Source organism: Eumetopias jubatus, unplaced genomic scaffold (genome assembly GCF_037043125.1).
Source record: "Eumetopias jubatus isolate StellerSeaLion01/CBP00866 unplaced genomic scaffold, mEumJub1_p1.0 scaffold_8, whole genome shotgun sequence".
NCBI lineage: Eukaryota > Metazoa > Chordata > Mammalia > Carnivora > Otariidae > Eumetopias > Eumetopias jubatus.
The window spans coordinates 134,592,093-134,663,212 of NW_028274814.1; the positions used below are offsets into that span (position 1 = coordinate 134,592,093).

The window sequence follows — 71,120 nt, forward strand, 5'->3', positions numbered from 1 at the left end:
CGCTTAACGACTGAGCCACCCAGGAGCGCCCCTTCACTTTTCCTTTTCAAAATTGTTTTAGCTATTCTAGTTCTGTTGCCTTTCCATATAAATTTTAGAATAATTTTGTAACTGCAAAAAACTTGCTAGGATTTTTATAGGAATTGTGTTAAACTGTATATCAATTTGATGAAAATTGACATCTTGACAATGTTGAATTTTCTAATCCATGGACATGGTATGTCTCTCCATTTATTTAAAAAACTTAAAAAAAAAACTTTTTAAAACTCTCATCAGTGTTGTGTCATTTTAAGTGTACAAGTCTCTATACAGGTTTTGTTAGATTTATACCTAATTATTTAATTTTTTTGATGATTATAAATAGCATCAAATTTTAAATTTCTATGGCCACATGTTTATAGCTAGTAGATACAAAATAATTACTTTTTGTATGTTTATCTTGTATCCTGTGACCTTGCTGATCTTACAGAGTAGTTCTAAGAGTTTGGTTGTTGTTGTTGTTTTTAAAATTATTTGAGATTTTCTAAATAAACTATATCTCATCTAAAAATGGGATGGTCTTATTTCTTTGTTTCCAATCTGTATGCCTTTTACTTCCTTTTTTTTTTCACCTTATTGAGCTGGCTACAATTTCCAGTATTATACTGAATAAGAGTGATGAGAGATCATCCTTGCCTTGTTCCCAATTTTAAGGGGAAAGCATTCAGTATTTCACCATTAAGTATAATGTTGACTGTAGGCTTTGTGTAGATGCTTTTTATCAAGTTCAGGAAATTCTCCTCTGTTCCTACTTTTCTGAGAGTCTTTAATATGAATAGATGTTGAATTTTGTCAAACGTTTTTCCTGTATCTATTTTTTTTAAAGAATTTATTTATTTATTAGAGAGAGAGAGAGAATGAGAGATAGAGAGCACGAGAGGGAAGAGGGTCAGAGGGAGAAGCAGACTCCCTGCTGAGCAGGGAGCCCGATGCGGGACTCGATCCCGGGACTCCAGGATCATGACCTGAGCTGAAGGCAGTCGCCTAACCAACTGATCCACCCAGGCGCCCTTTCCTGTATCTATTGATATGATTGTGTGATTTTTCTTCTTGAAACTGTTAATATGGCAGAATCCATTGATTGGTCTTTAAATATTGAACCAGCATTGTATCCCTGGAATAAACCCCACTTGGTCATGGTGAATAATTCTTTTTATATACTGCTAGATTCTATTTGCTAATACTTTGTTAAGGATGTTTATGTCTGTATTACTGAGAGATACTGGTCACAGTTTTCTTTTTCTTATATTGTCTTTGTCTGGTTTTCTTATCAGGATAAAACTGGCTTCATAAAATGAATTGAAAAGTGTTCTTCTATTTTCTGGAGAAGACTGTAGAATTGGCTTTTAATTCTTTACCCATTTGGTAGAATTCTCCAGTGAAACTATCTGAGCCTGGATTTCTCTTTTGGAAGCTTTAAAATTATAAATTCATTTGCCTTAATAGTTATAGGGATATTCAAATTATCTATTTCACATTGAATGAGTTGAGGTAATTTGTGTTTTTTGAGGAAGTGGTCTAAGTTGTTGAATTTATGTGTATAGAGTCTGTGGTATTGTCCTATGATCCTTTTATGTGCAAGGTTGGTAGTGATATCACCTGTTTCACTCCTGATATTGGTAATTTGTATCTTCTCCCTTTTATCTTTGTCAGTCTTGCTGGAAGCATGTCAATTTTAATGATCTTTTTAAGAATCCATTTTTTGGGGCACCTGGGTGGCTCAGTCAGTTAAGCATCTGCGTTCAGCTCAGGTCATGATCCCAGGGTCCTGGAATCAAGCCCCATATCTGGCTCCTTGCTCAGCAGGGATTCTGCCTCTCCCTCTGCGCCACCCCCCCCCCCCCCCCGCCGCCCCGCGGCTGATGCTCTCTCTCTCCCAAATAAATAAATAAAATCTTTTTTAAAAATCCATTTTTGTTTCATTTTCTTTTTCTGTTTTCAATTTCTACTCTTATCTTTATTATTTCTTTCATTCTGCTTGCTTTGGGTTTATTTTGCTGTTTTTCTTCCACGTTCTTGAAGTGGGAACTTAAGATCATTCTTTTCCTCTTATCCAATGTGTACATTTAGTGCTAAAAATTTCTCTTCTAGCAGTTTTAGTAGTGTCCCACAGACTTTGACATGTTGTTTTTATTTCATTCATTTCAACCTTATTTTTTATTTCCCTTAAGACTTCATCTTTCACCTATAGATTATTGAGAAATGTGTTGATTAGGGGTGCATGGGTGGCTCAGTTAAGTGGTCACTCTTGGCTTTGGCTCAGGTCATGATCTCAGGGTTGTGAGATCTAGCCCTGCATCAGGCTCCTGTGCTGGGGTTGGGGGGGGTCTGCTTGAAATTCTTTCCCCCCCGCCTTGTCCATCCCCCTCTGCTTCTCCTTCCATTCATGCTCTTTCTCTCTTAAATAATAAATAAATAAATAAATAAATAAAATCTTTTTAAAAATCTGTTGTTTAGTTTCTAGTTGTTTGGAGAATTTCCTGTCATCTTTCTGTTATTGACTTTTAGTTTGATTTCATTGTGGTTGGAGAAAACATTGTAGGATTTCAATTTTTTTTAAATTTTAAAGATCCAGGGGCGCCTGGGTGGCTCAGTTGTTAAGCATCTGCCTTCGGCTCCGGTCATGATCCCAGAGTCCTGGGATTGAGCCCCGCACTGGGCTCCCTGCTTCGCAGGAGACCTGCTTCTCCCTCTCCCACTTCCCCTGCTTGTGTTCCCTCTCTTGCTGTGTCTCTCTCTGTCAAATAGATAAATAAAATCTTTAAAAAAAATTTTTTTAAAGATCCATTTTATGGCCCAGGGTAAGGTATACCTCGGTATATGTTCCATGGCACTTTTTTTTTTTAATTTGAAGTTCTAACTGGCTTTATTAAACAAATGGGCATCATCCCATCTAGAACGTAGAGGGGAGATCCCCTGTTCCATGTCACTTTTAAAAGAATATATATGCTGCTGTTATGGGATGGAATGTTTTTATTTATTTAAAAATAAATTTTTAAGTAGGTCCACACCCAATGTGAGGCTTGAACTCATAATCCTGAGATCAAGAGTCACATGTTCCACCAAGTGAGCCAGCCAGGTGCCCCTGGATGGAATGTTTTTAAAATGAGGGGCGCCTGGCTGGCTCAGTCGGTTAAGCGCTGCCTTCGGCTCAGTCATGATCCCAGGTTCCTGGGATCCAGTCCCACATCGGGCTCCTTGCTCAGTGGAGATCCTACTTCTCCCTCTCCCTCTGCCTGCCTGCTGCTCCCCGGCTTGTGCTCTCTCACTATCTCTTTCTCTGTGTCAAATAAATAAATAAAATCTTTAAAAAATAAAATGATTAGATCCTGTTGGTTGACAATGTTAAATTCTTCTATATTCTTGCTGATTTTCTGTCTAGTAGTTCTATCCATTGTTGCAAGAGAAGTGTTGAAATCTCAAACTCTGATGGTAGATTTGTCTATTTCTATTTTCAGGTCTATTGGCTTTTGCTTCACTTCTTTTGAAGATAATTTCTTGGCGCATATACATTTGGGATTGCTATGTCTTCTTGGAGGATTGACATTTTTAGCATTATATAATATTCTCCTCTCTGGTAATTTTCTTTACTCCAAAGTCTATTTTATCTGATATTAATATAGCCTGCTTTCCTTTGATTAATGTTTGCATATCTTTTTCCATCCTTTTACTTGCACATTGCCTATATCATATTTGAAGTGAGCTTCTCATAGACAGCATATACTAGGCTATGTTTTTAAATCCACTCTGCCAACCTCTGACTCTTAATTGATATTCTTAGACCATTTACTTTTAATGTAGTTATTGCTATGTTTAGGATTAAGTCTGTTTTATTTTTTGTTTTCTGTTTGTTTTCTTTGTTTTTCATTGCTCTTTTTTGTTTTCCTGCCTTCCTGTGGGTTACTTAAATAAACATTTTTTTAGGATTCCATTTTTATGTACTTATAATGTTGAGTGTATCTCTTTGTGTATTTTTAAGTGGTCATTCTAGGTATTACATCACATATACATAACTTAGGACAACCCACTGATGTCATCATTTTACCAATCTGAAATGAAATATAAATACCTTACCTCCCTCTATGTCCCTCTACCCTTCCCATTTTATAGTTTTCTTAAATATTTCCTCCACATATATTTAGAACCACACAAGACTCTATTTTTTTTTCTTCAAAGATTTTATTTATTTATTTGAGAGAGAGAGAATGAGAGATAGAGAGCACGAGAGGGAAGAGGGTCAGAGGGAGAAGCAGACTCCCCGCTGAGCAGGGAGCCCGATGCGGGACTCGATCCTGGGACTCCAGGATCATGACCTGAGCCGAAGGCAGTCGCTTAACCAACTGAGCCACCCAGGCGCCCCAAGACTCTATTTTTTAAAACATTTTTTTAAGTTTTTTAAATCCAGTTGATTTTTTAAAATTTTTTTATTCTTTTAAAGATTTTATTTATTTATTTGTCAGAGAGAGAGAGAGAGCACAAGCAGGGGGAGCGGCAGGCAGAGGGAGAGGGAGAAGAAGGCTCCCTGCTGAGCAAGGAGCCCCACGTGGGACTCGATCCTAGGACAAAGGGATCATGACCTAAGCAAGAGGCAGCCACTTAACCGACTGAGCCACCCAGGTGTCCCTAAATCCAGTTGATTTTTTAAAAAGTCAACTCCATACCTAACATGGGGCTTAAACTCACAACCCTGAGATCAAGAGTCACATGCTCTACCAACCGAGCCAGCCAGGCACCCCACAGGATTACATTTTTTACTCAAACTGTCAAGCATGATTTAGAAAACCCAAGAGAAGAAAAGACTATTGTATTTACCCCGTTTTGCTTACTGTGTTCCTTCTTCCTGATGTTCCAAGGTTCCTTGTTTTGTTTCCTTTCTGTTTAGAGAAATTCCTTTATCCATGTTTTTGAGTAGGTCTGAAGTGACAAATTTTCTTAGTTTTCCTTCATCTTAGAATGTCTTGATTGTCCCTTCACTGCTAAAGGATATCTTCATTGGGTATAGGATTCTGGGTTGACTGTTTTTTCTATAATTAAAACTATATTGCTACTTCTTTCTGACTTCCATGATTTCTGATGAGGAATCTGCTGTTATTCAAATTATTTTTCCTCAATAGATAAGTTGGGATTTTCTCTGGCTGGTTTCAAGATTTTCTGTCTTTAGTTTTCAGAAGTCAAATTGTGGTATTTCTTCACATGGATTTCTTTGTGTTTATCCTGTGTGGGGTTTACTCAATTTCTTCAATCTATAGGCCAATGTTTCTTGCCAAATAGGAGAAGTATTCATCCATTATTTCACTAATTACCTTTTAAGCCTGGACTTCTTTGTCTTTTTTTTTCTTGAACTTTGAGGACACAAATGTTAAATCTTTCTGATAGTCTCACAAGTCTCTGAGGCTCTGGAGTTTTTTGTTTTGTTTTGGTTTGTTTTTTGAGGTTTTTTTGTTGTGGTGGTTTTGTTTTATTTTGTTTGGATTTTCAGACTATTTTCTCTCTCTTGTTTAGATTAGGTAATTTCTATTGTTCTATCTTCCAGTTCATTGTTTTCCCCCCATCACTTCCATTCTGTTGTTGAGCACATCCACTGACACATTTATTTCAGTTATTACATTTTTCTGTTCTAAACTTTCTATTTGGGTATTCTTTTATTTTTATTATTTTGTTGTTGTTAAGTCTATTTTCTCACTTGTTTCAAGCTTGTGTGCAACTGCTTGCTGAAAAATGTTTATCATTGCTGGCTTTAAGTCTTTGTCAGATAATTCTAACAACCCTGTCATCTTGGTGTTGGCATCTATTTGATACTCTTTTCATTCACTTTCGAGATCTCGCAGTTCTTGGTAAGTCAAGTGATTTTTTCAACTGAAACTGGACATCTTTATATTATGTTATGAGACTCTGGATTTTATTTAAACCTTCTATTTTAATTGACTTTTTTTTTTTTACATCATTGCAGCACGGGAGTGTGGAGGTAGAAGTCCAGGTTCCTCACTTAGTTTCATTAACACTGAGGGGTGGAGGGTAGGTGTTCCAACTCCCTACATGGTCTCCACTGACACTGTAGTGGGGACATCCTCATTATTGCTGAGTGATGGTGAAAGTCCTCACTCTCCACTAGCCGCCTCCAACACCACCCCAGCAGGGAGAGGAAGGGTTGCCTCATTACTGCTGGGTTGGAGTGGATGTCCAGACCTTGTCATGGTCCCCTCTTACACAGCAGGGTTAGGGGAACTCATCAGCCAGAAGGGATGAGAGTTCTAATTCCTTAATTGGCCTGCCCCACGCTAGCATGGGTGTCGAGACACCTGGTTAAAGACTCGCAAGCTGTGCAGATGAGGCTCCTCATTCAGCTTTGCTGGCATGGATGCAAGTGGGGCCACATTTTTTGTGTGTTATTTGGAGTAGAGCAGATATTATCTAAAGTTTTCTGTTTGCTAAAGTAAGCAGCCTTTTTTGTTGTTGTTGTTCTTTCTTTTCTATTTATTTCTTCCTTTTCTGTCTGTACTCAATGGCATTTCTGGCTACCAGCTTCCTCAGCTCCAAGTCTGGGGCATAGGAATTAAAAAGAAAACCCACGGAACTCACAACCATGTCATTCCTCAAGTCCCGAGGTCCCTAACTGGTCTGCCTCTTCTGTCTCTCAGAGTCTTATTATTTTTTAAAAACATATCCTGTTCAGGGGCTCCTGGGTGGCTCACATGGTTAAGCGTCTGCCTTTGGCTCAGGTCATGATCCCGGGGTCCTGGGATCGAGTCCCGCATCGGGTTCCTTGCTCAGCAGGGAGTCTGCTTCTCCCTCTCCCTCTGCCTCTCCCCCTGCTTGTTCTCTCTGTCTCACTTGCAAATGAATAAATAAAATCTTTAAAAAATATATATATACACACACTGTTCAGGGATTTCAGTGGTAAGAGAGAAGAATAGGGAAAAGTATGTCTACTCCATCTTCCCAGAAGTGGAAGCCCTGCCTAACACTTTTCCTTTTTTAATTTAAAGTCAGTAAATTTTTATTTAAGGAATTTTACATGATTCCTTCCACTGCTAATCACCACAGTTCCTCTAAAGTCAGAATCGTAATCTTCAAAATAGCCCTTTTAAAAAGAACTTCTGTTCAATCCACAGTTGTCATTGTCAGTTCAGGGTTCTTTTTTTTTTTTTTAAAGATTTTATTTATTTATTTGAGAGAGAGAGAGAATGAGAGATAGCACGAGAGGGAAGAGGGTCAGAGAGAGAAGCAGACTCCCTGCTGAGCAGGGAGCCCGATGCGGGACTCGATCCCAGGACTCCAGGATCATGACCTGAGCCGAAGGCAGTCGCTTAACCAACTGAGCCACCCAGGCACCCTCAGGGTTCTTTTAGTTGGGCTCCTTTGATCTCCACTTGGATATGGACATACTTCAAAAATTCCCCACCTGTAATCTTTGGGATCCAATTTCTTTACTTTAGGGCCACGTTCTAGCACTTTTTAAAAGTGCACATCTGACCATTATGTCACTGGTTAAAATCCTTCAATGGCTTCCCATCCCTAAGGATAAGGACCAAAACCCTTTGCATGTGTCCATTGAACAATTCTGCATGACCTGGCCCCCTACCAGTGGTAAATATTTAATAATCAAGTTGGGGAGTGGAAAACCCTGATATGCAGTTTTTGTCAATTCCCATGGTGTAAATACTACTATTACGGCCAATTTCAAGTTACCAACATGACTGCTAAATACAGAAATGAAAAGAAATGCAAACAAGTGACTCTTGCACAATCATTGCACTCATTTATATTATTCTCTCTTTATACTCCAGTCATTCCAGACATCTTTATGGATGCATTGTGCATTTTCCAGCTTTGAGTCCCTTCTGCACACTGTTCCCTCTACCTGGAATGCCACCTTCTTCCATATCACTCAGTGTGTGTGTGATAGAGCCAGCTTACAAGAGCTTACAAGAGCAATTTTCAGGAATTTTGCAATCTGGCTGTTCACACTACAAATCAGGGCTTTCTTGTCTTGTTTTTTTAGAACTGGTTTTTAAACATTTACCAGCATCCCTCTGCATCTGCTGCTTTTTGTCTGGCTCATCCTTCAATTTCAAACCATTTCTTCTAAGAAGACTTCCCCACTACCAGCACCCCCCTCCCCAACAGACCTGCTTTCTGTTTCAAAGTACCCCAAACTTCCCCTTTCCTAAAATTCATTGGAATTATCAATAACTGACTTGCCTCTCTGCTAGTATACCATAAGAGCAATGATGAAAGGGGCCTTTTGTAAATACCTGAAATATCAGATGACTTTTTATCTAGATTAGCATGGTGTAGTTGACACACAGCAGGTTCTGTAGATAGTTTAGAAATTGTTGAATGAATAGATGGATGAAAGGAATGGAACTAAATTAAAATTATAACCTGTTGCATCGTAAATAGTGAAAGTATGAAGAAAGACAGGAATCTGTATGAAATCTACGAAAAGTTTTCTTAGGTTTATGCAGTAGAGTCTAGTGTACAGAATGTCATGGCCAATCACCACAGCAAGGCAAATCTCCAAAGGAGAGATCAGTACATGAGGTTTTCATAGCTTAATGCAACGGCCCCTAAGATCATACATCTCCCTACTGTAGCTCTATATAAAGCAAACAACCTGCAAATTGTTGCCGCTTCCTCTCTTATACCCCTACAATCCCTTCTTCACAAAGCTTAAAAACTTTTAAGATTTTGTCAGTTAGTCCCTTCCCCTAATTTAAACCCTCTAGTACCTTCCCATAACATCTGCAAATCCCTACCTGCTCTGATCTGGCCTCTGCCTGTCTGTCTGGTATGTCTTACCACACTCTCCTTGCTCAATAAGCTTCAAATTTATTCAACACGTACTGAGCCCTGCAATGTACCAGGCACTGCATTGTTACCAATAAACAAAACAACAAAAACTCCCCTCTTGGTGAGGACACACACACACACACAAAAACAATAAATCTAATAAGTAAATGAAAAACATGTAAGAAGATATGCATACCATTTTTTAAAAATGAAAAATATACATTAAATGCATGGGTAACAGATCATGCAGGATCTTTTAGGCCCCTGTAAAGGACTTCAGCTGCAATGTCACTCCTCATAGCGGCCTTGACTAATCCCCTAATTCTCCCCTCAATTTCATGACCTCGTTTTGTCTTTTTTTGGGGCGGGTTTTATTTGAGAGAGACAGAGATAATGAGAGACAGCATGAGTGGGAAGGAGAGAAGCAGGCTCTCCGCCCAGCAGGTGACCCAACACAGGACTCTATCCCAGGACCCCAGGATCATGACCTGAGCCCAAGGCAGACACTTACTCAACTGGGCCACCCAGGTGCCCCTCGTTTTGTCTTCTTAATAGCATTTATTGACACCTGAGGGTGGTTTTTTTTTTTGCCCAATGTATTTGCTTGTGTATTATTTCCCTACAAGGAATCTGACTCCTTCATCACCATGTCTCTCCTATTTATAACAGGACCTTGTACATAATGAATTTCTTTAATGAAGGATAAATATGCCCTTAATACCTTAATTTACTATGGGTTTTTAATATCCTGTAAGGGCATTTGGGAACACAATAAATTAGATGATAGAAATCTCAACATGGAATTATTACTCTAACAAAATTTGGGCTAAGAAAAACTGTGTAGGGTTCCTATAATGTTTTAAGGTCTCACACAATTTTTCTTTCCAAGTCTGGTTAAAGCTATGGTGGTGTTTTCACGGATTTGTTGTTCCTGTTTATAACCAAGATAAGGAAACAAATCGCAGTTCTTCCGGTTTGGCAATGGAGTCAATACGCTCCAATTTTAAGAGAAAATACGAGATTTCAAATAAGCCAATACAAGATTCAAGAGTGATCTAGTCGAGTCATACCTCTGAAAGATTAGAGATTCACAAGGGGGGCCAGATCTAGAAATGGGAGGGCGACAAAGAACAGGTGCTTTGGCTAAGGAACGACCAGTAAGAATCAATGGCCAAATGCCTCACACAAATTTAAGACGTACAGCGACTGCAGATGTGACTACAGAGCAAGGAGCGAAAAGAGGACGGAAATTAGGGAGAAAGGACCCCATTGTCAGATGACCAACTGAGGAATAGGAAATGTGTGCTCAAGTATGTGAAGTTGAAGCCATGTACCTTAACCAAAGGGCATTCTAGCACGGATTGGTATTTCGGGCGGGCTGGAGATGGCATCTCCCCGGCTCCTAATTCTCCTCCGCCTATTTCAGGTGGGCAGGACTGGAGAATGCCTACACAGTTGGGCCCCGGAGAGGACATTCGGGGAGCTCCCGTCTCCCCGTCGAATCCTGAGCATTTCCCGAATCGGAATCAGGAACCAAACGGTGCCCGGACCCGGCTCTCCCAGGGAGGCTGCACGTCCGGCCTGGCTCGGAAGCGGGTCGGGACCTGAGAAACTGTGGGGTCTCCAGTTTCGGCAGCAGGAGGCGGGGCGCCCGCCCTCGCCGCTTCCCTGGCGGAACGCAGCGTTAGACCCGCCAGCACTGGAGCGGCACTGGAGCTCCGGGGCGGGGCCGGGGCGGCAGGTCGCGGCCGAGGCGGAGGAAGCAGCCGCCGCCCCAACTGAGGGAGTGCGGACGGGGGCTTCCCGCGGGAGCAGGCGGGGGGAGTTTTTCGTGCGTTTCCACCCGGCTCGATCACGTCGGCTCGGCCCCGCCCGGCCCCGCCCGGCCCCGCCCCGGCCACCGCCTCTTCCCCAGCCGACGCAGGGGCCGGAGGGGTGGGAGGGACCTGTACCAGCGCCTTTAAGAGGCGTGGCCACGCGCTCCGCCCCCACCTGCCCTTCCCGCGCCAGCAAGGGGCGGGGTATGGGAGGAGGTGCCGGGGCTGGAGGGGAGCGAGGCGTGCGCTGGTGCGCAGGCGCAGTGGCCGGACGACGGACCTTGTGTTTCCAAAATGGCGGCAGCGATGGATGTGGATACCCCGAGCGGCACCAACAGCGGCGCGGGCAAGAAGCGCTTTGAAGTGAAAAAGGTTGGGTCTCGCCAGCACCTTCCTCAGGGAAGGTAGAGAGGCGCGGATCTGGCTGGCAGGCCCGAGGATGACTGAGGCGCGGAAGAAAGGGCTTCATTTCAGGGCGTTCCTGGGACCGGGTACCAGGAAAGGAAGTTGGGGGGCGGGTCTTAGAGTTGACCGGCGTGCCTGGGGCCCACTGCCAATGCCAGTATTGGTTTCGCTAGGAGTCTGAGGGGCCAATCACGGAGGCGCTTATTGCGATACGCGGGGTTGCGACTTGGCTGAGAGAGCCAAGCGCCTGAGCTGTCACTGGAGTGGTGGAGGGGTGGGGAGGAGTGGAGGGGTGGGGAGGAGTGGGTGGGGTGGATGGAAGGGGGAGTCGGAGCGATGCGGTGGGTGGAGGATGGGGGCAGTGCGGCGAAAGCCGGGACCTGAGTTCCTACCGCATTGGAGGCCTCTGAGCAGCCGGGCTGGTGATCTCCTTGCCCCGCCTCTTCCTGAAGCCCAGGGTCCTTCTGATTGAGGGACCCCAGCCCGGTCTTCGCCTAATCAAGGCCTCCCTTAGCCCTCTCTCTAGTCCTTGTCCCCGTCGAGTTGAAGTGTCTCCAGTGTAACAACTCTTGACTCTTCTGAGAGGTCTCTTGGTTTGTCACACCGCCGCCACAGTCCTGTGGTCATATCCAGAATCGATTCTCTCTGTCCAAAAAAAAAAAAAACATGGTGGAATTTGTTAAAAAGAAAATGCGAGCCCAAACCTTGTGTCATTTAGGAAGGGTTGAGTACTAGTGGCGAACGACCTGGTGAAAGTGGGAAAGCAAAAATGTGGAACGTGTCTTTTTGCATGAAATGCCTTCCAGTGGTTTGCCAACAGTTTGGGAGAAAAGTGCCGATTCTCACATAATATAAAATAAATCTGTTCAAAATGAAGACTCTGGGATAGGGAAAATGTTATTCCTGGAACATCTGGCTAAACACTGACAATATTCCCTCTCCTAGTGCTTTTTTGGTGTTTCATTGTGGGCACTGCATGCTCAGTAACAGCCAGCAGCCATATTGAAGAATAGAAATAGGGGTTTTTTTTCCTTCAAGTTGAAGCTGTAGGGTGAAAAGTGCTGAAGAAGTTGAACTAGACACTGAGAATTGGGTTTGAAAGAGATGAAGGTTTTGGAAGTGGCACCAAATTAGTGGATGAAAAAGGAGTTTGGGAATATTTGTAATTGCAGAAGCCAGAAGGTTGAATTACTTAAATGCCGCTTTCAGATAAACTCTTAATTGGAATTGTCTTAACTAAATATGAGTCTGGGCATGTAAAAGTTGAGAACATCAGTTTATTTGATAGTAATAACTAACCAAAATTCTAGTGAATTCTAGAGTTTGTTGTGAAATAATCTTGTAAGATTTAAGTGGTGACCTTGCTCTGTGTACTGACACTGGGTAATTAGTTATCCAGCTTATCCCATGATTACCCATTTTATGATCCAATCATCATCTTAGTTCATTCTGTTCCTAGCTTTCACCTCCCCATTCATTCTTTCAAAGCTGCCTTGAAGAGCAGATATTTATCTGTGCAGAAATTGAGTTCTTCAGGGGAACCTGTACAGAAATTCAAGTTTGTGCTTATTAAACCTAAAACAGGCACTTCAAAATTATTCCTGATTTTCTTACATTGATATGGTTGACTAAATGATTGTAAGCTGTAGGAGAAAATAAAGATGATTAATCTGGGTTCATATACTCAACTGTTTGAAGAACAGGTGAGCACACATGTAGCCTGCTATTGCCCTCTGATAAAATAAATAAGAGTAATGTAATATCCCCAAACTCTTGTGGCCAAAGAGGTGCTAACTGCAGGTGCAGCATGAAATCCTAGAGTGTGTGTGTGCCTGTGTTACAAGGAGAGTGCATTGTTCCCCCTTTTTCTCTTTGCAGTGGAATGCAGTAGCCCTCTGGGCCTGGGATATTGTGGTTGATAACTGTGCCATCTGCAGGAACCACATTATGGATCTTTGTAAGTAACTGGAGGAGAATGGGAGGAAGTTGAGAAGGTTACAGAGATTGTGGCTATCCTGATGTGACCAAATTTCTTCTTCCCAAGGAGATATAAAGCATAGTCAGAACACTTGGTGTCTTCTGCCTCTAGTCCGTTGGTATATTTGAAATAGAGTAGATTTAATGATATCCTGGAGGCACACTCATCTCTCAGAATAAATATACTCAATCTAAAGATGGCAAGCACACATTTAGAATGAGTTGTGGACACAGAGGCACTGTTGATTATTCCTCTATATTTCCCATCTCATACCCAGACTCAAAGGCAAAAATAGTGAAAGGAAAAAAATAAACTTTGAGCTAAAATATTCTACCAAAGCTAGTTTTTCCTTGGCAAGATTTATAAAGAAAGAAACCAAATAAGTAAGGAATTGCAATGTTAGCCCCAAAGTTAAGAGGACATCACTGCCAACATCTAAATAGACAGCTAATTGCAGTAAAGAAAATTCATTTAAATCTCCTACAGATTCCATCATGTATAGTAGCCAGTACATGGTGAATTTGATCATAGCTGTTGATGGACTCAGGATCCTTATAGTAATAGGGACAAGTATGTTGATCACACCAGGAACAGATGAGGTTACTTTTTCATCCAGGTACTAAAATGGTTTATTACGGAGATCAGGTATGAGGTAAAGAAATTTCAGCTTTCTAGAGTTGCATTTACAGGCACTTAGTTTGAAAATCACTCACCTGCCTCTCCAGCTTCATCTTGCACCACTCTCCCGCTCACTCTGGTTGTTTCTTTGGCTTTCTTTCCATTCTTGAAGTATCTATGCTCTTTTTTAGAGCCCTTATGTATCCCCTTCCCTCGGTGTGGAATATTCTCCCTCTTCTCTCCACTACCTTTGCCTAACCCAGTACTGTCCAATCTAAATATGAGCCACAAATGCAAGTACATATGTAATTTAAAATTTTCTGGTACCCACATTAAAATAAAAGATATAGATGATTTGCATTTTATTTATCCTACTATATTTCATTAAAAATTTTTTTTTCAACATGTAAATAATATTTTAAAGTGAAACATTCTACATTCTATTTTTGGTACTAAGTTTTTGGAGTGTATTTACACTTAAGCACATCTCAATTCAGACTAGGCACATTTCAAGTGCTCAGTAGCCATATGAGGCTAGTGGTGACTTTCTTAGGCAATGCGGAGTTAAGCCATAGTTGGTCTTTAGATCTCACCTTGAACTAGCTCAGAGATGTGTTCCCTGACCATACTTAGATACACACAGGCTGTGACAGTTCTGTTAAATATTCCCAAGACCTCCTATAGTTTCCTTTGTAGTATTTAATTTAGTTGGTTCTCTATCATGTCTGTGTTACTTACTGCTCTATTCCCAGCATCTAGCATAGGGTCCAGTACATAATAGGTTCTCACTAAATACTTGCCCAATGAATAGTAAAAATACAAAATAGAGGAATAGTCTGTGATCATTGCAACTTGGGAAGCACCAATCAAATATCACGTGTTGGTAGTTTGTTGCCCTTGGTTTCTTTGAGTTTTGACCCTGTTTACCCTTCACACAACAGTCAAAGCAGACAGCAGCTACCATGATGTTTAATACAGATAGAAGGAACCCATCACGGAAAAACATATGCACAGTTTTAAATGTGTTTGGGTGGGGCCTTTGATTACATGCTTGCCAGTTTTGTTGCTGTGCATTTTCATAAGGAGTTGTGCCCAAAACAAATTTTATTTTCTTGGGTCTCTCTTCTGTAAATAGTCAATGATTCCAAATAACCCTGTCCCCCACCGCCCCACTTCTATATTTAAGTCATTTTGTGTCTCTCTGGATGCAAGAGGATGTACTTCTTGGGAGGACCACAACAGACAAAGGCCATTAATACTCTTAGAGTTGAACACTTGAGGGATCAATGTAGGTCTTCAGTTAGACATCTACCTACTCTACGATATATTTTAAATGTTAGATGAAGTAGTAGAATATTGAACCTTTTTTTTTTAAGATTTTATTTATTTATTTGACAGAGACATAGTGAGAGAGGGAACACGAGCAGGGGGAGTGGGAGAGGGAGAAACAGGCTTCCCGCCAAGCAGGGTGCCCGAAGCGGGGCTCGATCCCAGGACCCTGGGATCATGACCTGAGCCGAAGGCAGACGCTTAACGACTGAGCCACCCAGGCGCCCCTTTTTTTTCTTTTTTTAAGTAGGCCCCAACATGGGGCTTGAACTCAAAACCCTGAGATCAAGAGCCCTATGCTCTACTGACTGAGCCAGCCAGGCACCCCAGAATATTGAACTCTTATAACAAAAAGTTATGAAGTAGTTTTCGAGTCATGTCTTTTTAAAATTTTAATTGAGAGGTTTATTTATTTAATTATTTCTTAAGGTTTTATTTTAATTCCAGTTAGCCTACAGCATTATATTAGTTTCAGGTGTACAGTGTAGTGACTAACACATCGTACATCACCTGGTGCTCATCATGACAAGGGCACTCCTTAATCCCCATCACCTACCTAACCCAGCCCCTCACCGTCCTCCCCTCTGGTAACCATCAGATTGTTCTCTATAATTAAGAGTCTGGGGCGCCTGGGTGGCTCAGTTGGTTAGCGACTGCCTTCGGCTCAGGTCATGATCCTGGAGTCCCGGGATCGAGTCCCGTATCAGGCTCCCTGCTCAGCGGGGAGTCTGCTTCTCCCTCTAACCCTCCCCCCTCTCATGTGCTCTCTCTCTCTCATTCTCACTCTTTCAAAATAAATAAATAAATCTTTAAAGAAAAAAGATTTAAAAAAAATATAATTAAGAGTCTGTTTTCAAGCCTTGTCTTTTATTTATTCAATGAATACGCACATCCTGGACATTTTGCTAGGCACCAGGATAAATGACTGAGATCAAGTTTTTACCCTTAAGAAACATACCCTTTTGTTTATCACAGACACTAAAGAGAAGTCTGGTTGCCACAACTGGGCTTGCCTTTCTTTATTTTATTTATTTATTTATTTTTAATATTTTATTTATTTATTTTGACAGCGTGAGCACAAGCAGGGGGGAGTGGCAGGCAGAGGGAGAAGCAGGCTCCACGCTGAGCAAGGAGCCCGATGGGCCCCATCCCAGGACCGTGGGACCATGACCTGAGCCGAAGGCAGACATTTAACCATCTGAGCCAGCCAGGTGCCCCTGGGCTTGCCTTCCTTTAAAAAAAATAAATGGATTGGGGTGCCTGGGTGGCTCAGTCGTTAAGCGTCTGCCTTCAGCTCAGGTCATGATCCCAGGGTCCTGGGATCGAGCCCCGCATCAGGCTCCCTGCTCAGCGGGAGTCTACTCCCTCTCCCTCTGCCTGCTGCTCTGCCTACTTGTGCTATCTCTCTGTCAAATAAATAAAATCTTTTTGAAAAATAAATAAATGGATTATGATTCTTGTAAAAAGACTTTTTTTTAAAGCTGAAAGTTAGAATCTTGATTTAGCAATGGCCATTTTCTAATAAATTCTGGCCTGGCATTAAATGAATAATTATATCCATAGCCCTAAATAAATAAGAGTGATTATGGCTGTGCCCAGGTTGGACTCTTCTATAAAGCTTTCTTGGTCTGAAGACTTCCTCTTTTGAGTCAAAATTGACACTACACGCCCTATTCTAGCTTTGTATTTATTATATATTGCCCCATTTCTTTGTTCTAAAGAGTTGCTGAAAAACACAATCTCCTAGGTTTTCTCCATTACCTCAGGTAATCTTGTTCCAGATGGAAGAGGGCATCCAGAAGGGTGTAGACCCAGCCTTTGCCGGTGAGAGGTTAGCCTCTTCCTAAACCACAGGGCTATCCCTGTTTTGAAAGTGTGAAATCTGTCTGCTTCCAAGATGAAACCATTGCTTCCTTAGCAGTCCTTTGGTGGTAATGCTCTCGTATTGAAGTTTTAAAAGTCTCCAAGCTTTATGTATCCCATGCACTAAGCTTCTGCCTTTGCAGGGGTATGACAGGAGTCCATTATGTGCTGCTTGTTTTGGCTGCTGTAGGTTGACAGTGGACAGTTACTTTCCCTGTTTAAATGAAAGACTCACCTCCTGTACTCACTCTGCAGCAACAGCTCAAGAACATTTTCTATTTGAAAGCATTTTACACTCGTATTTAGTAATTTTCCGTGCCACATCCTTCCTTATGTAGCATTCTAGATTGCAGTCCTATCCCTCCTATATATTTTTGTTCTTTGTTAGTAATTACCAGGTAAAGAATGCATATATATTTGGCCCCCATTGTCTCTGTAGAAGTGGTTTTGTTTGCTTATTCAAGTACCGAGAGCCTACTTAGCACTTGGCATAGAAAGACAGAGTCCCTTAAAAATACTTTGACCTAGAAAAATTTAAACATGATAACGTACCTTGAAATAGTTATTTATTTTAGTAATAATTATGCCTCTTATTTAGCTAATTTCATAATATACTGCACTCATCTGAGAGGATCCAACTTGAAGGACATCAGATTTTATTTTCTCTACTTTTGAATATGTAGTGCAGTCACAGCCCCAGTAAATCCTTGAATATACTGCATAGACCCTAGACTGTCCACTCCTATCAGAAGGAAAACCCAGTTATTCTCTTTGTAGTGTGAATCTGGTAGCCAAAAGAAGTTCTGTGACTTCAGACCCTTTGCCTTTCATATTTTTGAAGAATGGAAAAAACCCTTATGGCATATAATTTCCCCCAAGACCAAATAGACCCATTCAAGTCTCAGCACTATTTGCTTACAGTTTTACTGTTTCTCACCTATGGAAGTTTGAGGTAATTGTCTCCTATTAGTCTTTCCTGAAACTTTTTATTCTTCAGATGGGAGACTCCATTTAGTTACCACCTTCAGAGAAAGCAAATTAGACATTATTAATTCTTGTTCCTTGAATATTTATCCCCAGTAGAGCTTTACTAGTCAGTTCTTGATCTCAGTCAGATTTGTATTCTACTTAAATTCCTCTCTCCTCCCCTCTGTGAAATTGATATTTGGATATATTTGCCATAATGTGCTCTGTTCACCAGACAGAATCACCTCAGGGATAGTAAGCATCAACAAGTGCTGGGCCCCGAATCTCTAACCCATTGGCCTAACAGATTTGCTTTGTTTGACGGTGTTTTAAAGACATTTGAGTTTTGGCGCTTTCACACACAGCATATGCTACAGTTTGCCACAGGCCTCTTGCCCTTCTTTTATTTTGCTTCTGTGCCGGTTCCTATATGTCTGCCTGAGCCCTTTAGAGACTGGAGCTTGTTACCCAACTAGGCCATCCTGGTGTAAGGGCCTAAGAGGCAGCATTTACCAAGAACAGGGGGAGAAGATGCCAGTTCTCAGAACAGTAAGAGTTACAAGGTAGCTTTAGGAATTCACTAAATTGACCAAACTAGGAGAAATCACTTTCATTTGGGCAGGTCAGGTTATGTTCAGAACTAAAACGTGCCTTTTCCTTCATCACTCTGTGAACAAGGATAGGAAATCATCGCAAAGCAAACTGTTAAGTCACATCTCTGCCTTCTGTGCTTCACCCCTTCTTACACTCATTAAAAAACAATTATGACTAATGAACCGCTTGATTTTGTTCAGGTTTGCACCACCCTCACCCCTGCCTCTGCCCAAAACCTGTCCTTGTGTTACTGTGCAGGTAGGGCTGCTATAGATTGAAAGGTCGTTGCTCAGAAGGTCCAGTGATCTTGTTGCTCTTGTTCCCACAGGCATAGAATGTCAAGCTAACCAGGCGTCTGCTACTTCTGAAGAGTGCACTGTTGCATGGGGAGTCTGTAACGTAAGGAAACATCTTTCCCTATCAGCATGGCTTGTAAACATATTACCACTTTTCCTGCTTTGCCAGTCTTGAAAATAACTAGGAAAAAAAATGCCTAGCCTACCTTTCTCCCAAAAGGTATACAAATAGTAAAAAAGATTTTAAATCTTTGTAGTATTCACCTGTTATAGGTTAAAAATTATTCGTTATTGCAGGGGCACCATTTTGTCTTAATTATAAAGTGGACCCACTTTTGTTAGCAACACTTTGGGGAGTCATCTTTGGGAATTGCCTGCAAAGCCTGTGGCAGTCTTTGGAATATTCTCCCGTTGGTAGATATCTTTACCTTCTTAACAAATCTTTTAATTTTATTTATTTATTTAACAGAGAGAAAGCACAAGTAGGCAGAGCGGCAGGCAGAGGGAGAAGGAGGCTTCTCACTGAGCAGAGAGCCCGATGTGGGACTCGATCCCAGGACCCTGGGATCATGACCTGAGCCGAAGGCAGCTGCTTAATGACTGAGCCACCCAGGCGCCCCTTAACAGATCCTTTTTTAGGGCTATATGCCTTGTGGAACTAAGTTTGGCGAATAAATCGTGTGTTCAAGGGCCCGTGTGTGTGTTTTAAAGTGTGGCAAATGTACTAGGTTAGGATTTTTTTTTTTTTTAACGTGGCTCATGCCAGAAATGTTTTGTCCAGCATCATTGGACTGAATGTACAGCCTTCCACGGTGCGACAGCTGTGAAGGATAACAACATCAAATGTGTTATTTCTAGCATGTGTTAAAAAGTCATCTGTATAGCCATATAGTCCCACTCACATGAGCCAAAATTATCCTGCCCTTCTGTGCCAAGGGGAAGAAGGATCCACAGCTCCCAGCATGGCACAGGCCTAAGGGGCTCTGGAGTCAGACCAGCATTCCCTGTCTTTGACTTACTTGCTAAGTGACTTTATAGAAGGTATTTGACATCCCTAAGCCTGGGTCCCCTCATCCTATAATCAGGATGAAATGATTTTATCCTGCCACATGGGAGACATAAGTGTCACCTTTGCGGGGGGTTGGTTACTGAGCAGATAGTAACTATCAGTACTCTGGCCCAGCTGGCTGAGGCTCTGCCCTACCCCAGCCTGTGCTGCACCTTCTTAATTCTGCCAAGGCCTTTTGAGCAGTTCCACAGTAGCCTGTATTGGCCTAGCCAGTATTGGCCCAATTGGATTTGTTGTTTATGGGGATAAAGAAACAAAATATATTGGGCTCTTTGCTCCGCCTGACATTTCAGGCATATACTAAGGGCCATGTTATTTTTTGGTGGAAGAAAAAGGAAGTGAACTTCCCTTAAATTTGGCTAAGGCGAGACTAGCTCGAGGAGCCGGCCATAGAGAAGAGCTGGCATGGTGTGGCAGAGACCTTTGGACCAGTGCTGGCTTCTAGTTCTGGGTCTTCTCACCGGCTCCGTGAATTAGGCGAGTCACTTGATTTGTCTGAGTTTCAGTTTCCTGTCTGCAGAATGAAGATAATATTACCTGTTATGATTGCTTGCCAGGGTTGCCGTGAGGCACCAGTTAGGTAATGCATGTTAGCATCTTCTGTGAACTGTAAAGCACTAGGCAGTGTACTTTGAGACTGCTAAATATACCCATCAACAGACTGTAGGTTATTAACAGGAAGAAAGTTGGGACCAGTGGTTCAGCGATGCTGTCACCTGCTCTGTAGCCTTATTTGCAGCCCCTCATTCCCTCCATCTTCCAAGGTAGTTGAGGTATATAGGGACCCTGTACTGCTGCAAGGTGCCTCATGGGGGCAGGGAGCAGGGGGCCGGTGGAGAAAGGCCTCTTGAATACCCCTAGGTGAACCTGTCCCTACTACCTGGTGATTGAGGAAAAAATGCCCCAGCTTTCTGCTTTCTAGAAGCTTTGTTTTTTTATCTTTTTCACAGTGAGTTGTATGAGAGTCAACGAGTTGCATGAAAGGGATCTCCTAAAGCTCTCGCCCTGGGAGAATATTTGTCCTATTGAGTGTCCATAGTGTACTAGCTGTGGATTCCACTCTTAATTACCAAATTCTGCTTTTGTCTTTATTAAAAGACAATGGCCATGATGGCAATCCATTCAGTGACTCTTCTCGAAGGTCCACGCATGTTGTGGTAGGGCCTGCTGACCAGATTTCGAGGCAGTTACTAAATCAAGCTTGCAGAAGCTTTCATTCTGTTGGGGTGTCAGCATTTCTCCCCTGTCCCCACCTGAGCCAGCCCATCACAGATGAGATGAGAGGGAGCACTTGCTGCTGCTGTCTTAATACTCTGCTCCCATGAGGTATTGTGAGTAGCCTCTGCCTGTCATTCACTCACACCAAAAAACTCACACAGATTTTCCTTTTGCCCAAATCTGAAAGTCACCTCCTAGTTCCCAGCTTTCTTGGTACTCTGGCCATTTTATTTCTGGCCTTGATCATGAAATAAGTCGTTTGATGATCTTTCAGCTGCTTGTGTGCAGTTTGTCCATCATAAGGCTTCCTTTTACCCTAATTTTTTTTTATCTCATTCTTTTTTAAGAGAAAGTGCTTCACCCCTTAAAGGCTTACCAAGTACTGAGCTGTTTCATTATCAGTACATCTTTGAACAAATCTGGAAAGAAGGTCTTTTGAACAGAGCTGAGCTGGGTGTGGAGAGATTGGGGACATGCCCATCTTGGCTCTGGGTGGGTGGCAGCGGCAGGAGAAGTCGCTGCTCCTTGGGGTTCCCATTCTCCAAGGTAGGGGAGGGGCAGTTGGGGACAAAGAATGGGGAAGTTTGAAATCTGCCTGTGATCAAGGGCCTCCTGGCATGTGTTCAAGGAAAGTAGAAGCCTCCCCTTACAGGCTGAAGAGGACCAGGAAGCCACATTCCATCTTCCCTTAAGGAAAGGGGAGAGAGCGCATTTGCCAAATAATTTTTTTGTAGTGGTTACAACATTTCTAGCAGATGTTCCAGTGGGAATGTCCTGTACCTGACCAAGGTGTAAGCAGTCACTGACCTTTTGCCTTTCATTGTTTGTTGTCTCCCATTGTTTGCTGGCCCCCCGTGTGTCACCAGGCCGCTGCCCTTGAGACATACGATCAGTAGATGGCTGAGCCTGCACAGAATGATTTTTTTTTAAAAAGATTTTATTTATTTATTCATGAGAGAGAGAGAGGCACAGGGAGAAGGAGGCTCCCATGGAGCAGGAAGCCCAATGCGGGACTCGATCCCAGGACCCTGGGGTCATGACCTGAGCCGAAGGCAGACGCTTAACCATCTGAGCCACCCAGGCACCCTGCACAGAATGATTTTTAATAAAATGTGTCTTCTCTTCCAGCATGCTTTTCACTTCCACTGCATCTCTCGCTGGCTCAAAACACGGCAGGTGTGTCCGTTGGACAACAGAGAGTGGGAATTCCAAAAGTAGGTGTCTCTGGCTGTTTTGATGTTGTAAGACTGGGTTCTGTGGTCCATGCCATCCTTGAGTCACCTCAAGCTGGAGGGTGCATAGTCTGAGAAGATGGAGACAGGGAACATACCTTGTTTTACAAACGAACTTTTGGTTAAACAAGGACTCGTCTGTGAGGAAAAGGCACAAAGGTGTGGCTGACATTAAGTTTGCAGCCTGGAGTGTCCCAGCTCCCAGGGTCTGTGAAAGTAGAAAATACGAGAATCTGCAAACTATTAAATATTTCCAGAATAACCTCCATAATAAGGCTTCCTGGGCTAACCAATGTCAGGTATCTTTGCTTTGGGCTGGAATTACATCCACCTATCCTGCTTCATTGGTTTATCTCATGCTGATTAGCTCTGATATGGTATTTATGACTATCTCAATTAATTTATTAGTATTACACAAATAAAATATGACATGGTTTGAATTTTTTTAAATTCAAATACTCAAGAGGGCATACCAAAAAAATTTCCCACCTTAGTCTCCTAATCTTACTCCCAGAGGTGACCATCAGCTTCTTAGTACCTCCTAACTATCTCTGTACATGTGCTTTCATGTATGTGGGTGGATATCCGTATATAATTTTAACATAAATATGAGCATCCTACATAGTAATTCACCTTGCTTTTTCATTTCATACGTTTTGGAGTATTTCCATATCCGTATATATCAGACTACCTCCTTTCTGATGGGTGCAGAGTATTTTTTATGTTGATGTACCATAGTTTATTTAATCAGTCCCTATTTTTTTTTAAAGATTTTATTTATTTATTTGAGAGAGAGAGAATGAAAGATAGCACGAGAGGGAAGAGGGTCAGAGGGAGAAGCAGACTCCCTGCTGAGCAGGGAGCCCGATGTGGGACTCGATCCCGGGACTCCAGGATCATGACCTGAGCCGAAGGCAGTCGCTTAACCAACTAAGCCACCCAGGCGCCCAGTCAGTCCCTATTGATAGACATTTGGGTTTCAGATTTTTCACTTGAAAATAGTGTGTTGGGATGACCATCCTTATACATGAATCTTTATGATTTTGTGCAGGTATATTTGTAGCAGTAATTCCTAAAAGAGGAATTTCTGAGTAAAGAATGTGTACATTTTTATTTTTGATAAAGTCAGATTTTCCTTTCCCAAGAATATGTTGTAATTTACACTCCCTCTAAACAGTGCAGCAGAATGCCCCTTTCTCCATTTCCTGCTGAGGCTCTATTATCAAACTTTTCCATCTTAGCAACTCTGATAGTTGAAAACTAGTGTTCAGTTGCATTTTTTTAATTTTGAGTGAGATTGGCTACTTTTCATTTGTTTTTATGCCTCTCTTAATGTGAAATGCCCTTTTTTGTTGCTGTTGAAGTACTGATCATTTGCTTTATCAAATTTTTTATGAGAAGGGGATTTTTATTTAAATATGGGTTTTGGGGCGCCTGGGTGGCTCAGTCATTAAGTGTCCGCCTTTGGCTCAGGTCATGATCCCAGGACCCTGGGATCGGGCTCCCTGCTCATTGGGAAGCCTGCTTCTCCCTCTCCCCCTCCCCCTGCTTGTGTTCCCTCTCTCGCTGTGTCTTTCTCTGTCAAATAAACAAAATCTTAAAAATAAATAAATAAATATGAGTTTTGATTAATAGGATATAGTTAAGTTTAAAAAACAAAAAATGGGGTTCTTGAGCTTGTTAAATGTTTAGAAATCCCTTATTGGTACAGTTATTTTGCTTTTACACTTGGTTATTTATTTTGGTAACGAATTTTGGAAGTCTTATCGAATGCACGTTCTTTTTTTTTTTTTTTAAAGATTTTATTTATTTATTTGACAGAGAGAGACACAGTGAAAGAGGGAACACAAGCAGGGGGAGTGGGAGAGGGAGAAGCAGGCTTCCCGTGGAGCAGGGAGCCCGATGTGGGGCTCGATCCCAGGACCCTGGGATCATGACCCGAGCCGAAGGCAGATGCTTAACGACTGAGCCACCCAGGCACCCCTGCACGTTCATTTTTTAAGAAACCTGCCAAATACTCAGTGTTTAGCTCATACCATTATCCTTCGTTCAGCAACATGTATGCTACCTAATGTGTAAGATATGAAAACGTGTGAGACAGTCCTTCCCCATCCTCGGGAGCTCGAGTTCTGAGTAGAACCATGAAGTCACACATATCAAGGCAAAAGCACTTTTCTACATTCTCAAGAGATTGGTAATTGGCTCTCAAGTAATTGGCCCTACCATGGAGCAGGCTTCAAGTTCTGTTTTAGACCCAAACTTTCCCCTGTTGCCCATTAAATATTCCCTGGACTGAGCCTAGGCAGTGGGGGGTTTGAAGACTTCCTGGTGTTGGGCTTTGACACCACCACTGTGTCCAGCCAGTGGCCTTGTCACAAGGCAGTGCTCAGCAGCGCTTGTGAAAACAGATTCCTAAGGAGCAAATTATGGCATCCTTTAATGTGATGGACAACTTCTGGGTTGCTCTCCAGTCCACTAACAAACACTGGAGCTCTACCCTGTGTGGAATTTGGCACAACAACTTTTTTCTAGACAGTATTCACATAGATTTCATACAAGAAGTGCTTAAAACATCTAGTAGTCCTTTGGGCTGATCGAAGCCATGACCCAGAGTTCGAGTGCCCTGGTTATTACGTTATATGTTAGACTTTGTTATAAGTATTTTAATGAGGCTAACTGTCCATAAAGAACCAGACAAAAGATTGAGTAAGATAATGAAGGATTTTTGTTCAAGCAGTCCATTTATATGTGGAAGAAATTTCCCGGCCTTGTTTGTTTTTATATAATCTTGTTAGAGCCAAATTTTGGCTTTTGGGGAAATCAGAAATCACCTGCAATCCATACCTCATTTCTCTACAGTTCTCTTTCTGTAGTGCTGAATGTAATCAGGGCGGAAATTGGACCTGGTGATAGATTTTGAAATTGAAGGCCGTTCAATGACTCTTTCCCATATTTGCCTGAGTAGCAGATTTGAAGTGAAAATAAGCCGCAGTGGGAAGGGGAGGCCGAGTGCTCAAAGGGTGTCGGAGCCACTGACTGGAGCCACCAGAGCAGCTCCCTGTCACAGCCACCCGTTCTGACTTTTCCTCTTCGCCTCCCTAATACTGCCCACATCTATCTGGTAACTGGAAGGAGGATCAGGTGGGTCTAGTTGAGGCCCATGGAGAGACTGTCACTAAGAAGAGGGTAGTAGGTAAAATGTTATGCAGGGTAAAATAAAAGGGGCAGAGACTAGTGTCAGCCCAATCTTGGAGTACACTTGTACTCACATCTTTTAAAAGTTTTCATTACATCTGCTCCTATGTTTTAGCAGGTTTTGTAGTCTCAAGAGGAAATTACTAAGGAATTAATAAAATAATTTACTTTGTCTTTCAGGTATGGGCACTAGAAAGAATTCTTCCGTCGAGCTCAACTGTTCTGTTATTCATTTAATGACTTGCCCTCCTGTTACTTAATTATAAATTAGGTAGAACTGTGTCGTTTCTGCTTTGTCTTCTCAGTTTGCTGTTCCTGCAGCCATATTGTATTCTGTGTCAAATAAAATCCAGTTGGATTCTAGAACAGCTGCTGTCTCTTGTGTATGTGAAAAAGTGAACATAAATAAAGGGTCCCCTCTTCCTAGGTTGGAAGGCTTCCTTTCAAAAATGAGATGTTTCTTCATTAGAGCAGAGTTGTCCTGTGAGCACATCGCTTGGTCATAAGGAATCCTGGTCCACAGCCTGATCATCGATGGCAGTCTTGGGCAAGTCGACTCTCCGCTCCGCCCTTTCCCCAAAGAATGGCTCCTAAGAACTAAATGGCATCATATGTGCACAGAAAGCTTTGTAAACTGTAAAACCACTGTACGAATGTTAACCTTGACCATGTATGACATGTTGCTTTCTCTTCTTAGTTTAGAAAAATAAACCTGAAAAAAATCTAATATGTAATTTTGTCTGGCAAAAGAAGAATTTATGAACTCCAGTTGAAAATCGGTGTCACTTAAAATGGAATTAAAAAGAATTCAAGTTGCCTCTACCACCACCATCTTTTGCAGTTTGTTTAAAATGTCTTGGCCACGGGGGTGCCTGGCTGGCTCGGTCGGAGAGCATGCGACTCTTGATCTTGGGGTCACGAGTTCAAGCCCCATGTTGGGTATAGAGATTACTTTAAAAAAAAAAGTCTTGGTCATGGAAGGAATTGCCAGTTCTAAAACTAATTCAGTGGTGTTGTAGTCTTTAACTGAGAAACAGTCTAGTTTACTGTAGTGGTTCTCAAACTACGGTCTGAGGACTCCTGGGGGCTCCTGGAACCCTTTCAGGAGGTTCATGAAGTTCCTGTTCCACTACATGGCGGCATGAGGCCAGCCTTTCCTTATATCCTTCAGCCAAAGCAACGCACTGAATGAAGAAGCAGGCGGGAGGATCCAGCTGTCTTCTATTAGATACAAAAGAGATTTGCAAAAATGTAAAACAGTGCCACTCTGATTTTTTTGTTTCGAAAAATAGTGGCTTTTAATAAAAATATTTGTGTTAACATGATGGGTTTTGTTCTTTTTAAGTCTTTTAAATTTCTTGGTTTTGATTTCCATTATATATATAGATACATAGATGTATCTGTAGATGTTCACCCACAAAGACAAAAATTCTTTGAGGGCTTCAGTTTTTAAGATCATAAAGGGATCCTGAGTAGAAAATTTCAGAATCTCTACCTTAGTGATTAAGAACTTTGAAGTCTTGGGACGACTGTGTGGCTCAGTCGTTAAGCGTCTGCCTTCGGCTCAGGTCGTGATCCCGGGGTCCTGGGATCGAGCCCCGCATCGGGCTCCCCGCTCATTGGGAAGCCTGCTTCTCCCTCTCCCTCTGCTGCTCCCCCTGCTTGTGTTCCCTCTCTTGCTGTCTCTGTCAAATAAATAAAATCTTAAAAAAAAATAAAACTTTGAACTCTTAATAAACCTGGATCAAACCCACCTTCCTGGGACACCTGGGTGGCTCAGTCTAAGTGTCCAACTCTTGATTTCACTCAAGTAATGATCTCAGAGTCATGAGATCAAGCCCCGGTCTCTACACTCCTCGCAGAGTCGGCTTGAGATCCTCTCCCTCTGCCCCTCCTGACGCTCATGCTCTCTAAATAAACAAATCTTTTTAAAAAGATTTATTTCCTCCGCTAACTGCCAGGCTTATAGCAAGCACTCATATCGAGGGAGGTAGCTGCTACTGTTGCTGTTAACTTAGGGCTACCACCCTTGACAGAAATACCCTCTTTAAAACCTGTTTCAAGTGGTCATTCAGACGGCGTGAATACTTAAGGTAGCGAACAGACAACTTTTCACATAGATGACTATTTGTTGAGTTCTGCTTGAGTATTAATCAGTACTATCGCTTGCAGAGTACAGAAATCCAGCTTCTGCTGAGGTAAGGGACATTTATTGGCAGGTATGGGGCTATGTAACGTAGTCGGAGAAAGGGCCCTATAGGGATACATTTAGACGGAAGAATGAATGGAACCAGGGAAACGCTGCTGGGATTCCCCGCTACTCTCACTAGCCTCGTGAGGCAGAAAGATGATACTGCCACCTCTTCTCCCACAGGTGCTACGCAAGAGGGACCAAGTTCTGATTCCCCAAATCCCAGCTGCGTCCGGTTCCCATAGCTGGACTAGTCGGTAGATTCCTGTGGAACATAGTGACTGGCTGAGCACTCCGTTGGCATGGAGGGGAACAGTTCCCAGAAGAATGGGAGGGATGTGGGGCAGACGACACAAGATGGATCTACTTGGAGGCAGGCTAGGGAGTTTTTTCCTAACATTGAGCAAAAACATCTCCTTGTAACATTTATATCCAGTTATTCTTGTGGTGCCTCATGAAACTGGTGGACATGAATCTTCCCTGAGATATTAGTGAAATTATTTGCTGAGTGCCTGCTGTATGCTAACCTAGAGGATACAGCTGAGTCAGACAAAAGCTCTTCCCTCCAAGAGCTCACAGGTCTAGTAGGAGACTGTTGAGGAAAGGAATGAATATGGAAGTTCATTCCGGAAAGCTTGACAGGCCTCGGATCTGGGCTTGATCTTGAAGTGCCCATTCTCTCTTGGTTTTCCTTCTGTCAACTCCGGTGCCTTGTAGGGGCTCCTCCTCTTCAGTCCGCCCTGAAGATTCCAACCCCAGGGTTCCGCTCTGTCTGGGAGACGGCATCCTCACCCCTAGTCCCAGTCACGTCTGGGAGCTGATTGTGCACATCTCTTCCCAAATCCACTTCTATTTATTTATTTTTTTTAAAGGTGTTATTTATTTACTTGTCAGAGAGAGAGAGAGCACAAGCAGGGGGGAACGGCAGGGGCAGAGGGAGAAGCAGACTCCCCGCGGAGCAGGGAGCCTGACACGGAACTCGATCCCGGGACCCCGGGATCATGACCTGAGCCAAAGGCAGGCGCCTAATCGACTGAGCCACCCAGGCGCCCCCAGATCCACTTTCAGTAACCTCACTTTGGTAGTTGGAAATTGGCCAGAGTGGGTGTATTTCACACCACAGAAATTGTGAAATGCTGCAAATCAGAGCTTCTTTTCCCTGGAGAGCTTGTTGTTACTCACACTCCTGCATAGCTAACCGTCTTTAACATAATGGTATCCAAATGTGTCCGTAGTCTATCCCCGGCTGTGTGTCTTGTAGACGCTTCAAGCTCAGGATGTCAACCATGACTGACCTATCATTTTCCGAAACGTCCCCCTCCTCCTGGATGACCTAGCCTGGTTAATAGCCTGGCCACTCATCCAATTCCTGAAGCCACAGGCATTCGAAAGGCATTTTAGATACTCTCCTCTCCTTCGCCCCTGCGTGTAATCACGAAATGAATGCTCTTCACTCTACCATTGTGCTGTCACTAAAATCTGTACCCTTTCCTCCATTCCTGCTGCCACGGATGGAGCCCAGGCCTCTGCATTTTTCTCGAAAATAACTGCCGTTCCCTCTGACTGGTCACACTGTCACTAGTCTCTTGGCTGCAACCTGAGGTGAGTCTTTAATTTGGTCTGATGCCCCTTCCACGGATTGAGACATTCCCCACCTTGAAGGAAGCCGAGTTAGTTTCCCATCAGACTTTGAACATGCCTAATCCTGGCTCCTCCAGCCTCCTCGCAGCTGGAACCAGGGAGGTTACCCAACCTCCCCCGGAGACACTCACCCTGCCACCCACTGCGGCCGTGGGCAGCAAGCCCGGCAGCACCCAGGGCCCAGTGCAGATGGCAGAATGGGTTATGACATCCAGTGTTCAAAGCCTTAACAGCCAGCACCTCCCCAAACTGGTTTTGCGGCATAGTGTTGGCCGGGGTCCCAGCTGCTGCCTGTTTGCTGAGCCCTACTCCCCATCATTCCTGGTGCTGCTGTGAACTCTCCAACATGCCTTCCTTTTTTTTTTTCTTAAGATTTGTTTTACTTATTTATTTGAAAGGGGGGGAGGGGCAGAGGGACTCTCAAGCAGACAAGCTGACTCTGCACTGAGCGCGGAGCCCAAAGTGGGGCTCTATCCCACGACCCCGAGATCATGACCTGAGCCCAAACCGAGAGTCTGACACTTAACCGACTGAACCAGCTAGGCACCCCTCCAACATCCTTTCGATGTCCCCTCTGCTAGAAAGATCAGCCAGCAATTTGCTTCTCAGCTCTCATTACTATCCCCTCCTGTCCCTACCAGTGGGCCCACACCTTTTCCTCATTCACTCCTTTTTTTTAAAGATTTTATTCATTTCTTTGACAGAGAGAGACACAGCGAGAGAGGGAACACCAGCAGGGGGAGTGGGAGAGGGAGAAGCAGGGTTCCCGCGGAGCAGGGAGAGCCCGATGCGGGGCTCGATCCCAGGACCCTGGGATCACGACCTGAGCCGAAGGCAGACGCTTAACGACCGAGCCACCCAGGCGCCCCTTCCTTATTCACTCTTAAAGCATTCCTAAAAAAGCCTATCATTTCATTATAGTGTCCTCTGATATTTTTCACTCATCTCCTCAGCCAACAGATCACTCTTCTAACAGTCCTTTGTCTATATTTTCCATTTCTTGTTTGTCCCATGTTTTGATTAGGCTCTTTCCTTTTTTTATCTTTTTCTTTTCTTTTCTTTTCTTTTTTTTTTAGAGAGGGAGAGGTGGAGAGGGAGAGGTGGGCGAGGGGCAGAGAGGGAGACTCTTCAGCAGGCTCCACGCCCACTGTGAGCCCGGGCTTGATCTCATGACTCTGAGATCGTGACCTGAGCCGAAATCAAGAGTCAGAGGCTTATCCGACTGAGCCACCCAGGCCAACCAGGCTCTTTTCAAATCAGAATTCACTAAAGACTCGATTCCCTGTGTAAGGACATTATTTTCTTTAGATGCCCCTTCTTTCCTTTCTATTTGAATCCATTTTTGACCTACCATTAGAACACCTTTTGGGGGCCTCTTGCCTCCACTGAGCCCACTATCCAGCCCCCTAAACTGGGCCTTCACCCCATGGTACACAGAACCTCACCCAGCCTCTGTGTATACAGTTCTGTGTGTCTGCTGGTCCTGCACGTCTCCTTCCGGCCTTGCACACGTGGCTTCAGCTGGTCTGGCTTGACCCTCTGTGCTCCAAGAATATCTGCCACCCCATCCAGTCAGTCTCCCTAGTCCCTCGCCTCAGAGCTGGCCCTGCAAGGCAGGTCGTCCTCCAGGTGCCTCTAAATACACACTGGGCACCTGCCTCCCCGTAAGGCCCCCAGCACAGAGGCTTCCTCTTTTCTCTGAACTTTTTGAGATCTGCCCCCACAGTGAGGGCATATTTCTAGCTATGATGAAGTCTGAAACAGCACGCTGACTTTTGCCAAAGTGTCCCCTTCCTTCCCCTTTAGTCAGAGTAGCCTTAAGTAGCAATTTTTCAAACTAATTGTGTCTACATTTTGGATTCTGAGACATGAAACTATCCATTACAGCAAAGTAGAACCTATCATCCTATACTTACAGGGGAACTAAACATTTTTCAGATGCCTTGATAATTAAATATTCTATTTTCTGCCAAACTCCTCTTCTCATAACGGATTGCCTCTATCTGCCATCTAGTCAAACAGGTGAGAAACCCTAGTGTCATCTTTAATGCCAGCTTCACCCTCATCCCCAATATCTGGGCAGCCGCCATGTCCTGTCTACCCAAGATCCATTTTACATCACTTAAATCCACTCTCTTCCCTCTTCCCCCACTGTGTAGGCCTTTAGCATCACGTGGGTCATTGGAATGCGTTCATTTATCCCCTCACCTGTAAGAATCAGGAGCCCCGATAATAGAAAGTATCATAAAGAATAATCCCGGGGCCCAGTTCTGTAGACTCTGAAGGTTCTGCCTTTTCAACAAGCTCATGTTCCGTGGGTCTTCTAAACTATATTCTACAGAGTCTTCAGGAAGGATCTCCATTCTTCCACAGCTGTTGGAGAACATGGCAAAGACAGTGGAAGAAGAAAGTTAACACCTGCCAACTATTTCTCTTTTTATCCCACTAATGGTTAAAACTCACAGTTTTGGAACTTCTTCTTTTTTTATTTTTTTATTTTATTTATTTGACAGAGAGAGACACAGAGAGGGGGAACACAAGCAGGGGGAGTGGGAGAGGGAGAAGCGGGCTTCCCGCCGAGCAGGGAGCCCTATGCGGGGCTTGATCCCAGGACCCTGGGACCATGACCTGAGCTGAACGCAGACGCTTAATGACTGAGCCACCCAGGTGCCCCGAGTTTTGGAACTTCTTGAAAATACAATTGCCTCAAAGGTATAAAGACATAGAAACAAACTAACACTAATAAAATGTTATAATAATAATAAAAGATGATGGGACTTCAATAGGGTGGAATGTTATTTTTCAAAACTGTAAAAACTAAAAACACTGAAAAGTATTTACTATACGATGCCAAGAGGAAATAGAATCATCACGTGATGGCAATAATCTATAAAAATAGACAACATGCAAAAATGAGATTGCAGTTAGGCAGATTAAATGATGGGGCATTTATAACTGTTTTCGTTTATTCCTGCTATGTTTTCTCTTGCATTTAAAATCGGGAAAAAGGGGGCACCTGGTGGCTCAGTCGGTTAAGTGGCTGCCTTCGGCTCAGGGCCATGATCCCAGGGTCCTGGGATCGAGCCCCGCATCGGGCTCCCTGCTCAGCGGGGAGCCTGCTTCTCCCTCTCCCTCTGCCTGCTTCTCTGCCTACTTGTGCTCTCTATCTCTCTGTCAAATAAATAAATAAAATCTTAAAAAAATAATAAAATAAAATCGGGAAAAAATAATCCCCCTAAGCAGCTAAACTGTCTATAGTTTTCAAAAGGCTCCATTTACCAACATGAGTGACTCAACCTGTTGAAGTCTTATCCTCACAAGTTACTACCTCCATAAATGCTCCTATATACACAAGGAGCCTAATTGCTCCTCCATCAGATCTTTGCTTTTGAACCAAGTCAGCTGTGGGACTCCTTGTCTCCACTCCCACCCCAGCTCATCTCGGAGACACCTGAGACTATACTTAGCTGCTTGCGCCACGTTGTCAATCTCACCCTGCTCGTTACCCACCCACTGTGTATCGCAATAAAGATGGCAGAAGCTGGAAGGCCCTGGAGACTTTCCCTCTCTCCTTGTTTTATCCGAGTTCCCAAGCACCTCTTGCTTCCTTATATCCGGGTCCTCCTGAGGGTCCGGCATTATCTGTATGTTTTTACACTCCTATTCAGATTTTGACCTGAGGCCTTCTTGGTTCCCAGTGTCCTCCTATAGGGAGAGGTCACATGAACTTAGGTTAAAATCCTGGCTCTGTTACCATCCCATGAAGTGACTCTGAACAAGCCTCTGAGCCTGGGTTCCTTACCTTTAAAATAGGGATAATAGCGGCACCGGGGTGCCTCGGTTGGTTACGTTACGCATCCAACTCTTGATTTCAGCTCAGGTCATGATCTCAGGGTCATGGGATCAAGCCCCACATCAGGCTCCACTCTTAGCGCAGAGTCTGCTTGAGATTCTCCCTCTCCCTCTGCTCCTCTCCCTGCTCTGGCTCTTTTTCTCTCTCTCAGATAAATAAATAAAATCTTTTTAAAAATTATAAAAAAATAAAATAGGGACAAGGAGAAAAAAGGTATATAACTAAGGATACCGTGAAAAATGGGAAATAAAGAAAATTAGATGGCCCACTGAATGGGCCCAAGAATGGACTGTAAAGGGATCAAGGGCATTAATATATCCAAATAAATAATATGTTGATTTCTAAGGGGGATTAATCATAGAAACCCCAAACTGGGGCCTCACTGAGGCAAAAGTAGGCAGTGCTTCTCTGCAGAGGGAGCAGCCTTGGCCAATAGATTTGTAACTGTTCACAGTCCATTGGCAAAGCTAACCTCAGTTTTGGAGATCTTCACCTGATAACTTTAAGTATTTGCATCATCCAACTAATTTTTTTTTTAAAGATTTTATTTATTTATTTGACAGAGAGAGACACAACGAGAGAGGGAACACAAGCAGGGGGAGTGGCAGAGGGAGAAGCAGGCCTCCCACAGAGCAGGGAGCCCGACGCGGGGCTCGATCCCAGGACCCCGGGACCATGACCCGAACCGAAGGCAGACGCCCAACGACTGAGCCACCCAGGCACACCATCATCTAACTAATTTTATTTTTTTTTTTTTTAAAGATTTTATTTATTTGAGAGAGAGAGAGAATGAGAGATAGAAAGCACGAGAGGGAAGACGGTCTGAGGGAGAAGCAGACTCCCCGCTGAGCAGGAAGCGCGATGTGGGACTCGATCCCGGGGCTCCAGGATCATGACCTGAGCCGAAGGCAGTCGCTTAACCAACTGAGCCACCCAGGCGCCCTCATCTAACTAATTTTAAAGAACCTGCCCCTGGCTTTCCATTGTACTTAAGGAAAAATTGAAACTTCTTACACAGGCCGACTCATCTCCTGGTGACCTGGCCCCTGCCCTCCTTCCTGATCTCATTTAAGAAAATCGTTCCTGGGACGCCTGGGTGGCTCAGTTAAGCGTCTGCCTTCAGCTCGGGTCGTGATCCCTGGGTCCTGGGATTGAGCCCCGTGTTGGACTCCCTGCTCCGCGGGAAGTCAACTTCTCCCTCTCCCTCTGCCCCTCCCCCTGCTCATGCGCATTCTCTCTCTTTCTCTCTCTCTCAAATAAATAAATAAAAATTTCAAAAACTAGCATATTGTAACAGATTAAATGTAGATGCAAGTAGGAGATTCCAGCTGTCTTCTATTTAGTCAAACATTAAAAAGAGATTTAAAAAAAAAAAAAAAGAATGTCATCCCCTCTGGTGTTCACAGAGTTCCAACCACCCTGGAGGTAGTCAGCCCCTGCCCCATAGCCTTGGCCTGGGACTCCCCTGCAACATCTCTGGCTGGCTGGCTGGCTTCTTCAAGTCTTAGAACTCACTTGAACTATCACCTTCTCAAGGAGGACTTCCCTGCCACCCTGTGGAAATGGCCACCCAGTTCACTCTTATTATATCAACCCACTTTGTTGGCTACATAGCACTTAGAGCTAATCTAAATTGTCTCGGCCACTTACGTGATTACTTGTTTACAGTCTGTCTTCCCTCTTGGTTCGGAAGCTCCAGGAGAGCTCCTGAGTCTGTCCTGTTCGCCCTTGAATCTCCACAACCTACCATGGTGCCTTTATTGGTTGAATAAATAAACAAAGGAATGAACAAATCAACCGCCCTCGCTTTTCTTTTGTTTACGCCTACCAAGCCAACTGTCAGATCAGGATTTGGGGGGGGCCGCTGCGAAAGAGTATTAAACTGATGGTATCGATGTGAGTATTTTTTCTCATCCCTGGAATAGTTGTGGTTCACTGTGGAATTATTTTTGTGTCATCTTTTTACATATGAGTCTAAGAGCTTGGTAATTATTGCTAATGTTTATTACTGTTATTACTTACTATTCAATGATGTGCCAGGCACGGATGGGAACTTTACCAAACAATCATCACAAAAATAGTCTCTTGGCTATTTGTATATGTTTGGTGGACTGTCCGTTCAGGTTCCTTGCCCATTTTTTAATTGGGTTGGTTGGTTGTTCTACAATGTGTCGGGGGAGTTCTTTATATAATCTGGACATTAAATGCTTATCCTGCTTACTATGATTGGCAAAAATTTGCTCCCATTCTATGGGCTGTCTTTTCACTCTCTTGGCTATGTCCCTTGATGCACAAAAGTTTTTAATTTTAATGAAGTCTGATTTATCTACTTTGTCTTTTGTTCCCTGTGCTTTTGGTGTCCTATTTAAGAAACCACTGTAAAATCTAAGGTCATGAATATTTGCCCCTGCGTTTTCTTCTAAGAGTTTTATAGTTTTCGCTTTTAGATTTAGCTCTTTGATCTATTTTGAGTTAATTTTTGTATATGGTGTGAGGTAAAGGTAAGACTTCATTCTTTTGCATGTGGCTCTCCAACTTTTTTCTTCTTTTTTTTTTTTTTCCAGCTTTCTCAGTATATTTTGTTCAAGTGATTGTCCTTACCCTGTTGAAGGGTCATGGTACTTTTGTCAAAAATCAATTGACCACATATGTGAAGGCTTCTTTCTGGGCTCTCTATTCTAACCTATTTGTCTATATATCTGTCTTTATGCCAGTACCACACTGTTTTGTTTGTTGGAAGAGGATATTACCTCCCTTACAAGTTGTCATGAGAATGAAAATGAGAAATAATGCAAATGAAGTGCCTGGCCCACAGCTTGGCACACAGTAGGTACTTAACACCTATCTTGAAGAGATGGTGTTTGCTTAGGTGTCTTCAGGTTGAAAGGCTGGGATTCACTCAGGTTCCCCTCAGACACTCTGGGAATTTGGCTGACTGGAAGCCATCGCCACCCACACAGTGGGCCTGGGGAGACAGGAATGTTGCTCAGGAGGCCACAGGCCCTCACCTGGTCGTCCCCGAGCATGTCCACTGCTTCTCGGCGCCTGAAGGAGAGTGTCCATGTCTGCTTCTCTCTTCCAGTGCTGCTGTCTACATTTGGATTCCCCGCAGAAGACCCTGGGACAAGAGCTTGGTACTTAGTTGTGAAGGGTAGTCCTGGAAGTGCAGGAGGAAGAGAGGAAGTGAGGGCAGGAAGGGAGGACAGCCAAGAGCAGGATGCCTCGGTGGGCAGCCGGGGCCTGGTCCCACCGGGGGCCAGCCGAGCGACCTTGCGGGGCAGCCCGCAGCACTGTGCTCCTGGGGGATTATCCGCTGACTCCCATAGTCCTAGAGGTTTTAAACCGGCCTTCTGGGCTACCCTGCACAAAGGGCTAAGCGGGTTCCCACACCTCCAGAAGGAACCCTGAGGCTGAGAAGCAGAGTGAGGAAGGGACTGGAGGTGAGATGGTTCTCACCATCTCCGGCACCTGCAAGGGGACTAAGAAGGACGGAGGGGATATGAGGTGAGACATCGTGGGCCTCTGCAACCACTGCCACCAACCGCCTCTACACTTTGTGACTCCTGCCTGCTCAAAGCTTCTACTGCATCAGCCTCGACTCTCGGCTATAGTTTCTGCAGATCTCTGGGTTTCTGTGTCACTCTGCTGCCCATGTCTCTATGTAAGTCTTGCATTTAACCTGTCCTCGAGAGAAGCTTGGGCGGCCTTGACTTCCCACCAGCCCCGCTCTTCAGCACAGGCCTCCAGCGCTGGCTGCCCTCGCTCCAGGCCCTGATCCTCCTGCAGTCCACGTTTTCGAGGTTCCAGGAATAAAGCATAAAAATATGTTCACAAGAAATGACTGTTTCTTCAGCAGGGGCTGCAGTGTGACAGCACCCAGGGTCACTCGGATTGCTCGTCAGTAGGCGTACAGATACCCCCCTTTGGGGATATTGGATATTGGGGTTCAGGGTGATTAAGAGACTTGCCTCAGGGCACACAGTTAGTTAAGTGCAAACATGGACTCGAACAGTCTCCTGATTCCAAATCTCATACTCTTTCCACTTAATCATTTTACCTCTTACACAGGGAACAAAACCTCCAACTGTTGAATGTTATGAGAATCTTGTTATGGGAATCTATTTGGCAGGTTACGTCACTATCGAAAGGGATCTGCCCAGGGATCTGTAGACTTCCAGGGTCCTGGAGGACAGAGCCCAAGATTGAAGTTAGACAAAATCCACAATAAATAAACCTGTGCCTTTTGTGCCAGGTCAACTCTCACTTTTTTTTTTTAATACTTTATTTATTTATTTGACAGAGAGATAGAGAGCACAAGTAGGCAGAGAGGCAGGCAGAGGGAGAGGGAGAAGCAGGCTCCCCGCCAAGCAGGGAGCCCGATGCGGGACTCGATCCCAGGACACTGGGATTATGATCTGAGCTGAAGGCAGACACTTAACGACTGAGCCACCCAGGTGCCCCTCAACTATCACTTTTTATGAAATTCTGGTTGGAACAAGTGGTAGCCGACACCAAAGATTTCAGAAAAAAATTTGTGGGAGAAAAGCATGGGATTGAGAAGGATTCTGTTCGTTCCCTTCAATACCCCTGAGAACTGGGGAAAGCTGCTTAACCAGTCATGGTCCTGGTGGCAAACAGCAGAAGCCAACTGGCTAGCTCATGCCAGAAAGGGTTTATGGGGAGAACGTGGGATGGCTCACAAAATGGTGGGAAGGCTAGGGAAGCTGCTTAAGCTGGAACCAAGAGGGACCTTTGTCAGCCAAGACCAAACCACAGGAATGGCCCTGGACACCTTACTGGCCTGGCAGCTCTGGGGTGCCTCCCACCCACTGCTGGCCCCCAGCTCCACCTGCAGCTCCGGAGCCTGGGTCACATGGCTGTGCTGGCTGCCCAGGAGGGTGGAAGGGGGTGGTGATGTATGATCCATTTCTGCTTCTGGGATGGGAGTTGGGGGCTTGAGATAATGCCCCAAATCGGAAGTGTTTGGAGGCTGGGCAGCCAAAGGGATGAGTATCTTCAGAACTATTGTTATTCTACCTCAAAGCTGGACACTACCTGGTTCTTCTTCCTTGACACCGTGGCTCAAGCCTCTTCCTTCTTAAAACTTCCTCCCTCCTGAGACTTCCTCCTGCAACTCGTCTCCCTCTGTAGCCAGGTGTCTTAAAAGGACTGTCCATACTGATGGTCCCCACTTTGTCACCGACCCTCCCAGCAGCCTGCCATTTCTTCCCACCACTCCACTGGAACTGCCCACCGAGGTTACCAGGAACTTTCAGGTGACAACCCCACTTGTCGCTTTCGGTCCTTCCCTGCACTTGGTGAAACCCTCCACTCTCTAGTTACCTGCTTCGTTTCTCTTTTAACTGAGTCCAAATGTTATATATTATGACAGGGGCAGATTCGAATTTGATGGGGCCTGAAGCTGATGCATTTGGAGGGAACGTCTTTAAGAAAAATAAGACAGAGTTACATAGAGCAATTGCTAGAAACCCTTCTGGGCATTCAAAGGAGCTGATGCAAGTGAGGGGCCGCGAAGCTTAAGCTTCATTAACTCCATGAATCATTCCTGAGAAGAGACAAGCTAGTTTATGGAACCATTCTCTATCAAGGGACATGATGCGTTTGTCAGTTTTTTTGCCGTTACCAAAACACTATAAAGAACATTCGTACATGCAACTCTTTTGTGAATACGTGCATTTCTCCACGATAGGAATTGCCAACTGCTGTGTCATGGACCATTTCATTTTTATTTTCAGGTTTTATTTCAAGGAGGGCTACATTGCCCTCCAAATAGGTGTCACTAAATCCCACTCCAACCAGCCATTGTGGTGGGAATTCTCGTACATCCTTGCCAGCACTGGGTATTATCATCTTTTTGGGGTTTCTTGGCCAAGCTAATGGGAAAAATAAAAAGGCATTTCAATGTTATTTTAATTTACTGTATTAATTTCTAAGGCCGTTGTAACCAAATACCACATACTGGCTGGCTTTAGAAAACCCAGAAACGGGCACCTGGGTAGCTCTGTCGGTTAAGCATCCAACTCTTAATTTCAGCTCAGGTCATGGTCTCAGGGTCGGGCTCCACACTGAGCATAGAGCCTGCTGAAGATTCTCCCTCTCCTTCTGCCCTTCCCCTTCCCCCACTACTTGCACACGTGCGCTCTCTCTCTGTCTGTCTCTCAAAACAAAAATAAAAAGCCCAGAAACTTATTGTCTCACAGTTCTGGAGACTAGAAGTCTGAAATGGAGATGCCAGCAGGGCCATGTTCCCTCTGAAACCTGTAGGGGACCATTCTTCCTTGCCCCTTCCTAGCTTCTGGTGGTGGTTGTCCACCTTTGGTGTATCGCTCTGATTCTCTGTCCTCACATGGCGTTCTCCCTGCGTCTCTGGTGCTACATGGCCCTCTTCTTCTAAGGAGGACGATAGTCGTATGGGATTATGGGCCCACCCTACTCCAGTATGACCTCATCTCAACTCACCACCTCGGTGACAACCCTGTTTCCAGATAAGTCACGTTCTGAGGTACAGGGGGTTAGGATTTCCAGATATTTTGAGGAAGGGGGACACAGTTCAGCCCATGACATTTACCTTCCTCTAATTCCTAGGGACATTGAACTTCTTTCCCTACGTTTACTAGAAATCTGGATCCTTTCCATGTTGGCCGCCCAGTCTTCTATTGGGCCGTGTGTCATTTCCCTATTTCTTTCAGTGTCACTGATCTTTTTCTTTTTTTTTTTTTTAAGATTTTTTATTTATTTATTGAGAGAGAGAGAGAATGGTAGAGAGAGAGCATGAGATGGAGGAAGGTCAGAGGGAGAAGCAGACTCCCTGCTGAGCAGGGAGCCTGATGCGGGACTCGATCCCGGGACCCCAGGATCATAACCTGAGCCGAAGGCAGTCGCTTAACCAACTGAGCCACCCAGGCGCCCTCACTGATCTTTTTCACAATGAACCTGTTATATGTGTGGCAAAAGTTTGCTCTCAGCTCATCACGTGTGCTTCCACTTTGGTTTTGGTGTCTGCCTTGACGTCTGTGACACAAAACTCCCCACGTTTCCCTCCTCGCCTCCTGCTTCTCTGGCTCTGCATCTGTCCTTCCTCCTCTCTCCCTTCCCTTGACATTTTGCCCACCTCATAAATGGCACCACGTCCATTTCTGCTCCAGCCAGAAGCATGGCGCCTTCTTTGATCTTCCTTCTCCCTCATCCTCTATATCTGACTTATCACCAAGCTCCAGCAGTTCGGCCTCCTAGTGGCTCAGGCAGTTGAGCATCCAACACTTGACCTCAGGGTTGTGAGATCGAGCCCCCCATCGGGCTCTGTGCCGGGCATGGAGTCTGCTTGGGATTCTCTCTCCCTCTCCTTCTGCCCCCTACCCCCCGACCTCACATGCTCTCTCTCTCTCTCTCTCAAAAAATAAAAAATGAATAAACAAGTAAGTATACTACTGATTTATATGAAGTATATTGATGTGTATTAAGAAACACAAAGCAGGAGCGCCTGGGTGGCTCAGTCGTTAAGCGTCTGCCTTCGGCTCAGGTCACGGTCCCAAGGTCCTGGGATCGAGCCCCGCATCGGGCTCCCTGCTCGGTGGGAAGCCTGCTTCTCCCTCTCCCACTCCCCCTGCTTGTGTTCCCTCTCTCGCTGTCTCTCTCTCTCTGTCAAATAAATAAATAAATAAATAAATAAATAAATAAATAAATAAACAAATAAAAAAGAAACACAAAGCAGAATAAGGAAGAGAGAGGAGGGAGGAGCTCTTTTGGCAGGAGGGCCAGGGAGGGCCTCTCTAAGAAAATGGCATTGGAGCAGAGCCCTGAAGATAGTGAAGAATGAGCACTCCAGGCAAAGGTGCAAGCTGGGGACAGACTTGAGTGAATGGGGACTCACTGGCAGAGAGTATTCTAAGGTGTGGGACTGGGTTAGATCATCTATGGGATGAGTTTCAATAGAGAAGAGAAGGAATCCAAAGAACATGTAAAGGCCGGGAGCCCATCATGCTCCATGCTTCCCAAAACCCACATCTCCCAGGTTACCTCTCAGCACCAAGAACCCCAACTCCATCTGGTTCTGAACATCCCCTAATCTGCCCCAGTCTCACGTCTATTATCCTTGTCATGCAAAGGACCCTGTCATTAGGAAGCACAGCACATCTTACGGAACTTCCATGTCTAACATTCCAGTCTTGGACCTCCACCTCCACCTGTATTTCTAGCTCCTTCTTTTTAGTCTCCTGATACGACAATTCTTCCTCATGTTTGGGATCCCTGAGCCACCGGACCTCCATCTTTTAACCGGTCATCATCTCCTTCCGAGATTAGGTTTGTGGTCCATCATTTTAATCCATTCCTTGCCGAGCGGCTGAATATGGCTCAACCATGCGGAATGTTCTCATTTTGACTTCATCACACGAATCTCAAGTAGGTCCTATGTGTGATGAAGTCAAAATGAGAACAGTGCTGCTCAGAAATCCAACACCCACCCAAAATGCTGATCCATGTTTGTTTCTCCCACCTCTCTCAGAGATAGAGAAGTAATCAGTCATAAACACCGGCTCCTTCTTGGCACTGGTTACATAGACATTTTGTCTGGATGAAGGTTGTCAGGGGGCAAGGAGATCTGAGGGCTGTCTACCCATCCTGCAGTGGGAAGTGCTGAGGCAGAGAGCTAGAGGTTTTGATTTGCACAAGCTGGGCGATGACACTAGAGGGGCCCCTGAAGGGGGAAGGACATGGTATCTATTCATCAACAGTAGCTTGGAAAGAGAAGAGACAAAGCGTTAGGCTTCACCTGAGTTGGGAAGAGGAGATTATATCTGGGAGTACAGATGGAAAAAGAGAGTTGGGATGAGTTTGGTGGTCCAAAGGAGTTGGAATCCTCCCTGCGTGCCTGGCCTCTGCAAGAGAGCGAAAGCAACTCCTGGGACCACGAGACACCACCACTTTTCACCTGCAGCAAGGAAATACTGTGTGCCATCTTGCCCTCAGAGAAGGGTTTCTCAAGACCAGCTGCCTGCACCTTACCCACTGGCTGCCCAGCTAAGGATGTCTTTCTGTCTGGAGGCCTCACTCAGGGCATCGAAAGTATTCCATGTGAACAATGACCTTGTCAATAGCCCATGACATATGTAAGCACTCCCCCGGAACAGGGAGGGTCTCTGGACATCTGGAGAGGGGGTGGGGCTCATGGTATTGGAAAGCCCCTACCACTTGTTCTGGGGGGCACCTATCTAGAACTAGCCTGGGATGATTCCCTTTTGTGGAGATAGTGGTGATACCTACTTCCAATATCTTAGCATTTCAAGGCCTTGCTCTTTTTGGGAAAGACATCAATGCTATTTAATTCTTTCCCCAAGTGGGGTGTAGTAGGGGAGGCTTCTAAGCCCTTTCTGTGCACAGGGTTTCCCGAATCCACCCGCTTAGTTCCAACCTCACTGCCACTTCCCTAGGGTGTGTCCTCTCTCCCAGATTGCTGCCATGGCTTGCTCACCAGTCCCTCTGGCTGGCGGAATCACCCTCACCCGATCCATCATCTGAAGCTCAGTTCTGATTACATCACTTCCTGGTTTCCCATCAGGGTTGGCAAACTTCAGCCTGTGGGCCGAAGCCAGCCTGCCACCTGTTTTTGTATAGCCCCTGAGCTAAGACTGGTTTTTACATTTTTAAGTGGTTAGGAAAAATTCAAAAGCAGAATGGTACTCCATGACATATAAAAGTTATATGAAATTCAGGGGGTGCCTGGGTGGCTCAGTCGGTTAAGTGTCTGACTCTTGATTTCAGCTCAGGTCATGATCTCAGGGTCCTGAGATTGAGCCCCAGGTCAGGCTCTGCACTGGGTGTGGAGCCTGCTTAAGATTCTCCCTGTCCCTCTCCCTCTGCCCCTTCCCTCCGCTTCTCCCACCCCTGCTCATGCATGTGCACACGTGTTTTCTCTCTAAAAAAAAAAGTTAAATAAAATAAAAATATAGCGCTTTAAAAATTATATGAAATTTGAACGTCAGTGTGCATAAATAAAACCTTATTGGAACACAGTTACACTCGTTTGTTTCTGTATGATCTATGGCTTCTCTCCTGCTACACCAGCAGAGGTGAAAAGTTGCAATAGCCTAAAACATCTACTATGTTGCCCATTACATAAAAAGCTTGCCAACCTCTCCCTTAGGTCACATACTTATTCCCATTGCCTCCAGATTAAAACCCAAACTGCAAACTCTTTAACATGACCAGAGTCCTTCATAACCCGTCTCCCAGTTCAACTTCAGGAATGTTAAACTTCTAGCAGATTCTAGATTCTGGGATTCTTCCCTTTTTTTTTTTTAAGGTTTTATTTGTTTATTTGTCAGAGAGAGAGAGAACACAAGCAGGGGGAGTTGCAGGCAGAGGGAGAAGCAGGATCCTCAATGAGCGAGGAGCCTGAGGCGGGACTCGATCCCAGGACCCTGGGATCATGACCTGAGCCGAAGGCAGACGCTTAACCAACTGAGCCACCCAGGCATCCCTTCTTCCCACTTTTTAAAATGCCCTTGCTCCCCTTCTCTGCTTGGCCAACTTATATGTGTACTTTCAGGCTCTGCCCTGGTGTCACCTCCTCTAGGGAGCCCACTCTGACTCTCCCCAGGGCTGATTAAATGTCTCTCCGTGAGTTCCCGAAAACCCCTCTATCACACTACTTGCCGCAGGGCAGGTCTACGGGAGGTTAGCGGCTGCAGAGAAGCCAAATAAGCTCATGACTTAGAAGTGTCAGTTAGATTGGGCAGCTAGGGGATTGGTGATGACCTGCAAGAAAAATTTCAGTAGAATTGGGAGCAGAAGACAGGTTGCTCTGAGGAGGAAGTGGGGTATCAGGAAACTGAGGTAGCCGGTGTAGATCACGCTTCCAACAAGTGCTTTGGCTTAGCGGGGGAAGAGGCTAGTTGCTGGAAAAGGACCCAAGGTGGAGGGAGGGAGGGAGGTAGACACGTGAAGACTCTTGTCTGTTCTTGGCAAGGAATCAGTAGGGAGACATCAGAGAAGCCGGAGAGAACATCAAGGAGCCGAAGATGGAATCTGGTTTGGGATCCTGCGCGGTGGGGAGGATGGCCTTAGGCGGTGCCTTAGTCAGCTCAGGCTGCTATGATAGCATACCATAGACTGGGTGATTTGCAAACAACAAACATGTATTTCTCACGGTCCTAGAGGCTGGGAGCCCAGGTTGCACACTGCCTCGCATGGTGGAAGGACGAGAGATCCCTCTGGGGCCTCTTTTGTAAGGACACTAATCCCATTCATGAGGGCTTGGCCCTCATGACCTAATCACCTCCCGAAGACTTCACCTCCTAATACCATCACATTGGGCATAAGGGTTTAACATTAGGACATTTGTGGGATACAAACATTCAGCCCATAGCAGATGGAAAAAGGACATGTCTTCCCCTTTGAGGCAGTAAGTGGGTGCAGGCGGGCAGTGGGGGGGGCACCTGGATGGCAGGACAATGGGAGAGTCCCTGTCTGAAGGTTTCCAGCTTCTGTGTGTAATAGAAGGGGAGGTCGGAGGTTCAGGCAGACTGGAGTGGGCAGGGTGAACCCACCAACGTGTAGTCTCGGAAGCCTCGTTACAGTTGACATCCACAAATTAACAGGCACCAGACTCTGAGGTGACATGGTTTTCTCCAGCAGAGCTGAGGGCCCTGGTGTCCCCAGGGAGAGGAAGAAAGATCAGACTGCCCCGAGTTGGGGCTCCTAAGCAGGTGCAACAGAGAGATAGCTCAAGAGAAGTCAGGGGGTTGTCGAGAGAGTGGTCAGGGTGGGGAATTGTGGCACCCCCGCAGGACGGGGAAGGAAGTGAAGACAGGAGGAGTGGAGCCAAAGACCATCTTAAGGTAAAGAACAGGAAGTGTGAGCTCAGCAATGAACCAACAGCTGGAGGGGAGGGGCCACAGTGCGAGAAAGGGCTCCCGGGCTGTCACAACGCGGGGTAAGGTCACGAGGTCCACAGTTTGGCGCAGTGGAAGGAGGGAGGTGGAATGATGAGGCGAGAGGGAAGGCCGGGAGCTTAGCACACAGGCCGTGTGTTGTATGGCCCCACACGTGGGCACCCAGACCGCACAACACAGCAGGGCCTGGGGAAGAGAGGAAAGAGAAAGCAAGCCTGGGCCCAAAGCTGCCGCGAAGGGGTGAGGCAAGAACTTCAGAGGAGACAGAGTTTTGACCAGACACTAAAGGATAATGGCCTGGACGGAGCCTCGGGCAGGTGCACCAGGGGCAAGGAACGAGGGCAAAGGAACACTGCGGGGGGGCGGGGGGGGTGGGGAGGCGGTGACCTCACAGAACAGCCTGACTTCTGTTCAAACAGAGGCTCCAAACTGCTGGCCTACAGGCCAAACCCCCACCCCCATGCTTTGGTTGCTCAGAAAATGAAGTCAATATGAAAACTATCAGGAGGTTTCTCATGAAGGTTCAGATGGCGGGTTTCTTTCTGTTTGTTTTTTTCTGAGGTAGAATTCCCATACCATAAACTTCTCCATTTTAATGTGTACAACTCACTGGTTTCTAGTACATTTGCAAGGTTGTACAACTGTCATCGTTACCTAATTCTAGAATACTTCTATCATCCCTCAAAGAACGCTGGTTCCCATCAGCGATCATTCCCCGCTGCAGCCTGAGCCCCAGCAACCAATCAATCATCTCTCTGTATGGATTTACCTGTTGTGAACGTTTCCTATGAACGGAATACAATAAATGGTCTTTTGTGTCTGGCTTCCTTCACCGAACATAATGTTCCCAAGGCTCATCCATGCTGTGGCATGTTTCAGTACTTCATTCCGGTCTATGGCCAAATCACATTCCACTGGATGGACATACTGCACGGTGTCCATGTAGTTACTCCTTGATGGACTTTCGGGTTGTGTCCACTATTGGACATTATGAATATTGCTGCTGTGAACATTCACGTACAAGTTTTTGTGTCAACTGTTTGCGTTTCTCTCCCTTATATACCTAGGAGTGGATTGCTGGGTCACGTGGTGACTCTAGGTTTAACCTTCTGAGGAACGGTCAATGGTTTCAACAGCACTGCACCATTTTACATTCCCACCAGCAGGGTGGGAGGGGTTCTTGACTCTCTTGAAACAACCAAAGACCTGACAGGACCGAGTCCACATTCTGCACGTGAAGCTGGATCAGGACACATGGGCTTTCCAGCTTGTCACTCTTGTCACCACACGCAGTGGGCACATGCGCATTTACACCCCGCCATGAGTCCTTCACACTTCATGCATTTTCCTTACCTGCCAGACCCCAGAGTTAAACCCTAGAAGAGCAGCAAGAGTGTGGGTGATTCTGTTGACCAAGAACCAGCTTTCAAAAGGACCAAGTGAGAAGGTTTGGGAGGGTGGAGAACAGGGATTTGGTAAGCCAAGACAAGAATGACAGAGCAGTGTGGAGAAAAGAGATGACCAGAGTTGCCGATCTTTTGGGCAGTGACGGAGAATAAGAGGTATGGCGGGCTAAGCATCCTCACGGTAAGGGCTGAGGCCGGGCCCCTGCTGCGGTGGTCCTGGCGGATAGGGAAGAACCAGGCCTCCAGGCCCTGCAGCCCAGTGACTTAGCAACTCAAGGGAGAATTTGTCTCAAACTCGATCAGTACTGTCCACTAAAGACAGTTATGAGCCACATATGGTTGTTTTGTTTTGTTTAAGATTTTATTTATTTATTTGACAGAGAGAGACACAGAGAGAGAGGGAACCCAAGCAGGGGGAGTGGGAGAGGGAGAAGCAGGCTTCCAGCAGAGCAGGGGGCCCGATGCGGGGCTTGATCCCAGGACCCTGGGATCATGACCTGAGCCGAAGGCAGACACTTAACGACTGAGCCACCCAGGCGCCCCATGAGCCACATATGTTATCAAACTATTTTTATCTTTGCCAAACATTGAGTCTAAATGGTATCTTGCTGTGGTTTCAATTTAAGTGAGGTTAAGCATCTTTTAATATATTTAAGAGCCACGTTAATTTCCTTTCCTGTGAACTCTTTGTTCACATCCCATGACTGCTTTTCTATAGGATTTTGGTCTTGCACTTTGATTTATAGGCTTTCTTTTTATGCTACGGGAATTTGTCTGCATATGTGCTGCATACAGTATCGTTCTGTTTACAGTCTTTTGATTTTGTTATTTTCTCCATGGAAAATTTAAAAATTTTTATTGTGGTCAAAGTTGATGTCTTCTGAGTTTTGAGTCATGCTTAAGTAAACCCACCCCACTGCAGGATTATAAATTTTTTTTAATCTGATACTTTTATGATTTCATATTTTAGATTTATATCTTTGAACTGTTTGAAGTTTATTTTAGTGTAAGTAATGCAGGAAGGATACAAATGCATTTGTTTCCAGATGACTACTCAATATTCCCAGAACTATTTATACTCTACTATTTCCTGTGTGTATTGGGGTCTGTTTCTGGACTTTCTACCCTATTCTATTGACCTGTCTATTCATGTTCCCCCAAAAAAGGATTTTTAATTACAGTAGTTTTACAGTATTTTCTTTTATGATTTATTTATTTATTTGAGAGAAAGAGATCAGGGGTTGGGGCAGAGGGAGAGGGAGAGACTCTCGGGAAGACTCCTCCCTGAGCACGGAGTCCAGTGAGGGGCTCTATCCCACGACCCTTAGACCATAACCTGAGCAGAAATCAAGAGCTGGACACTCAACCGACTGGGCCACCCAGGTGCCCCCACAGGATGTTTTAACATCTGGTTGGGCTGCCCCCTACCCCTGTCTTACTCTTCTTAAGAATTTTCTTAGGGGCACCTGGCTGCCTCAGTCGGTGGAACGTGAGGCTCTTGGTCTCTGGATTGTGGGTTCAAGCCCAACATTGGGTACAGAGATTACTTTAAAAAAAAAAAAGAATTTTCTTAACTCTTAAAAACCAGCTTTTCTGTTCCTTTTGGGGAGCCCACATTAAATTTATAAATTAATTGAGAGAGAATTGATATCTTTCTTTTTTTTTTTTAAAGATTGTGTTTATTTATTTGACTGAGAGAGACAGCGAGAGCGGGAACACAAGCAGGGGGAGTGGGAGAGGGAGAAGCAGGCTTCCCGCCGAGCAGGGAGCCCGAATCGGGGCTCCATCCCAGGACCCTGGGATCATGACCTGAGCCGAAGGCAGGTACTTAACGACTGAGCCACCCAGGCGCCCCGAGAATTGATGTCTTTCTAATATTGATTTCCCTCCTTTTCTGACACAAAGCTACCACGCCATATAATCTATTCTGCTCCTTCCTTTTTTTCACTCAACAATATATCCTGGAGATCTTTCCATCTCACTTCATAGAGTTTTCTTATTCTGTTGTACAGCTGCGTAGCATTTCACTGGTAGATGTACCTTAGTGTGTTGACTGGTCCTCTATAGATGAATACTTACCCTTTGCATCTTTTGCTATTACAGACACAATTCATTTTGTGCACACACACACCACTCTACCCCAGGGACTTTGTGCTCCTTTCCTCCCACCCCATATTCACCTGGCTCACCTCCTCACCTCCTGTCTTCAGAAAGCTCATCTCGGCCACCTGGCCCTCCCAAGCTCCCTATTCTGCTCGACTTTTTTTCTTTTTTTTTTTTTTGGCTGGGTACAGTATACTTTATTGATGGTACATGACAAGGTAGGGCTCCCCAAGCCCCTCCCCTTCTTCAGGGGGTCTGGGATGGAAACGGTGGAGGTCGGGAGATTCTCAGTGTTTTGCGGGGTAAGTTGGGGCAGGGACTCCCCAGCAGCTGAGGGCCTCTCTCTTCCTCTTGCTCTCGCTGGGGCTGGTGGTCCAGGGGGCTCTTACTCCTTGGAGGCCATGTGGACCATAAGGTCCACCACCCGGTTGCTGTAGCCGAATTCATTGTCATACCAGGAAATGAGCTTGACAAAGTGGTCGTTGAGAGCAATGCCAGCCCCGGCATCGAAGGTGGAGGAGTGGGTGTCACTGTTGAAGTCGCAGGAGACAACCTGGTCCTCAGTGTACCCCAGGATGCCCTTGAGGGGGCCCTCTGACGCCTGCTTCACCACCTTCTTGATGTCGTCATATTTGGCAGCTTTCTCCAGGCGGCAGGTCAGATCCACGACAGACACGTTGGGGGTGGGGACACGGAAGGCCATGCCAGTGAGCTTCCCGTTCAGCTCAGGGATGACCTTGCCCACAGCCTTGGCAGCACCAGTGGAAGCAGGGATGATGTTCTGGGCAGCCCCTCGGCCGTCGCGCCACAGCTTCCCAGAGGGACCGTCCACGGTCTTCTGGGTGGCAGTGATGGCATGGACGGTGGTCATGAGTCCCTCCACGATGCCGAAGTTGTCATGGATGAACTTGGCCAGAGGAGCCAAGCAGTTGGTGGTGCAGGAGGCATTGCTGACAATCTTGAGGGAGTTGTCATACTTCTCGTGGTTCACACCCATCACGAACATGGGGGCGTCGGCAGAGGGAGCAGAGATGATGACCCTCTTGGCCCCGCCCTTCAAGTGGGCCCCAGCCTTCTCCATGGTGGTGAAGACCCCAGTGGACTCCACAACATACTCAGCACCAGCATCACCCCACTTGATGTTGGCGGGATCTCGCTCCTGGAAGATGGAGATGGACTTTCCATTGATGACAAGCTTCCCGTTCTCAGCCTTGACTGTACCGTGGAATTTGCCATGGGTGGAATCATACTGGAACATGTAGACCATGTAGTTGAGGTCAATGAAGGGATCATTGATGGCGACAATATCCACTTTGCCAGAGTTAAAAGCAGCCCTGGTGACCAGGCGCCCAATACGGCCAAATCCGTTCACTCCGACCTTCACCATCGTGTCTCAGGGACGCGGCTGGCACTGCACCAGAATTTGCGGCTGTCTGTCGAACGGGGAGGAGCAGAGAGCCTCGACTTTTTTTCTGTTAGCAATCATCACCTTCTAACATGTTATATCATTTAGTTTTACAATTACATTTACTATCTGCTTCCTACCACCAGATTGGAAGGGTTTTGGTTTTGGTTTCATTTTGTCCAATTTGTTTACTCATTTTGTATTCTTGGCATACAAAAGAGTATCTGATGCAGAATGAATAAGCACTCAGTAATAATTGCTAAAGGAATGAATGAATATACAAACATATTGGTAAGATAAATTCCCAGAACTGGAATTTCTGGGTCAAAATGTAAATCTTCCATTATATTTTCAAACTAATCTTTTTATATAAAATAAGGCTACTGATTATTTATTTATTTATTTATTTATTTATTTTTTAGAGAGGGAGAGAAGTGGGGAGGAGAAGCAGAGAGAAAGGGGGAGAGAGAATCTTAAGCAGGCTCCATGCCCAGCGAGGAGCCCAACACAGGGCTTGATCTCACACCATGAGATCATGACCTGAGCCAAAATCAAGAGTTGGATGCTTAACTGACTGAGCCACCCGGGCTTCCCTAAAGCTATTGATTTTTTTTTTTTAATTTTTAAGTAATCTCTACACCCAGGGTGGGGCTTGAACTCCAAGATCAAGAATTGTATGCTCCACCAACTAGCCAGGCACCCCAAGCCTATTGATTTTTGCTTACTAAATTTGTACTTAGACACCTACTGAATTCTTTCTGTGCTATAGATTTTTAGTTGAATTTCTTACACTTTCTAAGATATAATTGTATCAAATGTCTGTAAATAATATCTCCTCTTTTTAAATCACTATATCTCTGTTTTGTTTGTCCATTTGTTTATTTATATTGGTAAGTGCCTCTGGAACAATTTTAAATAAAAGTGATATACTGAATATCTTTGTTTTGTCCTGACATTAATGAAAATGCTTTTAGTATTCTAGTATTTTATCCTTACAAATTGGCTTTTTGGCTTTAAGGGTGTGTGGGTGGGTGTGTGTAATTGTATTTTAAGAACATATCCTTCCCTTCCCATTGTTCAGAAATTTTCATTTTAGGGTTCCCTGCTCGGCGGGGAGCCTGTTCTCCCTCAGCATAATGCCACCCCTGCTTGTCGCTCTTTCTCTCTCCCTCCCTGACAAATAAAATAAAAGCTTTAAACAATTTGTTTTTCATTTTAAATTAGGCATGGATTTTGACTTTTACCAAATACCTTTGCAACATTATGTAGTAATCATGCAATTTTCCTCAAATGATTTATCAATATGGTGAATAATATCAACAATATTCTTGGGGCCCCTGGGTGGCTCAGTCGTTAAGGGTCTGCCTTCAGCTCAGGTCATGATCCCGGGGTCCTGGGATCGAGTCCCACATCGGGCTCCCCGCTCAGCGGGAAGCCTGCTTCTCCCTCTCCCACGCCCCCTGCTTGTGTTCCCTCTCTCGCTGTGTCTCTTTCTGTCAAATAAATAAATAAAATCTTAAACAAAAACAAAAACAAAAAACAATATTTCTATTCTTGAACCATCCTATATTCTTGGTATGCCCAAACTCAGTTGTGGTATATATATGTTTTATGTGTTGCTAGATTTTATTTGCTAAAATTTGGCTTACAATTTTTGCTGTTATATTCATAAATGAGACTAGTCTATAAGCGTTCCTCCCTTGTACTATCTTTGACAGATTGGGGTATTGATATGTAATATTCATAAAGGGCATTTGGAAGAGTTGACCTGACATAGTGGTTAAGAGAGTAAATTCTGGAACCAGGTTCAAATTTGGATCTGCCACTTACAATTATGTAGCCCGGACAAGTGATTTCACTCTTTTTTTTTTTTTTTTTTTAGGATTTTATTTACCTATTTGACAGAGAGAGAGCGAGAACTCGCCCACGCACAAGCAGGGGGAGTGGCAGGCAGAGGGAGAGGGAGAAGCAGGTTCCCCAGCTGAGCGGGGCCCTATGTGGGGCTTGATCCCAGGACCCTGAGATCATGACCTGAGCCAAAGGCAGACGCTTAATGACTGAGCCATCCAGGCGCCCCAATTTAACTCCTTTTGCCTGAGCTTTTTCATCTCTAAAATGGGGACAATAATATATCTTCTTCACAGGATTATCTTGAGAATTGAATGATTACAATAGAACTGCAGCTGCCACTAGGGACTCAAAGTAGGGATTTTTTTTTTTCTAGGAACTTGAAGCATTTGAATGGCATTTTTAGTCATCGCTCCTTAAAGTGTTAGTTGAATTCACCCAAGGATTTGTTTGATCTTGGTGCTTTTCTTTTTTCCTTTGTGGGTGGGAAAACCACTCCCTGATAACATTTTCATTTTCTGTATGTGATATTTGGTCTGTTTCAAATGTAATTGTCTTCTAGGATCAATTTTGGTAATTTATGGTTTCCTAGCAAACCATCCATTTAATTCAGGCTTTCTCATTTATTTGCATAATAATCAATTCTTTGAAGGTTTTTTTGTTTGTTTGGTTTTTTTTTTAAGATTTTATTTATTTATTTGAGAGAGCGAGAATGAGAGAGAGAGAGCACATGAGAGGGGGGAGAATCAGAGGGAGAAGCAGACTCCCTGCTGAGCAGGGAGCCCGATGTGGGGCTCGATCCCGGGACTCCAGGATCATGACCTGAGCCGAAGGCAGTCGCTTAACCAACTGAGCCACCCAGGCGCCCTGTTTGGTTGGTTTTTTTTTGGGGGGGGGGTTATAACTATTTCCTCATTTTCATTTCTTATTTTGTTTGGAATTGTCTTAAGATGTTCCTTCCTTCCTTCCTTCCTTCCTTCCTTTCTTCCTTTCTTCCTTTCTGTCTTTCTCTCTCTTTTTTAAGTAAGCTCCACACCCAGCATGGAGCCCAGTGCGGGGCTTGAACTGAGCTTAAGACCTGAGCTGCTGAGATCAAGAGTTGGATGCTTAACTGACTGAGCCACCCAGGTGCCCCAAGAAACTATCTTCAATACTTCAAAAAAAGTCCAAATGCTATAGGTTTGAACTACTTAGCAAAACTAGCAAGTCTCCTGCTTTGGGCTAAAATGCTATCAACCCGTTGAGGTAATGGTGGTTATCTCCCGCTAATCCCAAGCACCAGTGGTAGATCAGGGTTATAATTTAGTTACCACTTAAGGGCAGATGTCCTCAGTAGATACCACTTTTTAAACCAGGGATCTGCGGTGAAAGTGACGGTGGTGGGTCACAAAGGGTCCTTGGTCAACCATGGTCAGTAACAATAAAGGTGTGTTAGGAAATCCTTCTTCTCCCTCTTTGCTGGTTTGTGTTAATCCTTGTCACCTTGGACAGAAAAGCCTTAACTAGTTTAGCAAGAGAAGGGTTCACTGCTTTTGTCCTGGATTGCCCGGAGCTGTTGTTTCTGGAGAGTTCAGTTACCATGGCAACGGTGTGAGCCGAGCCCCAGAGAGCTGTTAACTTTGAACAGGGTGAGTCTGGAAGGAGGTAGGAGGTTGGTGTGATCCATTCATTCATTCTCCTGGCATCGGGGATACCCATGTGAACAAGACAGACAAAGCCTAGCAGGACCGACAGGTTTTAAGAGTCAGGTAGACCTATATTCAACTGCCAGCCCTGCCTCTTAAGAGTGTGACGTCTGTCTGTCCTCTGTCGGCCTGGTCACGGAGCCTCCCTGAACTTCCTCTGCAAAATGGAGCTATTAACATCTGCTTGGCAGGTGGCTGAGATAAGTCCTGAGAGGCTGCTGGACCTGGCGTCTGCGCTGTATAAATGTTGGTTCCTTTCCTCCCTGTCCCAGCCCGGCCATTTATAGGCTCTGTGACTTGGGAGAAGGTATGTATCTGCTTGGAGATTCCATTTCCTCTCGGATGATTCCTAAAGTCCCTTCCGGCTCTGGGAGCCTTGGATCCTGAAGGGTTAAATATGGAAGTTCGGCTGCTCCCCGCTCCTTCCTTCCCGAGCAGAACTAACCCGACCTACCCGGAAGTACAGGTTCCCTCTGACGCCAGCAAACCCCCCACACCCCCACCGCCCACCCCCACCCCCACCCCCACCCCCACCCGGCCGCAGGTTTTCCAGGGCAGGGCTGATTTCAGATGTGAATCCCATGCTTGTCAGACCAGATTTCCTGGTTTGGGCTTGGGGCAATCCAGTTGCTCTAAACTGATCTTGCAGGGGACACATCCCTTTGCTTCTCTTGGCTCCTCTGCTCCCAGGGGGGGACCCAGACTGCTGGGTCGAGTGGAGAACAGCAGTGGGAGTCATCACATCGGGCAGGGAGCTACGGAGCCCGGCATTAGCTGCTTCATGGGTTTCGTTTGTGTTGGTTTTCAGGTAAGATTCACATAACATACAGTTAACCATTTTAAAGCGTATCCCTTGGAGGCGCCCGGCTGGCTCAGTCCTTAGCGCGTGCCACTCTCAATCTCATGGTTATGAGTTCAAGCCCTGCATCGGGCACAGAGACTCCTTTAAATAAATAAGTAAATAAGTGAGTAAATAAATAAATCAAAGTATGTCATTCGGTGGCGTTTAATGCATTTTCAATGTTGTGCACTGAAACATCTTGTTCCAAAACATTTTCATCACTGTCCCAGGAGATCCCATGCCCATTAACTCATCATTCCCTGCTTCCCTCTCCCCCCAACCCCTGGCAACCACTAATCTGTTTTCTGTCTCAATTGATTTAAATTTACCTATTCTGGATATTTTGTATGAAGGGAATCATACACTAGGTGGCCTTTTTGCAACTGGCTTCTTTCACTTAATATGTCTTGGAGATTTCCTTTTTATGGCTGAACAACATTCCAGTGTATGGGCATCCCACGTTTTATACAACCACTCATCTGTTGGCGGGCGTCTGCGTTGTTTCCACCTTTGACTATGGTAACTAGGGCTGCTGTGAACATTCATGGATAAGTATTTGTTTGAATACCTGTTTTCAGTTCTTTGAAAGTGTATATGCTCTTGGTAGGATTGCCATTCTGTCATGCTGGAGCATAATCTCTGCCTTCTTCACTGGCTGGTGTGAGGATCAAGGGTGAGAATAGAGGAAAAATAGTCATAGTCGTACTAACAACTCCCAAATTTATGTCAGCAGCCTATTAAATATCTTTGTGTAGCTAACTGACCTCTACATCTTAATACATCCCAAACCAACCCCTTGGTCTCCTCCCCAAACCTGCCTCACCTGCAGCCTTCGCCATCAGGTGGCAACTGATTCCTTCCGGCTGTTGAGGCTCTAACCCCACAGGCATCCTGGACTCCTTCCTCTCTTCCTCTCACGCTCCACATCCACCCCTCGAGAAACCAAACTGGCTCTTCAAATACACCCAGAATCTAACTCCCCCTCACCACCGACACCAGCACCAGGCCCCTGTCTGCTCTTCTCCTTCCCCTGCCCCTTCTGTCTAGGCTCAACCTGGCAGCGCATTACCCTTCTCCTGTGCAAGTCGGATCCTGTCATTCTTCTGCTAAAGACTCAGCAGCTCCTCTTACTCGGAGTAAACTCTAAGTTCACAGGGGCCGGCAATGCCCCGTGCAGTCTGGCCACCCTACCCCTGACTTCATTTCCCTGCTCACTCCTCTACAGCCTCTGCAGGCCCCAGCCCACCACCCCGGCTCTCCATGGGCCTGGGCGGCTCTGGCTTGAGATACTGGCACGTCTGTCTCCCTCCTCTCCAGCAAAGGCTCAAACGCCACCTTCTTCTTTTTTTTTTTTTAAGATTGATTGATTGATTGATTGATTTGACATAGAGCGCACAAGCAAGCAGAGTAGCAGGGAGAGGGAGAGGGAGAAGCAGGCTTCCCGCTGAGCAGGGAGCCCGATGCAGGGCTCGATTCCAGGACCCTGGGACGATGACCTGAGCCGAAGGTAGATGCCACCCAGGCACCCTCAGGAGTCCATTTGAACTGATGTCCCTCATTTAGAGCAGTAACAAAACCGCTTCCCATGCTATATCCCCTGACGCCCCCAGCCCGAGTGAGGCCAAAAGTGCACACCCCAAGCATCCTGCACCTCACCAGGTAAACAAGCCCAAAGGAGGGAGGCCGTGGATGTGGGTACAGGCCCAGGGCCAACCAGACCAGAGCGCAGGCTTCGAGGCAGGAATCTTAAGAGGAAGTGGGCAGGGGGAGGGCTCCGTCTGGAGCAATCAGGATTGCCAAATGGGAAAGACGCCAGCCCCAGATGCCTTCCTGGGGCTTCCTCTCCCTTTTCTCAAGCCCCGGGACTCACCTAACACAGCTGAGCCGTGGGGGCCAAGGGGCCCATCTTCCTGCTCCCTTTCCTCTCGTGCCCATAACTCCACACTCGGTGCCCACCCCCCACTGGCTGCCCTGCTCTCTCACCCCCTTTAGCCTTCCTCCCCCACCGCCCAAGGAAAGGGGGAGACCATTTGGCCAACTAATTGTTAACTGCCTTGGCGCTTCATTTTATAAAATGTCACTAAGGAGTTTGAATTTGGCTTGGGGTTTGAGTAAACACACACACTCTTGGTCCTGCACTCTGGGTGGCTTTCTCGTGTTTCATTTAGTGAAACGAAACACATTTAGGAGAGCTTCCTCTGTGCCAGACCCTCGGCCAGGCGCTGGGGGCCCGAGGAGCTCAGGGTCTGCTGGAGAAGCTAAAAAGGCAACCGTAACCACAGTGTAGCCATGGGAAAAGCTGGGGGCTCTGGGACTCCAGAGAATTCCCTAGGCAGCCTGGAAGGCAGGGACTCTGCCCAGAGGAAGATGTGAATGACAGTAATGTTATGATAATCAAATGAAGCTCCAGGCTCGGAAGTGGAGCTCACTGCTATAATTATTAAGTGCCTACTGTGTGTGGGACACTGTCATTCAGGGGTGTGGAGGGTACTGTCTAGGATCAAATCCAGGCCCCCCTTGGAAAGGAGGATGGGCAGCAAAGTGAATATCCTGTCCTTGAAACTGTACCACTGCAAATTAGAAAGGGCACTCCCATGGTTGAGAGGAGCCAACTGAGTCACAGAGGTGGGCGCTCACTCCCCTAGATCACAGGTGCCTTGGAGATAGGATATCGGGCTTAACACTGCATCTGCAGCACTGAGGCATGAAAGACTTTTTAAAATTATCTGGTGGTAGGATATTTATTCGTATGGTAATATAGAAACAGGTTGCTAAAAAGGTATATGTTGTATGACCCAATTTTATAAAATACATAGGCACATATACATCAATTTTTTAAGACCGACACTGGTAGGCTACAAAATATTAATAGTTATTATCTCTAAGTTGTAGATTGCAGATGTTTGTAAAAGACTTTATTATGTAGGATATTGGACATACACTAAAAAAGAGAATAAGATAATGAAACTTTTTCAGCCCAATAACCATCAAATCATCCCTGACCACACCCATCCATAGGTCTATGACATATTCCATGGAAGCAAGTCCACACATCGTACCATTCCTTCTCCAAACGTTTCAATGCGTATCTCTCAAAATAAGACCTTTTACTATATTACTATATATATACAAAACCACAATACCATTGCAACTAAAAAGATACACAATTATTCCTTACTATTATCAAATGGCCAGGCAGTGTCCAAATTTCCAGTAGTCTCATAAATGGCAGAGATGTTTCCATATTACAGTGGGTTTTTTTTAAGCTTCTGAGATTTTATTATTTTTAATACATACATTTCACAAACAGAAACCTTCAAACACCACACACAACTCCATAACCAAATGTTTCCGTTTTATCAGCATTCTTTTAACTATTTACACCATCTTCCCTCAACAAAAGTGCAATCCAAGACATCTTGACAAGAAATCTTTAGGACAAGAATATATTTTTGAGCTGGCTTTAACAATGCCCGTCCGTTATGTTTTCTTTCAATCACCTGGAAAAATAACAAAGTCAACAGGACGTAGAGATGAGCTGGGTTAGGTGGCAGCCTATTAAAGGAACCAAAACACTGAACAGGAGTGCTTTCTCCTCAAGTCCTCCCCAAACGTCCAAAATTGCTCAAGAGCTGCAACGAGGAGACCAAAGAGGAGAAGCCATGTGGAGGTCCTAACCCGGGGACAGGAGAACCGACTGTACAGGAGGCATTGGTCTTACAGGACAAAACAGAAAACTTCAGCAAATTAGTTTTCATGGTCTACTAAGTTATGCATCAGCCTGTTAGTTTTAGTATTTAAACACCTAATAATATTCTTTCCTGATGAGTTCATTTCCCCCCCCCAAAAGATATGAAAATACTTTTTACTCTGAAAATAAACTTCTTTTGCAAAACCTGGAAATTAAAGACCAAGGGAGAGCTCTGTCTTACTCAGAATGGAATAATTCACCCCACTACCCAATTTCATGGCCAATGTCTATCTTTTAATCAAGCAGTTGATAAACTCGGTATTATCACTCGCTTCAGATGCAGCCAGAAGAAGTGGAGAACTGAGCCAGCTACTAAAACAAAGGTTTCATCAATAAGCTTCAAGAACTTTGAAGGAGGAAAATGGCTTCACGAAATGGTAGTCCAAGTTCCCACAGTGCGGACATACAGTGTTTTTTTTTTTAATTGGGATAAAAATTAAAACCGCACTGTGCAATTAGTTGAGATGTCACTTAGGTCTCTTTTATACATGGTTTCCCCTCCATGCCTTTTTATTTGCTTTGCAAACACCTCACTTGTCCTACCCCATCCCACACTTTGGATTTTGCCGATTGCATCCCTGTGGTATAATTCAACAAGCTTCTCTGTCCTTTTTATTTCTGATAAATTGATGGTCTAAGCTAGAGTCTGATGAAATTCAGATTAGCATTTTCTGGCAAGACTAATTCATAGGAGATGTTGTGTGATTTCATTAGGAGATAAATCATGTCTGGCTGTCTCTTGTTGTGTGACGTAAGCAGCCATTGCTGTTCAATGCTTACATCCCTTAATTCATGAGGAGTGGCAAGATGAAGTCATCCAATTTGGGCATTCTCTCTTCTACTATTAGCTGGAATACTTCCATGAAGAGAAACTTCTGCTCATCCCTATTTGGTTCCTTTGAGGTACAAATCATAAAGGAAGGGCAGGATAAATGCTTCATTCTTGCTCTTTATTTACTGGTCTTCAGAATGATGAGCTGGATCTTCAGCACCCACAAAGGGTGACAACTTAATTTTTTTTAATTATTATTTTTAGCATCACTATGAACTCATGGATTTATTTTTTATTTTTTTTAAAGATTTTATTTATTTATTTATTTGAGAGAGAGAGAGAATGAGAGATAGAGAGCATGAGAGGGAAGAGGGTCACAGGGAGAAGCAGACTCCCCGCTGAGCAGGGAGCCCGATGTGGGACTCGATTCCGGGACTCCAGGATCATGACCTGAGCCGAAGGCAGTCGCTTAACCAACTGAGCCACCCAGGCGCCCTGAACTCATGGATTTAAATATTTGATGTGTTTTAGTCTGTTACAGTTATTATTCTTTTTTTTTTTTTAAGATTTTTATTTATTTATTTATTTGACAGAGAGTTACATAGCAAGAGAGGGAACACAAGCAGGGGGAGTGGGAGAGGGAGAAGCAGGCTTCCCGCGGAGCAGGGAGCCCGAATTGGGGCTCCATCCCAGGACCTTGGGATCACAACCCGAGCCGAAGGCAGACGCTCAACAACTGAGCCACTCAGGCGCCCCACAGTTATTATTCTTATTGATGTTCAAATCATCCCATCTTTGGTCTGTGGAAATCTCTTCAACTTGGCTGTGGGGTCCTTTGGACATCTGGTGAGTCTCAATAGCTTCTTTGCCAGATGATGTTTCAAGATGTTCCAAACTCCTCTTTTGTTCTGCTCCTTGCGTTCTGACCAGGAATGACCAGGAATCAGCCATTCTCTACGGAGCCCTGGTTCCTTTTGAGGGAAATGGTATTTAGAGATCACAAGCTGGGTGCCAGGGGTGTAATAGGCTTCTAAAATTTTTTTCTTCTTTTACTTTTTATTTTGAAATAATTTTAGGCTTACAGAAAAGTTGCAAAAATAGCAGAGTTCCCGTATATCCTCTTACCCAGCTTCCTCTCAGGTTAACTTCTTACATAACCATAGTAAAATTATCAAACCCCCAAAAATAACATTGGCACTATACTACTAACTAAACTACAGACTTTATTCAGATTTCATTAATGTCCATTTTTCCATTAATGCCTTTTTTTTTCTGTTCTAAAATCCAGTCCATATCAAACCTGTCATGTCTCCTTACTCTCCTCTAATCCCGCTCACCTTTCATGACCTTGACGCTTGAAAAGTACTTGTCAGGTGTTTTGTAGAATGTCCTGCCCTTTGGGTTTGTCTTGCCTTTTCTCATGATTAGATCGAGGTTATGCCTTGTAGGGAAGAATAACACAGGCTCGACCCTCTTTTCAGGGCTCCAGGGGATACATGGTGTTGATACGTCTTATTCCTGGGATGTTAAGTTAATCACTTGGTTAAGATGGAGTCCACCAGCTCTCTCCATTGTCCAGTTACTATTTTCCCTTTGTAGTTAACAAATATCTTGGGGCAGGGGTGCCTGGGTAACTCAGTTGGTTGAGGGTCCTACTTTTGGTTTCAGCTCAGGTCATGATCTCAGGGTTGTGGGATCAAGGGCTCCGCACTCAGCAGGGAGTCTGCTTCTCTCTCTTTCTCCCTCTGCCCTCCCCCTCGCATGCTCTCTCTCTCAAATAAATCAATACATCTTTAAAAAAAAAAAAATCTCGGGGCGCCTAGGTGACTCAGTCCGTTTAGTGTCTGCCTTCAGCTTGGGTCCTGATCTCGGGTCCTGGGATCGAGCCCCACATCAGGATCCCTGCTAAGCGTGGAGTCTGCTTCTCCCTCTGCTCCTCCCCCTTCTTGTGTATTCCCTCTCTCTCAAATAAATAAATAAAATCTTTTAAAAATAAATAAATAAAAATAAAAATAATATATCTTGGGAGAAATATTTCAGACCATGCAAATATTCTGTTTTTCCTCAAAATTTGCCCACTAATTTTCACATCCATCAGTGGATCTTGCCTGCAAAGATTACTGTTGTGGTGTTCCAATGGTGAGTTTCTGTTTCCCTTATTCCTTTCTGCATTTATTAACTGGACTCCTACTGCAAGGAAGAGCTGTCCTTCCTCTCCCTCCCCCCCGTTTATTGATTTATTCAATTATTCCTTTATAGCAGTATGCATTTGAGGATATTTTATTCTGTGGGTTGTAAGTTACTACTGCTGTTAGTATAATAGGCTTTGAATAAATGTTTCAGGGTGAAAGGAAAGCAAGCAGGGGAAAGAGGAGAAGAGATTGGAAGTAGAACTTGTTTCATTTAACAAATCTTGATCAGAACACACTATACAGATCAGGCAAAGTGTTCCAGGCCATCCATGAGCTGGTGGCAGTGACCTTTCTACAGTGGAAACCTGATTCTGTCGGGGAACACCCCACTGCCTGAGGCTTTGGGGGGCTGGTTCAGTGTCTGATTGGCATCTCTCTGTCCTTAGGACTCAGCCTGGCCAGGACAGGCACACTGAATGCTGGTTTCTCTAAGTCAGATCCTGCCCCTCTTAAGCCTACAGCCCTGGAAAATTTCCCCATCTCATTCAGTAAAAGGCGAAGGCCTTACAGTGGTTTCAGAGTCTACGTACTCTGAGCCAGCCCTCCACCCTCCCTGCCTTGTTCTCTCTGCCCTTGTTTCACTTGACTCCAATCACATTGGCTACATTCAGTTGGGGCAGGGTCTTTGCACTGGCCTGGACTGCCCCCCCCCCCAGGATGGCCAGTGCTCCCCAGTCCTCCTTCAGGTCTTGAAGGTCACCCTTCGCAGAAGAACATCCATGACCACCCTACCCCAAACTGTTGTGTCTCCTCACACTGCTCCTTCCTTCCCCTCATACCACTATACATTTTTTTCCTATTTGTTTTTTCATCTTCTCTTTCCACTTCTCTTTCCAATCTACACTCTGGGAAATGCAGAGGTACTAGAGTGTGACAGTGAGAGGGGGACAATGACGGCACAATGTGAAAACCCAAACGGGTGGCCGGGGGGGGGTGTGCTCCCCAGAACAGGTAGCCTCTAGATCCAGAGCTAAAGGTCATTTAGGTGTTAGTGGATGAATGGAGGCATGTCAGGGAGAGAGAAAGTCTTTTAGGAAGCAGGGGACCCAGAGCAGGTCACTCAAGGGGGATTGTGAATGGCCGGGACATGGAGTCACCTCAGCACTCCAGCCAGGGTCCGTCCAGGGACTCGTGTGTGCCCGACCACTCAGCCAAGAGACACTCAGAGGGAATGGGAGAGTGGCAAACCAAACCACACAGCCCCTGGAGTCACCAGGGCGATAATGAACAGGGTAAGCGAGTGAATATTTAATTCCACTGAGAGTAAGTGCTGGGCAGGAACAGAGAATGGTACCAGAAAAGTCACCTTTAAGGGGGGCGGAGTAAGAGGGGGGCGTGGCCCAAGGACTAGCTCTCAGGCGGAAGAATACTTCTGAACCAGGCCTTGGTGCGAAAAGCTAGGCGTCAAAAACAAGACCTCAGAGCCATGGAGGAGGGATGTGGAGCCAGTTTTTGCTGGAGGGCATGGAATTTGGTCTTTAACCCCAGAACAGAGAGCCACTGAGGGGTTTGAAACCTAGAGATGACACCAGGTGACTTGCATTCTAGGGGAGAGTCCATCTGCTCTTTTCTGAAGAAGCAGGGACTCCACTCAACAATGCCTCGTTTTTCAGCTTCTTTTATCTCTTCTTTTTAATTTTATTTTTTTAACTTTTTTTTTAAAGATTTTATTTATTTGAGGGAGAGAGAGTGAGAGAGAGCGAGAACACATGAGGAGGGTCAGAGGGAGAAGCAGACTCCCTGCTGAGCAGGGAGCCCGATGCGGGACTCGATCCTAGGACTCCAGGATCATGATCTGAGCCGAAGACAGTCGCTTAACCAACTGAGCCACCCAGGCGCCCTCTTCTTTTTAATTTTAATTCTTTTCTTTTTTTTTTTTTAAAGGTTTTTATTTATTTATTTGACAGAGAGAGAGCACAAGCAGGGGGAGTGGCAGGCAGAGGGAGAGGGAGAAGCAGGCTCCCTGCTAAGCGGAAAGCTGGATGTGGGGCTCCATCCCAGGACCTTGAAATCATGACCTGAGCCAAAGGCAGACGCTTAACCGACTGAGCCACCCAGGCACCCCTTTTCTTTTCTTTTCTTTTTTAAATTTTATTTATTTATTTGACAGAGAGAAAGACAGCGAGAGAGGGAACACAAGCAGGGGGAGTGGGAGAGGGAGAAGCAGGCTTCCCGCCGAGCAGGGAGCCCGATGCGGGGCTCGATCCCAGGACCCTGGGACCATGACCTGAGCCAAAGGCAGACGTTTAACGACTGAGCCACCCAGGCGCCCTTTTCTTTTCTTTTTTAATATTTTTTTTTATTTATTTGCGAGAGAGAGAGAGAGAAAACGAGTAAGGGGAGGGGCAGCGGAAGAGGGACCAGGAGACTCCCTGCCAAGTGCAGAACCCTTCCTGGGGTTCAATGCAGGGTGGATACCAGGACCCTGAGATCATGACCTGAGCTGAAGTCAGGCACTTAACCACCGGAGCCACCCAGGTACCTTTCAACTTTTTCTTAATAACTGCTTCCCCTAAATCCTAAGGACTGAATAACCATGGCATGGGTGGGAGGCCCCCAAAGTTTGCAGCCTCCCCTTTACTTGCTGACTCCTACGTTTGCCCCTCGGGTCCGTTTTTCTTCTTTGCATTTATCATAATTTATACTTATACATTTGTGTGAGTGTTTACTTGCTTATAATGTCTGAGCCACCGACCACTGTTACAATTGTGGAGTATATACTTCCATTTGTTTCCAGAATAATTTTACATGAGAACAGTAATAATGCCTAATAGTTACTGAGCCATTACTATGTGACGGGCCTGATTCTGAACACTTTAAGGAGCATAAACTCATGTAAAGCTTATGGCTACCTTGTGAGGTTGCTCTAGTTTTTAATCTTCATTTTACAGATGAAAAAAACATGAGACCCTTAATATGTGGGCTCATACTCCACAGGCTATCCCCAAAACTTCTCTTATTCAATTATGTTTTAGAGGTCGCTTCTGGTTGGTATGTATAGAGTTTGCCCATTTTCCCTTGGATGTACTGTTCCTCTGAAGGACCAGATTTTTATTTTTCTCTTTACCTCCTATTATATTATCCCGTGTTTTTAGTGACTTTCCATTGTAAAGCTCCATTCTGCTGTATATTAATCTTCCAATTGACATTGAAAAAAATATAAAGTCCAACTTTCTAAGTTAATGGGGAGGAGCTGGGGAATATTTACAGTAACCCCAGTTACTCTAGGATGGATTAGGGAGAAGCAGCAAGGGAGGGAAGCCTGGGGTGGCCCTTCTCCAGCCTGAGAAAACTTTCTGTGTTGCAAATCTGGCCTTTCTCTAAGGTTTAAAATTGTTCAAAGGCTTAAAGACTACCTCACCCAGTCCTCCTTTTCCCACAGAAGACCAGGGATGGAGTGTGCGATCCGGTCACAGGGATCTCCCCGTCAGCCTGGAGTGCTGTGGCCAGATTAGAACTTGGGGGACTTTTTTGCCTTTCTCTGCTGCCCTCAGTGGGCCCTGCATTCATTGCCAGCAGGCTCAGGTATAAGGTGCCCTCCAGGCTCCAGCCCTGCCCAGCCCTCAAGCCTCTTCTCTCCCTCCCCCACCTGATTCCTCCCACAGCTCACCCTCCTCCTTCTGGGCCCTGGAGCTCCCGCATATTTACACCCAGCAGTACTGGACTTGACAATGGCTCGGTTCCTCTGCATTTCCTGCCGACCACCAGCTCCAGAAGGCAGGGGCAGGCTCCGCTTTGCTCCTAGAGTCCCCAGCTCCTAGCACAGCCTCCAGCTAAGAGCATGAGATTGAAGAAACACTTGCTGAGCAAATGGATGGTTGTAGTGAGAAAATAGTGGGGAGTTATTACAGTGGTCAAGGTGAAAATTAAGGTAGGTCTGTGCTGGGTCAGCGGTGGGCAGTGGAGGTGGGCGTGGGTGGGGAAGAGAGATGAACCCAGATAGGAGAGAAGATTTGAAAAGATAGAACTGAGGGGTTTTTTTGTTTTGTTTTTTGTTTTTTGAGGGTTGTTTTTAATGAGGAAAAAATACACAATGGCCAATCCACACTCTATTTGTCCCAGAGGAGTAACTCATCAGTGGGGCAGATTATTTAGAGCCACTGAAGTTTTCTGAGTAGAAGAGCAGTTGCTCCGTGATGCACATTGTTCCACACATTTTGCATTTTGGAAGTTGCTTCAGTCTGAAGGTAATAGGGGCTTGAACCTGGTCTGGAGGGAAAACTGGTGGGCTCACCCCTCAGCCCACCTTGGCTGGTCCCACACACCTGCCCCAGAATCCCAACAGGTGTGGCCACTTTGGAGGTGCCCGAATCTCTCAGGCTCATGCGTGTGCACGTATGACTGATGTTCTGCCTTCAAAATCGCAGTTTTGTTGCCATGGTAAACAGGGTCGCTTAGGCAGTTTCCCTCAGACTTGGCTTCTGAACCACACTAGGAGGGAAGGCAGGCCAGTTTGCCACCAGGTGGCCCATGGCCCCTGCAAGCCACTGAGTGAAGGAAAGGCCCACGTGTTCATCCTCACCTTGAGTCCTAGTGGAGGAAGATGACCTGTGTTCAAATTCTGGCTCTGACACTTTCCGTCCTTAAGTTACTGAACTTCTCTGTGCTGCGTTTCCCTCAAGAGTAAAATGGGAGTGTGTGGGTTAAATGAGAATATACATGAAAAGCCTTTAGCACAAACCTGGTATGTGGTAATGGTTAGCTAATATTAAATCCCTCAGCACCCCCCCACCCCCACCCCCACCCCAAGTGCTCTGCAGAAGTTTGACAGGAACCCACAGGCATCTTTACACAGCAAAGCCACAGTGAGGTGCAGGGTGGTCTTCTAGGACAGTCAAAAGAGCAGGCCTGAGATGAGGAAGGGGAAAGTGGGCCTGCCTGTGTGGCTTTAGCAGCTCCCTGTGGCAAGGCCAAGAGCTTCCTGGACCGGCATGTGGCCGGCCCAGCTTCCCCGTACACCTGCCTGCCATTGGTCTTCTCCACTGATGCTGGGCGGGCATGCAACTACATGATGAGTATTCGCTGAAGGCATATCTTGGACACTCACTGGTGCCTTTTCATTCTTCTATTCTTTCATTCATTCGACTCAACATATGCTGTGCTGGACACTAGGGAGCCCATGTGTAATGAGACGTGTCCTCAAGGAGCTCACAGCCCTTGCAGAGGAACCAAGAGAGCAAATAGGTAACTGATCTGGCAGCACCTGGGCCAGTTGGCCCTGCCTGGGGAGGCAGGTGTGGACAGGGGGCACCCCAGGTAGAAGGCCCAGCTCTGGCAAGGCAGGGAAGTGAGGACTTCGGTTTTGCTGCATCTTAAAGCCTGCAGTGGGATGGCTGGGCAATGGGCTAAAATGTGGCCCAGAGCTTTGCAGATTTTAAGGATGGACTTTGCTTTTTCCAAAGATGCAGGGTAGGGACGGATTGAAAAGGGAGAACTGGCAGTTGGGGGTGGCAGAGGAGGGGAGGGGAATGGTGCTCTGTGTGGTGAGCTGGGACAAATGGTGAGACCTGGATCTGAGGGACATTTAGGGGTAGCATCAGTAGGACCTGGCCCCTGGCTGAGGTGACAGCCTTGCAAGCTCCCAGAATGACAGGCCCCTGTGCTGACTCTAGTCCCTGCACTGAGACTACCAGGCCACTCAGCCGCCAGGGGAGTTGTGCAAGACCGGCAAGGCATGGTGGGAAGCTCATTGCCTCCAGAGTCCATCCAACACCAGAGTGCAGCCTGGGTTTGGCTGAACTAACCTGAATGAACTGTGTCCCCCTCCTACAGGACAGCATGAACCTGGCACAGCATAGACACTTAGTAAACAGTAGCTGGGATTATGAATTTTTTATGACTGTGGGGAGCACAAAAGATAGCCTCCGTTCACTCAGCATGCACCCACTAAACATCCTGGGGACAGACTTTGGACATGACCATGAGCCTAGTGCTGAAACTGAATGCAGGAAGGACAGAGACATCAGGCAATAAACATCACAAGACTTGGGGAGAAAAGGTGTTTCCTTCAGCGCTCTTCACAATGCAAAATCTTTCAGCCTGTTGAGGGGCCAAACTCTGGCTTCTTTCTCAGAGTCTACACTGAGGCTCACCGTCATTTGGGAGGAACACCAACAGTGTTCAGGCCATGTGGCCTTTCTAAAAACAGGCCAGGGAGCCAGTATTCCAAGTGCAAGGCATTACCTGGGGCTCCTGGGCCCTGACACACAGGCCTAGTGCAGGCTGTCTTCCGGCATCTTCCAGGGCCCACTTCCTGGCCCCAGGGAAAGAGGTGGCTGTTTTATTGGCTTCTCCAGGCCCAGCCTGCTGCCTTCATCATGCAGCCTCCGCCCAGCACAGGCCTGGTGCCAGAAGCCTCAGAATATTTAATGGGAGAAAGGAAAGAAAACCGGAGTGACTGGGTCTGTCCCAAACGGAAGTGTTTCATGGCATAGTTGCCAGGTTTGTACCCAGCATTTTCTTCAGGAGCAGGGAGGCAGAGGGTGTCTTGATGTGCATGGCGGGTGCCAAGCACAAATGTTATTTTATTTTTTAAAGATGTTTTTTTTTTCTTTTTTTTATTTGACAGAGAGAGACACAGCGAGAGAGGGAACACAAGCAGGGGGAGAGGGAGAAGCAGGCTTCCCGCGGAGCAGGGCCTGAGCCGAAGGCGCTTAAACGACTGAACCACCCAGATTTTGTTTATTTGAGAGAGCGTGAGCGCGCACGAGCAAGCACGAGCCAGGGGGAGGGGAAGAAGGGCAGAGAGAGGGAGAAGCAGGCTCCCCGCAGAGCAGGGAGCCCCATGCGGGACTCTGCGGGAGGATCCCAGGACTCATATCGTGACCTGAGCTGAGGGCAGTCGCTTAACTGACTAAGCCACCCAGGCGCCCCACAAATGCTCCCATTACACAGACCGGGAATCCAAGGCGCAGAGAAGCCACTCGCTGAGGTCGCACAGATTCTGGGCCTGCCTCTACAGCAGTGTCCTCCTTCCTCTGTCCCTGTGCCTTTTACCACTACCCCCCCCCCCGCCGCCCGAATAACGAGGGGGAGGAGGAGAAAGGAGGGTTAGGCTCCTCAATTCTGTGGTCAAAAGGAGTGAATGTCTCCACGGTCCAGGCCGGGTCGCAGCACCGACCTTCTACTTGGCGGGGTTTCCTCCATGCAACCCCCACCCCCACCCCCCCGGCCCCTGCCTGCGTCCCCCGCCCTCCCGCGCCGGGCCCAGCTCGCAGCTCTGAAATGCAGGCGGCTCGGGCCGCGGGCTCCCCCCACCCACACTCCCACCCCCTTTGCTGCGCTCTCAGGCCCCCACGGTCACGCCTGCCTTCCGAGCGGGCCCGGGCCCGAGTCGGGGCACCGGCGCCATTGCTGGAGGCGGTGCGTACAGGGGACTCTCCCGCAGCCCGGTCGGGCCGCGTTTGTTTTTCAACGATCAAGTCTCCGCAGACCAAGGGCGTCTGCTCGCCCAGGGGTCCGGCCGGAGGCGCTGGAAGGGCGCGCTTGAAAAAGGGAACTCCAACGGGAAGACAAAACCCCAGCGGTTTCCCTTCCCCAGCCCCGGAGACACAAAAGGTCGGCGCGGGGCGGCGGGGGCGCAGGTCGCACGGCGGGGCGCGGGGAGGCGGCGCTCCAGTCGGCGGCTCGCCCCCGACCCTCCCCGGCCGGGCCGCCGGCGCCCGGGGGCTTCCGCGGAGGAGCAGCGGCGGCGGGCGGCCACACCCGGGCACCTGGCCCCGCCGCGCTCGCGTCCCGGGGGCCGACGGTCCAGGTCGCGGGGGCGCTCGCCGGCAAACCCGGGGCGGCGTCGGTCACCTGGCCCTCGGTGAGGGCCGAACCTTTCTCGTCCGAACCTTTGCGAGAGCTTAAACTCGAGACCCCCGCGGCCCAGCCGCCCCAGGCCCAACCCTCTGCCGGGACGGGGACCCCGAGCCCTCGCGGCTCCCCTCACCGTCGGGGGGCAGGGGGGTCGCAGCCCTGCGCCGACCCGGGGTGGCGGTCACGTGCCCGCGGGGGAGGGAGGCGCCCGGGGGTCCGCGCGCGGCACGTGCGGGGCCTCGCCGGGGGCGGAGCTCCGGCCGCGCCGCTGCGTCCTCAGCCCGCCCGCACCAGGGTGCCCCGGGCGCCGGCCCCGCGCGGGAGCTGCGGCGGCGAGGCCAGTGGGCGGACCCGCCGCCCCTGCGCGGGTGGCTCTCAGCAGCAGCGAGCAGCCCGCCCTCACGAAACTCCGTGTTGCGGATCTCGGGAACTAGGTCTGACCTCAAGAGCCCGATACAAGAGTTCCTGTTCGTAAAGGCAGTACGCAGGAGTTGGTAACCTTGGGTTTTCTACTTGATTTTTTTATGGGGAGCTTTTAACGCTGACGAAAGTCATGACTGTACAATGAGCCCCCAGGTGCTCATCACCCGGATACAAGTATCAACTCGTGACAGGCTGGCTCTGTCTGTCCCTCGCTCCGTACCCACTGCCCACAGCCCCCCCCCTCCCCCCCCGTCATCGTGGAGCAAATCCGTTGCATCAAGTCGTGTCCAGTTGTGCCCCTCACCCCCGGACAGTACCAGTGGGTTTTGAGGAAAAGCCTAGTTTGTTTAGAAAACTTTAAAAACTGAGTAGATTAAAACATTAAGGAGGGGAGATAAAGGCGCTGACTGGAGCTGAGATGGAGATAAACACAGTGGTGGGTGGGAGGCGTGGAAGGACAAAAGGTGGAGGAAAGCCCTAGCGGTGCTTTCTGGGACATCGGGTCAACCAGACAAGAGCTTGAGCAGAGGAGCAAGCGAGCTGGTGAGAAAAGGGCTGATGCAGGGCACTAATGGAAGGTCAGAGTGACCAGCTCTGCTGATGGATTGGACAGGGAGCTTGAAGGAAAGAGTCTTCAAGAATGGGAAACTAGGTGGATGGTGGTGCTTTTATTAACTGCAGTGGGGACCAGATGTGGGAGAGTGAGGGAAATCAAAATAGGGTTCGGCCATGTTACCTCTGAGCTGCCACTTAGGTATCGGAGTGGTCATGCCACAATGGAGGTGTTTCGAGAGAATTCTCAGAGAGGAGAGCGGGACTAGAGATATAAATCCGGAAGTTGAGAGCATGTAGTGTGTTCAGAATCCTAGGACTGGACTTGGTGTGGCTGGTGTCCAGGGAAGTTAGAGGGAAAGCAGGAGAGTGTGTTCTCAGGAGTCAAGGGAAGAAAGCGTTCCATGAAAGAGGGAGGGGTCAACAGTGTGAAATGCCTCTAAGAGGTCAAGGAAGGGGAGGACAAGAAATTGACCATGGGATTTAGTAACATGGATGCCCTTGGTGACCTTGGCGAGAAGAGTTTCAAAGGAGTGACAGCTGAAAGTCAACGCAAGAGAGACTTGAGAGAACAGGAGGGAGAGTGTGATAAGTTAATCTTTGAAGAAATTTTGATGTGAAGAAAAGCTAGAGATAGGAGGCCGAAGAAGGCATGGGGACAAGGTACATTTCAAAGAAAAACAGGGGCGCCTGGGTGGCTCTGTCGATTTGAGTGTCTGACTGGGATCTCAGCTCAGGTGTCGATTTCAGGCTTGTGAGTTCAAGCGCCACCTTCGGCTCCAGGCTGGGTGTGGAGCCTGCTTAAAACAAGTCAACCCCCAAACAAGCTTTTAAAAATACAGAAAATGTAAAGCTTACACAAAAGTAGAAAGAATAATATAATGAGCCCATTCCCATCATCTAGCTCCAGTGGTTATCAGCTGACTGCCAATTTTGTTTGATCTATGCCTGCCTAGTTATTTTAAAGCAAATCTCAGAACTCATTCTAGTTCACTCATGGATTTCCTTATGTATCTCTAATAGATAAGGATTCAGTCTTTTAATAGTCAAAGATTTTAGTTGTTTTTTTTAAATATTTTGTGTTTTTAACATAACCGTAGCATAATTACCACACCTAAAAATAATTAGCAGTAATTCCTTGATATCATTTACTATGTGGTCACAAGTGTTCACATTTTCCTGACTATCCCATACATGGTTTCTTTTTATACTTGGTTTGTTACAATCAGGATCCAAAGAAGTCCATATATTGCATTTGTTTAGTATGTCTCTTTAGCTTCTTTTAATCTCTAACATTCCCCATCCCCACCCCAACCCCCTCCTCCTTTTATTT

The 71,120-nt window shown here is 45.9% G+C and overlaps 2 protein-coding genes across 3 annotated transcripts; one reads left to right on the plus strand and one right to left on the minus strand.

The window, feature by feature from the left end:
- The first annotated feature begins 10,881 nt into the window (after positions 1-10,881).
- Positions 10,882-25,778, plus strand: RBX1 (ring-box 1). Of its 2 annotated transcripts, XM_028115448.2 has the most exons (5): positions 10,883-11,021; positions 12,933-13,011; positions 18,731-18,801; positions 22,114-22,199; positions 25,593-25,778. In XM_028115448.2, exons 1-5 carry the CDS (start codon positions 10,944-10,946, stop codon positions 25,603-25,605), a joined length of 327 nt encoding a protein of 108 aa, XP_027971249.1. In that variant the 5' UTR covers positions 10,883-10,943; the 3' UTR covers positions 25,606-25,778. The 2 variants fall into 2 exon arrangements, with proteins under 2 accessions (XP_027971248.1, XP_027971249.1); XM_028115447.2 differs by lacking the exon at positions 22,114-22,199 and having other exon boundaries at positions 10,882-11,021.
- A 23,006-nt stretch (positions 25,779-48,784) lies between these two features.
- Positions 48,785-49,971, minus strand: LOC114218440 (glyceraldehyde-3-phosphate dehydrogenase). Its single transcript, XM_028115572.2, has one exon. It carries the CDS (start codon positions 49,903-49,905, stop codon positions 48,904-48,906), a length of 1,002 nt encoding a protein of 333 aa, XP_027971373.1. The 5' UTR covers positions 49,906-49,971; the 3' UTR covers positions 48,785-48,903.
- Positions 49,972-71,120: the final 21,149 nt, after the last annotated feature.

Bases quoted from the DNA above. Each gene is read 5' to 3' on its own strand.
- RBX1 (XM_028115448.2), top strand. From the start codon at position 10,944: ATGGCGGCAGCGATGGATGTGGATACCCCGAGCGGCACCAACAGCGGC. The intron at 11,022-12,932 runs GTTGGGTCTCGC...TTCTCTTTGCAG, and splicing joins AGCGCTTTGAAGTGAAAAAG to TGGAATGCAGTAGCCCTCTG. The intron at 13,012-18,730 runs GTAAGTAACTGG...TTGTTCCCACAG, and splicing joins GAACCACATTATGGATCTTT to GCATAGAATGTCAAGCTAAC.
- LOC114218440 (XM_028115572.2), bottom strand. From the start codon at position 49,905: ATGGTGAAGGTCGGAGTGAACGGATTTGGCCGTATTGGGCGCCTGGTC.